Source organism: Lontra canadensis, unplaced genomic scaffold (assembly GCF_010015895.1).
Source record: "Lontra canadensis isolate GAN:19392208 unplaced genomic scaffold, GSC_riverotter_1.0 scaffold6, whole genome shotgun sequence".
Taxonomy (NCBI): domain Eukaryota; kingdom Metazoa; phylum Chordata; class Mammalia; order Carnivora; family Mustelidae; genus Lontra; species Lontra canadensis.
In genome coordinates, this window is record NW_022631000.1 from 34,680,712 (window position 1) to 34,752,800 (window position 72,089).

The 72,089-nt window shown below is 40.7% G+C and overlaps 1 protein-coding gene and 1 long non-coding RNA gene across 3 annotated transcripts in view; both read left to right on the forward strand.

Moving 5' to 3' along the window:
• Positions 1–10,470: 10,470 nt before the first annotated feature.
• On the forward strand, positions 10,471–40,596 carry TIPARP (TCDD inducible poly(ADP-ribose) polymerase). Of its 2 annotated transcripts, none has more exons than XM_032852580.1 (6): positions 10,471–10,707; positions 13,942–14,899; positions 31,401–31,569; positions 32,891–33,051; positions 38,613–38,891; positions 39,529–40,596. In XM_032852580.1, the coding sequence occupies exons 2-6, from the start codon at positions 13,983–13,985 to the stop codon at positions 39,974–39,976; spliced, it is 1,974 nt and encodes a 657-aa protein (XP_032708471.1). In that variant the 5' UTR covers positions 10,471–10,707; positions 13,942–13,982; the 3' UTR covers positions 39,977–40,596. The 2 variants fall into 2 exon arrangements, with proteins under 2 accessions (XP_032708471.1, XP_032708472.1); XM_032852581.1 differs by lacking the exon at positions 10,471–10,707 and adding an exon at positions 11,592–11,719.
• Positions 40,597–60,501: 19,905 nt separating this feature from the next.
• LOC116864716 overlaps positions 60,502–72,089 on the forward strand; it is a 12,829-nt gene continuing 1,241 nt past the window's right edge. The window contains exon 1 of the long non-coding RNA XR_004382077.1: positions 60,502–60,788. This is a non-coding gene — a long non-coding RNA (uncharacterized LOC116864716). The remainder of the gene's footprint in view (positions 60,789–72,089) is intronic.

Here is a 72,089-nt window from a genome sequence, read left to right on the forward strand (position 1 = left end):
TATTTTACTATGCTTGACTTGGAGTTGGCTATTTTTTTCTCCCTCTAAACCCATAGAACATACGAATGTCAACTGTTTCATTTCTTTAGCCTCGGAGTAATGTCTTATTCAGTCAACTTCCTTGAATGGAATCTTCACTAACAAAGTTGGGTAAAGGAAACTGTAAGTTAGCTTAGGTTTAAAGGAATTACAGTTTACCTCTGCTGAAGAAATGAGTAGACATACCAACATTGGACAACACCTTACTTCCAAGCTTTGTGAAAATAAAACTCCCTCTTCTGCAAATGCGGAAAACAGTCCAATACTTTTTTTTTTCCGATTTTATTTATTATTTGACAGAGCAAGACACAGCAAGATAGGTAACACAAGCAGGGGGAGTGGGAGAGGGAGAAGCAGGCTTCCTGCTGAGCAGAGAGCCCAATGCAAGGCTCGATCCCACGACTCTCAGATCATGACTCAAGTCGAAGGCAGATGCTTAAGGACTAAGCCACCCAGGCACCTCAGTCCCGTACTCTTTAAAAAGATATACTTTCAAGATTCCTAACTAACCTTCATGTCAATTGAAGGAATCAGTGTGTTTGCTCTATAGCTTTAGAAGTGGGGATATCCTTAGATATAGCAGCAAGCAGTGCTAGCTTCTCCCCTACCTTTAGTCTTCATTATCCAACCATCTACTAACCATCTCCACTTAGATATCTATTACATCTCAATCTTAACATGTCCAAAATTACAGTTTCCCCTTGCTCCCAAAAGCCTGCTTCCCACAATCTGCACCATCTCAAAGACTGACAACTACATTCTTTTAATTGCTCAAGCTACAAAGTGACAGGTCATTCCTAGCTCTTCTGTTTCCCCCGTACCCCAGATCCAATTCAGCAGCAAACCCTCTCAGCTCTACCTTCAACATGTGTCCAGAATCTAATCACATCATCACTGCCATGGTTACCACACTTGTTCATTCCCTAGACTATTAACTGATCTTGCTTTCGCTCTTGCCATCTTACAAGGTTCTGCTACACATAGCAGCCAGAATTATTCTTTTAAAATGTAAATTATATAGATTTTTATGTCAAGGTTGAATCCACAGTCCCTACCATGGGCCTAAAAGGTATGAAATCTGGCTGCTCCTTTGACCTCTTCAGCAGAACTCTTTTGTTCATTCCACTCCAATCAAACCGGCTTTTCTGATTTTCCTCTAATATGCCAAATTTACTTCTACCTCAGAGCCTTTGCATAGGTTGTTCTGTTTACCTGGAGTGTTCTTTCTCTAAATATCCTCATGGCTAGCTGCTGTATCTTCTTCAGGCTTCTGCTTAAATATTTCCATTTAGGAAATGCCATTCCTGCATGGCACATCACTTTAAAAATTCACCTCATTCCCTTATTCACAGCTTAACACCTTAGCCAGAGTAACTATATATCTCAGTTTATCCAGGGCAGTCTTGGTTTCATCTGCATTGTCTTGACGTAATTATAGATGATTATTCTCAAAGTGTTCTTATTTGATAAATTATGTGGTTGTATACACTTAGCATGTCTTATTTGTACAGCTTTCATCATCACCTGATGCCACTTCTATCTCTTCCCATTAGAATGTTGATAAGAGTTGACCATTTTATTCTCTGCTATATCCCTAGCACTTAGAAGTGCCTAGAACACATATTCAAATATGTGATAAATGAATGAATGAACAAATGAATGAATAAGTTGGGGTCATTAACTATCTGATTATCTTAAGTGTTCTTTTGGGAAGTAGGGAGGAAGAGATAAATAAGACATAGTTCCTATTCAATGTATAAGCTCCACCTGAGAGATTCTGTTTGAATGGTCTTGTGTAGAGACTAGAAATATTTATTTTTAAAGTGGCTCCAGTAATTTTCAGGGATAGGTCAACCTAAAAACCTATGGCTCAGGAGTTATCTGCATAGTGGAGGAGTCAAATGAAAGGCAGGCAGGCATCAAAATCATCCCTCTTCAGTGAATGGCAAGGGAAATCCAGTATCCAAATCACTATTTGAAGTTTAGACATCAACATGAAAACTTATACTATGTACATGATACTTCACAGTGTGGCTGGCCAGGACTACTGATGAGTTAAATTCCTAAATTCCATTTTTGTTACTGAGAAAAGTCTTGAGTATTGGCTTTGCAGAGCCTGAATGGCAAAAAGAGAAACTATTATGGGCTAGAATGTCTCATGATAATATAAATGAGGACAGGGAAGTTGCCCCACAGAGAACTGATTCTGGGACCTGATGAAATGAGCACTTGGACACAATTTATTTGCAAGGAACAGCTTTGGAACCAAACCCATTAGGGTACATACCCTAATTATATCCTTAAGATAAACTCACACCAGTATAAATGCTGTTAACTCAGATGAATCTCTGAACAAAATTTTCATCATCTTTAATTAATTGGGAATTCACTTTTTCAAAAAGTAAGTGGCTTTTTTCCCCTTATTAAATGTAGATATGGGGCACCTGGGTGGCTCAGTGGGTTAAAGCCTCTGCCTTCGGCTCAGGTCATAGTCCCAGGGTCCTGGGATCAAGCCCTGCATCAGGCTTTCTGCTCAGCTGGGAGCCTGCTTCCTCTTCTCTCTGCCTGCCTCTCTCCCTACTTGTGATCTCTGTCTGTCAAATAAATAAATAAATCTTTAAAAATAAATGTAGATATACTCCAAATAGAAACAACTGAGTTTCTTAACATGCTAAAGAATAATAACTCTAGATACTTCAAGAAATCTGCTGCTGGTAATTCTCTCCTCTGACAATATGCAGTTAGGCTTAACTCCTCATTATATATTCTTAGCACTTTGCCTGTATACCTCTATTCTAGCGCTATCACCATAGTGTGTTTGTTTATTTTTCTATTTGGCCACACCCTGGAAGTCTCCTTCCCTCCCAGTCTCCCAGCCCATCTCAAGTGTTTTAAAAGACTATGAACTCGGGGTGCCTGGGTGGCTCAGTGGGTTAAAGCCTCTGCCTTCGGCTCAGGTCATGATCCCAGGGTCCTGGGATCGAGCCCCGCATTGGGCTCTCTGCTCAGCGGGGAGCCTGCTTCCCTTCCTCTCTCTCTGCCTGCCTCTCTGCCTACTTGTGATCTCTGTCTGTCAAATAAATAAACAAAAAAATCTTATTCCTTTAAAAGACTATGAACTCACAGACACATGAAAAAGTGCTCAACATTACTCGGCATCAGGGAAATACAAATCAAAACCACAGTGAAATACCACCTCACACCAGTCAGAAAGGATGAAATTAACCAGTCAGGAAACCACAGGTGTTGGCAAGGATGCAGAGAAAGGGGAACCCTTCTACACTGTTGGTGGGAATGCAAGCTGGTGCAGCCACTCTGGAAAACAGCATGGAGGTTCCTCAAAAAGTTGAAAATAGAGCTACCCTATGACCCAGGAATCACACTACTGGGTATTTACCCTAAAGATACAAATGTAGTGATCCGAAGGGGCACATGCACCCGAATGTTTATAGCAGCAATGTCCACAATTGTCAAACTATGGAAAGAGCCCAGATGTCCATCAACAGATGAATGAATAAAGAAGATGTGGTGTATATATATGTGTGTGTATGTGTATGTATATATACATACACATACACACACACACATACATACAAACACACAATGGAATACTACATAGCCATCAAAAAACACGAAATCTTGCCATTTGCAACAATGCAGATAGAACTAGAGGGTATTATGCTAAGTGAAACAAGTCAATCAGAGAAAGACAATTACTATATGATCTCTCTGATATGAGGAATTTGAGAGGCAGGGTGGGGATTGTGAGGGGAAAGGAGGGAAAAATGAAACAAGATGGGACTAGGGAGGGAGACAAACTGTTAAGAGACTCTTAATCTCAGGAAACAAACTGAGAGTTGCTGGAGGAGGGGGTTAGGGATAGAGTGGCTGGATGATGGTCACTGGGGAGGGTATGTGCTATGGTGAGTGCTGTGAATTATTTAAGACTGATGATTCACAGACTTGTACCTCTGAAAAAATTAATACATTATATGTTAATTTTTTAAAAAGACTGTGAACTCTTAAAGCTTACCTAGGGAATATCTTCAAAGTGAAGAATCCCTTGCTTTCTGAGATTCAGATTCAGAAAGTCTAGGATGGGGCTGGAGAATCTGCAGCAGACTTTCACAGGCCATCTGAATGGTCAGTTCACAGACTCTACTATAAGAAACAGACAGAGTAGGAACTATCTTAGTCATCATTGCATAACTAGTACCCGGCACACATACACCCAATAAATGTATTCTAAATCAACTGAATGAATGATCCAGAAAACATCTGCGGACTTCTCTGAGGGAATCATTTTGTATAGACCCAAAACCAGTTAAATCAAACAGCACTTTGTGTGCTGTAGGAATTACTCAACAGGCCCAAAACTGTGGGGAATTGAAGAGCATACTTGATTGTCATGCATCCTGTGACAGGAACAGTCCAGCAGATGATTAGGGAGTTGACAAATGCAAATCTTAGATAAACAGAATAGTTTATGATCTGGCATAAACATTTTAGAACTTATGCTATTCATATTTCATCTATTTAATTTTCTGCTAGGCCGGATATCCTCATCTTTCCCAGACAGAGGTACCTTAACTGCTTCATCAGAGGTGGAGAAAGATGAGTTTCAAGAAAGAGGACATTACAAGGGAGAAATATTTTTAAAACCTGAAATTGGTCCTTAAAGCGAATATTCTATCATTTTATGAAAATATGAATCGTAAGTGCACATTTATCAAAGCATGTTCATGTCTGACTCTGAATCGGCCTACCTCCGAGCTTTGAATTAATTCACCTTTAATTTGTGCTGATTAAATTTCTTACCTTTAGTTTCTCTGACATATTCTCTAGCAGCATTTTCCAATCTTTTCCCATCAACATCATATTCAAAACCCACTTGAGGTAAATAAATTCCAGCCAAAATCTTTTCTTGCTCTAGAATCCTAAGAGTGCAGCACTCCCTCCATGGGAAATAGAAAATCTTTCTTAGGTAAGTTCCAGGGGTTAACCCATTAATAAAAACATCAACACAAAATTTTCAATAATAGATTTTATGTTTAAAAACAGTAGTAATTCAGTTGCCTAGATAATAAGTTTGACTTTTCTTTCACTTTGAAGATAATAGGTACATGCACTTATGAACTTCCTTTGAGTCAAAGAATTAAGTTGTCTTTATATAAACATAGTCAGAAAACATTATATCCTGGACTTATCACTCACAGAGAAGGAATTGCCAGTCTACCGTTTATGCACGTTAGCTGCATTCTCCATGTAATTTCACTATAGCATTGCTAAGGTCTCTGTTTTCAAATCTTGGGTCTTTCATTGTGCTGAGTCACCTTAGTCACTGTTTCCATCTTGATGTGGTAACCAGAAATGATTATCCTTCTACCAGAAGGATGTTGGGGAATTAACTATTACTAATAGTTGTGAAAACAGAAAACAACATATTGATACTTATACTTCATAGCATGTATTATGCTAATGAAAATGGGAAGTCTGTGGTCACTTGAAATTTCAAGGGAGTAGTTTTGGCTTTTATACGAAAAAATTGTTCATTGAAAGTACTCTACCAAACTGACCAGCCGTGCCAAGGCAAATCCAACAGACAAGGAAAAGAAATTACTGACAAAAGGAATACATGGAAAGGAAATTAAAATATTTTAATGCTATATTTAAAAATAATTAAATGGCTTAGGGCCATATATAGAAAGTATACACTACATATGGCATTTATTTATTTACTTATGTATTCTTAGATTTCTTTTGTTTATTTGACACAGAGAGAGAGATCACAAGTAAGGAGAGAGGCAGGCAGAGAGAGAGAGGGGGAAGCAGGCTCCGTGCTGAGCAGAGAGCCCGATGTAGGGCTTAATCCCAGGACCCTGAGATCATGACCTGAGCTGAAGGCAGAGGCTTAACCCTCTGAGACACCCAGGTGCCCCAGCATTTATGTTGCCAGGTATAAGTTTGTGCCTTTTGTAGTTTTAAAGAGTATTCAGAGAGGAGCCACTTATTCATGTATGTTTTCTTACAATATTTAATTCAGGAACTTGAATATGATATATACTCAGTGAATAATTTTTTTAAATTAATTAATTTATTTTTAAGATTTTATTTATTTATTTCACAGAAAGAGACACAGCAAGAGAGGGAACATAAACATGGGGAGTGGAAGAGGGAGAAGCAAGCTTTCTGCTAAGCACGGAGCCCTCTGCAGGGTCCAATCCCAGGACTCTGGGATTATGACCTGAGCCAAAGGCAGATGCTTAAGGACTGAGCCACCCAGGAGCCCCTAAATTTTTTTTAAGTGAATTGACAAGTTCTATGACAAAGAACCAGTGAGGTAAAACATCATAGTTACTTGGAATATTAGATGACTATTTGTTTAAAAGATTGTGCTAACATGGAAAGCTGCTTATAATATAGGGTTAAAAATATGAATATACAATAATCTTATAACAATAAGGGGGGAAAAAACCCTTTGAATAAAATAAGACCAAACACAACTGTAGCAAAGTGTTAAAATGGGACTTTAGAAGGTTCAACTATGGGTATTTTTTTTCTAGTAGCATATATATATATATATATATATATATATATATATATATATATATATTATTAACATATAATGTACTATTTGCCCCAGGGGTACAGATCTGTAAATCATCAGGCTTACACAATTCACAGCACTCACCATAGCACATACCCTCCCCAATGTCCATAACCCAGCCACTCTATCCCTAACCCCCTCACCCCCCAGCAACCCTCTGTTTGTTTTGTGAGATTAAGAGTCTCTTACGGATTGTCTCCCTCCCGATCCCATCTTGTTTCATTTTTTCATTCCCTACCCTCCACAACCCCCCCCCCCCCTTGCGGTCCAATTCCTCATAACAGAGAGATTATATGAAAATTGTCTTTCTCTGATTGACTTATCTCACTCCGCATAATACCCTCTAGTTCCATCCATATAGTTGCAAATGGCAAGATTTCATTTCTTTTGATGGCTGCAAAAGATTCTTTTGTCTTATGTCTTATGTTTCTTATGTCTCCTCTGTACTTCTTTTTTCTTTAATAGACCTATATTTCTTAATCATAGCATTTGGTATACCTGTGAAATTGTCAGGAAATGTTATAGGACTTGATGTATTACTTTGACAGCTCATATTTCTGACATATGGTTATGTTGCTATCTAACTGGTGGAGTTTGCAAGCAAGAAAACCAGTTAGAAGATAACTATCATAGTTTATGTATTAGTTTATTAGCTAAGAACATGTCTAGCTATACATAACAGAAAACAACCTAAATTGGGGTTACAATGAATTCCAGGGTAGACAGTCTAGGACTACCATAGCAGCTTCAAGAATAAGTAGTATCTGCTGCCCCTTCTCATACAAGGAATACATTCATCTCCTCCCTAAGAGGAACAATCTCAGAGTCTCACATCCAGTTACTATAATGAGCTCAGAGGCCAGGATCTAGAAGTTCCAATGATACGGAGTACTCCCAACAACAGTGTGGCTCTTCATGCTGGGGCAACCAACTTTTAAAGAAAAGTTTTTTGCCTCAATATTCCTAAAATAATGGTAGATAGGCAAAGTACAGGATATTGGTAAAAGTCCCATTCAGGAAAGGGGAAAATGAGAAACACACAGTGGTCACTGGTCCATAGAACATCTCCAATCCTGTTGGATAACTAGAAATGTATGCCCTTGGTCACTGGTCCATAGAACATCTCCAATCCTGTTGGATAACTAGAAATGTATGCCCTTGGTCAGTTAATCTGTCAGTTCCTGATTCTGTTCTATAGGAGGACCTTCCAATTCCGTTTCTTCCAGGGGTCACATTTGAATTGGACCCTGTAGAAAATACCTCTGGAGTAGTAAAACTTTAACAGTCTGAGCAGCTAGATCCAAGAGTCGTGAGTCCAGAAGGTGCCATTTTTCTCTTTGGGGCAATTGACATTCTGAAAGTCATAGTGGAAAAGCTGAGAACTAGCTAGAGTTTTCAACTGCCTCAAGAGACATGGGTAGGGAATGGAAGGTGAAAAATTTGTGTTCAGGGCCTAAGAAAGAAAGACTTTAAACTGGAATTCCAAAGGGCTACACTCTGGAAGTAACTTTTAACTAGTAACTTTTAACTATTAATCCCTGGAATAAGGTGGTCTACCCTTAGTCCAAGTGACCCCCATTGAACCACACCTTCTCATACTTGTATTCATGGTCTCCTATGGGTCCCTCCCACGTAGATGCTGAGCTTGTCATGTGCCTTGTTCTGGTGACGGACACATTAACAAGCATGATGTAAGCAAAAGCTTGCATATTGAGGCTTGTCCTCTTGGACTGCTTCCTCTTGGAATCCTAAGATTATCATGCTGTGAGGAAGCCCAAATGAATCCTGAGGACAAGGCTTACAGAGAAAAACTAGGGAGTCCAGCCAATAGCCAGAACAGAGGCCCAAGACATATGGCCCTAGATGAGCCAGGCCCAGCTATTTGAACCACCCCAGTTGAGACCCTAGGCATCACCAAGCAGAATTGAGCCACATGCACTATGCGCTGCCTGAATTCCTAAGCCAGAGAATCCAGAATCATGGGCAAATAAGAACTATTATTCTAAATCACTAAGTTTTGGGGTGGTTTGTACACAGCAATAAATAACTGAACTGTTATGAAAATAAAAATAATGTATAATTTATTGGTGGGAGAGAATAGAGTTAAAAATATTTAATCCAAAAGAAGGCATGAAATGTAAGGACCATAGAACAGATGAGACAAAGACCAAATAGTAAAAATGGTAGATTTAAACTTAGATACTTGCTTCTAGGTAACTCCATGTAGGGAGTAGGCACAGACCAAGATATTGTCTTAATACAGCTGTATAAGCCTGAAAATTCTATCTTACCTATTAGTGTCTGAATTCTGTCCATATCATTACTATCTTAGTTGAATGGCCATGACTTGCAATTTGAAATAAGCCTGCTGGGGAGGTACTACCCTTAATCTATTTTTTTTTTTTAAAGATTTTATTTATTCATTTGACAGACAGAGATCACAAGTAGGCAGAGAGGCAGACAGAGAGAGAGGAGGAAGCAGGCTCCCCGCCGAGCAGAGAGCCCTATGTGGGGCTCGATCCCAGGACCCTGGGATCATGACCTGAGCCGAAGGCAGCGGCTTAACCCACTGAGCCACCCAGGCGCCCCTCCTTAATCTATTTTTTGCTGGCATTTCACCCAATCTGGTTTAGAAGAGTTTAAGAAAGCTTGAAATCATTATCTCTACTACTACTGCTGCTTAGCTACTATTTTTATAGGCGTTCATGTTTTGTAAGGTAATAGTTGGCTTTTTCAACCCAGAAACTCTCCGAATTATGGAATTTAGTCGGTTTAGATTTCAGGCCACCGGCAGAGAGCATCTCTTCGCAAGCAGTGTTCCCTTCTCCCTTTCTGCCAGCCACTGGGGGATATAGCCATAATTAACTTTGAGCAAGAGGGTCTTTCTCCTCGGATATATAGCGGTTATATGAATTTAACGTAGTGCCTCTACTTCCGTCACTGAAATTCAATATAGGAAGGGCATTTTATAGTCCAGAAACTATAGCAAATTCACACGCGGTGTATATTTTAAACACGAATAGATGGTGTTCTGCAAGTTCCATGAAAAGAGGCATGGCGTCCGAGTTGATCAGGGCTGTAGCCTAAACCTAGTTGCATGCCTGGCACGGAACAGACATTCGACAAACATTTGTTGAATGAATAAATTAGTCATTTCGGTACTTAAGAGCTTTCCAGAACAGATTCGCGCTTCTACTGTCAAAGCCCCAAAGCCGAGTTTCCCTTCTGTCAGGCTACGTTCCCCCTGAAACAGGCGCGCTGGCGACCGCGCCGGACAGGCTGCCGACTCGGGTGCGCGGCTGGGCCACCCGTCAGGCTTGGGGCGGGCGACCCCGTCTGGCCACAGGGGCTGTAGCAGCCATTTGCCTCCTGTCGGGGTCCCGCGGCGTCAAGGGCAGGAGGCGTTTTGTGAGGAGACAAATAAAGCCAACCGCACAGAAACGGCTCGTTCCGTCTCACATCCTCTCTCGGGTGCCTGGGTTTCCTCGGAACACAGTGACCCTCCGTGTGTCTGCGGGCAGGTAGGGCCTGCTCCACGCGGCCCACACTTCCCCTCCTCACAGCCGCGCGCTCCGCAACGCGCGCAGACCTGAACTCGCCGGTACCCAGCCGGCGCGCGGAAGGACACGCCCCCTCGCGGGAACACGCGGCCATCGCACGCACACTTCGCGCGCCTCCCTGCAAGCGAGCGCGCACGCGCACGTGGGGCGGGCCTCCTGCGCGGCACCCACTGAGCGCCCGGCCCTCTCACCCCACCCCTCTTCCCCCGCTGCTCAGGCTCCGCCTCCGCGACGGGACAGCCGAGAGGAGGCGACCGGAAGCCACTTTAAAGCAGAGCTCCCGGTGACAGGCGAGAGAGCTGGTTCGGCAGTGCGGTCGCGGCTTTCTGCACTCCCGGCGGCGGAATGGCCCGTGCGCTGCTCGTCGCGTCTCCGGCCTGCGACCCTTAGACGCCCAAGCCCGCTCTCCGCGCCAATCCTCCCGCGCGGACGCTGCCAGCGAGCCGGCGGTGCGGCGGCGACTCGGCTCCTGTGGTCGCTTCTCTCAGGCTGCTCGATCAGGTGAAGGGCTCCGGGTGGGCTCTGAGGGGAGGGCGAGAGACCCTAGCTGGGATGGCGGGCGCGGACGGTGGCGCCGGCCTCGCAGCCTTTCGGGGATCTAGGGTGATTGATATTTAGACTGTGCGTTTTTTTACTGCCGAATTCATTCGGATCCAGTCAGTATCGGGGTGGGATTGGCTTAACACTTATTAATCACTTAGGGCCTCGGGCAGGTGTATAAATCGGAGGGAGACACCGAAGGGTTTAGTCGCGGTCGCCGGCGTCTCCGGGTTCCCACTTGGTCTGGGTGGGCGCGGGGGGCGCGTCTATGCGGCCTCCCCCGCCGGGCGAACCCCGAGCGCTCTGAGGCGGAGGAGCAGTTCGCAGATCCAGGGTCCGGGCACGGCAGCTGAGGGGAGCCTTCCGGCAGACCCGCGTTCCGGCTGCAGCCCAGAAGTTTGCAGGCTGTTTTCAGATCAACTTTGAAGGCGCATAAGTGTTCGCCTGTTTCCTCGCCGCCACCCCGAGAGGCGCATTTCCCCTTGCACCTCTCGGCTCATTTCTGCGAACCTCCGAGACTGGCAGGACGATCCTCTCGGGAAGGTCGGTTGAGGAGGCGAGGAAGAAATTAACTGTGGAAGGCGCCGTGAGGGGCTTCTGAGATGGAGGGAAGCCTGGGCGGGGGCGGGGGGCGCTCGTAGGGACCAGGCTGCAGCGAGGGTTCGGGGGTGCTCTGGTGCCTGCGGAGGGGCATTGAGGGGGTGGGATGCTCCGGAACGCCGGGAATTGGCAGAGCTGGGCGGCGCCTCAGCTGCGCTGCGCGGAGTTGGCCCGGCTCGGGGCGGGGGCGCGGAGCTGCGAAAACCGCCGCGGCCGGCAGGAGGCGTCTCTCGGACCCGGGCTCGGCGTCCCGGAGTCGCGTCGCGGCTGGTCGACGAGGAGTCCTGAGTTTGCAGAGCGTGGTTTCCGCGCTCGGTGCCAGGGGCCGGGAGTCCCGGAGGACGGGGGACATCACGAGGCGAGGGGTGGAGCGGTAGGTCGCCTGCAGCGGGGGACCGGAGGAAGTGTCCTTCCAATCTTTATTTTTCTGTTATGCAAACTAATTGAGGAACTAGGTTCTAGTGACTTCCCCACTCCAGCCACTCCTCTGTTCTCTGCTTTCTTTCCGAGCCTGACGGAGGGCAATAACAGGAAAAGTTATAGTGTGTGTGTATGTGTGTGTGTATATACCTCTATAAATGAAATTGGTCCAGTGTCTCTTTTCCCTTGATTGGAGGTGATAGGAATAGCGTGTGTGTGTGCGCGCGCGCGTGCGCACACACACACGCCAGGGAAGACACAAGCGGGTTTAGTGTGGTTGGAGAGGGAATACCACAATCTGTGCCAATTGTGCCTTGAGGCAAGATCACCAAGTGATGAATAATAACGCCTGGCTTGGCTGCTTTCCAGTTGATTTATGTCTTATGTCAAGTCCCTCCTTGTGAAGCTTTCCCTAACAATGCCAGCTCACACTGAACTCTTTCTGCCTTTTTCTTTTGTACTTACCGTGTGCACTAACACCTGGTTATATACAGTTGAGCATTAAAGAACAGGGGTTTGAACTTTCCGGGGCCGCCTGTATGCGGATTTTGTACAGTACTATGAACATGTTTTCTCTTTCCTGCAATATTCTCAATAACATTTTCTTTTCTTTAGCTTACTTTGTTGTAAGAATACAGTATATAATACATATAACACAAAACGTGTTAATCAACTGTTAATTCTGGTCGGCAGTAGGCTATTAGTAGTTAAGTTTTTCGAGAGGCAAAAAGTTACAAGCAGATTTTTCCAGGGGTGAGTTCCCTGAACCGTCCCCACTCCCGCCTAGTTCAAGGGTTAGCTGTACTGTGTTTTTGTTTATTTCAGAGTTTGTTCATTATGAATGTTCTATACATAGATTCATGAATCTCTCCAATGAGATCTTTAATACTTGTTATTCTGGGTAGTCAGTTTTATTATTCTGTTCACCTATAAAGGCTAACAGAACTAGTCATTTAACAGGTGCATTTTCTTCAGTGATTCAGTTAAAAAATATTATAGAGCACCCACCGCGTGCATTGTGCTAGGCATGGTACTGATCACTTGGGAGGAGTATTTGATGAAGTCATGGGCCCTAACATCAATGATCTCTTATTCTTTTAGTCAGTTGGCCAAGAGAGAAGATTAATTGCTCATCACCAGCTCTTCCATCTCGTACAATGCTTAGTAAATATTTTCAGAATTGGTTAATGAATGTTGGGCTGTGGAGAAGACACGGTCATTTTACAAAGTTTTCTTTGCTTTTTACTTTAGGTTTTAGTTTTCTGATTCTTTGAAGACAGCACTTTTTTTGGTCTCAGTAGTTCATTAGGAAACACATACATTTGGTGTGTGTTTTTTATTCTTGTATTATTTTTCTATAACATGCCTTCATTTGTTTTAATAGATAAAGTCATATATGTAACTTTTCTGAAGACAAGGATAGGGAGGCCCTTTCTAAATTATGAAGTTGTGTTTTGGTTTTTAAGATAGCGTATAGTGGTTGCTGCTGATGTAGCTTCTGTTGCTAAACAAGCAACTGGTATTCTTCCTCCAATAGTGGTAATGTTTTGGGAATTGTAAAAGGTAGACCCTTAACATCCTCGGGGAATATATTGGAATTTAGAAACACTTCAACATGCTCCTGGCTTTCTTTGAGAGCCCCTGTTTCTTGACTATATCCTCATGCTTTTAAATTCACTCACTATTTAACTTTGAAGTTTATCCTTCATTTGGTGAACTTTTTTTTTTTTTTTTAAACAAAGAAACAGGTTTTGTCACCTCCTGGGATCGGTGATAAAGAAACAACTGTGAAGAGAACCACAAAGCAGAGATGTGGTTTCCCTGTTGTCATCCGTTAGCCACACTTATTTTTACCCCTCACCTCCCACCACACTCTAGACTTACAGTAAAAATTCATACCCTAGCAGAATTACCAATTGTATATTGTCCACAAATAAATGTCAAGAGCCTGTTGGAAGGTTTACCTTTACCTGCTGTGGGCTTTTGAATAGCCTTGGCTTCTTTGGAGCCTTAATTTCTCAATAAAATTTAAAATTAACTCATAAAGATGAAATATGGTATAAGACAAGTGACCTCATGGACTTAGTCACAGACTGAAACAAAACATTTTGATGAATGAATGGGAACCAGTTGTTGTCAGCTTGTAAATGATCATCTTCTTTCCTTTCCTGGTAGGATTTTTAGACTCTGAGGAACAATTGGAGCTAACCCACACCATGGAAATGGAAACCACTGAACCTGAGCCAGACTGTGTAGTGCAGCCTCCCTCTCCTCCTGATGATTTTTCATGCCAAATGAGACTGTCTGAGAAGATCGCTCCATTGAAGACTTGTTTTAAGAAAAAGGAGCAAAAGAGATTGGGAACTGGAACCCTGAGGTCTTTGAGGCCCATTTTAAATACTTTGCTAGAATCTGGCTCACTTGATGGTGTTTTCAGATCTAGAAACCAGAGTGCAGATGAGAGCAGCTTACATGAACCTATTGTGAAAAAACCCCTGGAAATCAGTCCATCATGTCCACCAGCAGAAAATAGTATGTCTGTTCTGATTCCTGATGGGACAAGTGTTGGGGGGCAAATACCAGAAGCCCATCCTTCCACTGATGGTCCAGAACAAGTGGTTCCAATCCAGGATCACAGCTTTCCACCTGAAACTCTTAGTGGGACGGTGGCCGATTCTACAGCAGGGCACTTCCAGACTGACCTTTTGCATTCAGTTTCAAGTGATGTTCCTGCTAGTCCTGACTGCATAGACAAAGTTATGGATTACATTCCAGGAGTTTTCCAAGACAACAGTTTTACAATCCAATACATTTTGGACACCAGTGATAAGTTGAGTACTGAGCTCTTTCAGGACAAAAGTGAAGAGGCTTCCCTTGACCTTGTGTTTGAGCTGGTAAACCAGCTACAGTACCATACTCACCAGGAGAACGGAATTGAAATTTGCATGGACTTTTTGCAAGGCACTTGTATTTATGGCAGGGATTGTTTGAAGCACCACACGGTGTTGCCATATCATTGGCAGATCAAGAGGACAACTACTCAAAAATGGCAGAGTGTATCCACTGATTCCCAGGAGCACTTGGAAAGATTTTACTGTAACCCAGAGAATGATAGAATGAGAATGAAGTATGGGTATGTATTTATAACTACTTTAAAGCTGTTAAATCCTATAGAGAAGGTCAAGAGGCTAAACGCTTAGTAGGGTGGTTTTTTTCAGTAGTAATCTGACAGGTTTTATTCTTTTGGCTATATACTATCCTGATTTTTCATGCTGGTTGAATGCAGACTATTTACCTAACCAGAAAATGAAGGTTTTATGATTTGAGCAATTCATATGTCATCCTGTGCAATATGTATGTGCCTGAGAAGTTGCATATACATTGAATGCTGTGCATTAGATACTGTTTTAATTGCACAAGAGAGTTTGCTTTTGAAAGAAAGTCTAAGGTTAATCTTAAAATAGCATAAATGATGAGTACCAAATTTATCTGTTTTAAATATTTGCATATTGAGTAGCTTCTGTTTTTTAAAGGGAAATAGTATTGTTTGGAGATTATTATGGCACTCTTTCCATTTTGAATGGCACAGTTTTTCTGGGAACCTCTTCCCAAACTTCTGAATCATGCCCAAACATGTTAAATTTCTTTTAGTTTCCTTAAGGCTTTTTACCGTTAAGTTTATTAATCTATTTATCTTACAGATAAAATTTTTCTGCAATTCAGGCTGTTTTCTTAGACCTGAATAATGAATTGGGAAAATTTGTTAATAGATATGTTTATCATTTAAATAAAAATGTTATCCTCAAGTTTTTGTGTGCAAGGCATGTACATAAATAATCTGCTTCTTTTAAGTGTGGATGCCCAAGCAGTAGTCATTTATAGGGAATTGAAGTTTCCACATTTCAATTTGTATTTAATTGAACATAAAAATGAAGAGGAAAATGATAATTGCCACTTGTGAAGTTGCTAGTGTAATAATGGCGGTATAGTAAGCATTAATTTTTGTTTCTAGTTATTTCCCCTGTAGTATAGGAGTTAAAATATGTGATATTAATGGCTATTTGTCTGTGACCAAGAGAGAGGGTTAAAATTATATGATGGGAGAAGAATACATCTGTCTGTGCTACCTGACTTGGGAGACAATGAGGGCAGCCTGACAACTTCACAGATGATGAATGGCCTAATGATGATGAATGGCCTGATGCAGTATGGGAAGGCATGACCCATAGGAAGGAAAAATACGCTGAGAATCGTAATCCGCAAGTCCAAGAGAAACCCTTTTTTCCTCTTTTATTTATCTGTTATGGGTGTGGGGGGGTTGTGGGGGAGTTGTGGGGGAAGAGGGAGAGAGTCTCTTCAGCAGACTCCATGCTGAGCAGGTAAGGTCTGGAACTCATGACCTCACGATCACGACCTGAGCCTAAATCAGGAGTAGAGCACTTAACCGACTGCACCATCCAGATGCCCCCAAGAAAAACACTTTCTTCAGAGTCATCTTTGTCATTGTTCACAGATAACTTGAGTTACACTAACCCAGGTGTCTGGAGAGTCAGGAATCAAATGGTGTCATTTGATTAGAAACCATTTCTAAGTTGTTTATTTTGTTAGTCTTGATGTTAACCCGTGTTCAACGTAGTGCCTGGGCATTGTTCACATTGTAGAAACCAGCTTTTTGTTTTATTTTTTAAACTTGCTCCCTTTTAATATTAAGTGGTTTTCTCTTAATATTGCATTATTTCGGTTGTATAGTACACAGATCTGTGTGTCTCTTTAGCAACTTAATTATCATGAGACTAGAACTTTGCATCTTGTGTTTCAAAAGGGATGCATGGAATAAGATAAGAGACATTATAAGATCCAAGTTTAAGGCATTATTATATAGGAGCCATTGAGATAAAAGTAAGATAATATCAAGAATGTAGTTTAAATCATGGGTAGCTCAGTTGGTTAAGGATCCAACTCTTGGTTTCAGCTTAGGTCAAACTCTCATGGTTGTGGGATGGAGCCCGCACATTGGGCTCTGTACTCAGTGTGGAATCCGCTTTAGAGTCTCTATTCCTCCCTCTTTCCCTCTCCATTCCTCACTCCCCTGCCCCCCAGTAAGTAAGTAAATAAATGAATGAATAAATCTTATTTTAAAATGTAGCTTTCTAATCATTAACGTATTATTTTGATAATATCAGATAGTCAAGATTCTGTCTTACTTGGGTAGCAAAATTCTTAACGTCCTGTAATAAAGCTAAGTACTTTTAATTTTTTTTTTTTTTAAGCAAGCATTGGAGGAGATAAAGATGTTTTTCATTTTATCTCAAAAATCTTTTAAATAAGGTATTGTCCAAAATCTGTGTTGCTCATGAGCTAGCAATTCTAGTTGGTATGTCAGGGTAATTAATTTTATATATACTCTCAAAGCCACTGTAATCCTTCCATCTCCAGATTGCAAAACTGCAGAATAGTGGCCTCCCACTTCACTCTTTGGAAGCAAATTTCCAGTCCGCTGAGTACTTCAGCATCTTGGTACATAAAGTTACTTTCTGAATTGGTCTGGAAGAAACTAGCAGGATTATTGTCCAACACGTTATGTTCTGTTGCCATGAGCAAGGCAAGACAGGTATTTCGATCTCAAAAGAACTCTTAGGTCAGCAGCATATTGGGTATTTTATTCTTTAGTAAAATTACTTAGCTAAAGAATTAGACCTGGATATAGGCCTATAAGTGTACATTGTTGGATCAGTAATAAAGTAGTTGGAGTGAGTGCTTGATTTTCAAATCTGTTTTAATGAAATTAATGTTCATTTGATACTTGAGAGGAAAAGTATGAGTCAATTATTGTAATTACTAATGCTGCTGCTACATTGTTAATGGTAGTGGTCCTGCTCTGATAAAAATAGCAAAAGGTATTAACAGTTAATTATTAGTAAAGTGAAGTTCTCATAGACAACAGTAAGAAATACAAGATTGTAGATAGCTAAGTGTCAAAAATTAGGCTTTTGGGAAGTTGACCTGTGGTCATTGCAACCTGGTTTTCCTTGTATTCCAAAGCGATGTTGTGTTTCCTGGCAACAAGATGCAGATAACGGCATGTTGAGCCTTGCTGAGAGATTCACAAACAAGCTGGAGCAGCCCAGGTTCACATGGTTACCACATTATTTGGCTAAAGCTATTAATCTCTGTGGTCAGGCCTGTAAAGCTGGTCTATCTGTACTGATTGCACATAACCAGGAAGTGTGTGTTCAGCTGTGTATATGCCCAAGTCTGGCCCAGCAGTCTTTGGATTCAGAAATAACGAATGGCAATTGTTTATCCCATTTGTTTTCAACAGTTTATATGACTTGGAAAATCATTATATACCATATCCCTGTTACTTGACTGTATGGAGCTTGGGGAAAGTTCATAGTTCTGGGTCTCTAGCAGAGACAGAAGTTCATAGTTTCAAACCGTACAGATAAAATCCTTTGTTTTGCAAATGTATTGGGTTTAACATCTAAATTAATCCAAATTAGATGTGCAATATTCATTTCGCTCCCAAGAATGAAATTAGGAAGTTGAGCTACGAGCTATGTGAGTTCACAGGTCTCTTCCAACTCTTTATTTAAGATCCCTGGGTACTAAAAACCTTAAAAAAAAAAAAAAAAAAGGATTTCAATAGTAAATGCTTATTTGGTTCGTTGTAATGAAATAATTTTAATTATTCTTTGCAATTTTGTCTTTATCCCAAAGTATGATACAATCCCACTGTTCTTTCTCACTCTGCCCTTATATATCTCCAGATGTTTATTGCTGACATCAACTGGAAACTAGTTGTATGTATGAACTCCCCATATTCAGATGCCAAGGCTTCTTTTGCTCACGGGATGGGCTTTGGAGAACTTCCAAATTCCAAGTACACAGTTAAGAAAACAACATTGAATGTTGTGTTTTCGATTAAGAAAACATAGTCTCTGACAATTTAGGCACTCATCCTTAGTAGAAAATGATACTAAATGGCAGGACTAAGCAGTTTTGAAAGAGCTTTACTGTGTAGAATACTGTTGTAGATAATTGAAATTGTGAAGGATGTGCAAATTTCTCTTGAGCAACTGAGATCACCACTGTTTTTTATATTACATTCATGTTAAAGTGTGCCAGAATACAGAACAGTCTTCTAGTTATTACCACCCATGAAGGAAAGGCACTCTGCAAACTTCATTTGTAGGTAATCTGTAGGTGAAAATAAGTCCCAAGTTAAGTGATTATTTCTAATCCTGAATTCCTAAAAGAGGGGGAGGGTGAAAAAGAAAGTACAAACTAGACTCCATGGTTAATTTTTCTCAGAGGCCAGTGTTCTTTTTCTCCTCTTCGGGAATTAAAGCTTATCGATATGAGAGGGAGTTTTACTAGGTTATGGTTTAAGCCTGGAATGGTGTTACAGTCTTACTTTGGAGTTATTTTGATTGTTAATTGCTCTTAGAAGGTTGTTGATTTTTTTTTTTTTTTTAATCTGTCCAAGAGACAATACCATTAGATGCCTTCACAGGAACTTTGTGAAAGAAGACAGGGAGAAGTGTTATTAATGATAACATAGAGCATATGCTGCTATTTTCTGTTTGACTTGCAGAGTGGATTATCTATAAAGTAGAGCAAGCTCCTGACTGAACTATACTGGAATAGTTAAATTAGCCAAGTTAGCTCTGGCCTGCACAGCTGTGATGATATAGGAACTAACTCATTATGTGTTATTGATAACACTGGAGAGAGGAGAACAGCTGAAACTTCCTATGCCTTGTGACTTTTTGGTATTTCTTGAATATACACAGCTGGATGAGTTTGAATTTATTTTAAAAATTCCTGCCTAAGAGAAAGAGAGAGCTCCATAAGCAAGAACTGTGTTTGAAGTGACTTTCAAAATGTGTGCCTTCTGCTTTAGGATAAAGCAATCCAATGAATTATTTTTTGTACCTCTTTGTGCTCTATTTACATATGAAATAAAACTAATTGGCTTCTGTCTATACTAATCCAGTGAAGTTACTGGGTCTGTGTAGAGCTATCATGGGGATCAATAGCAGTCATCCATTTACTCCCTTTCTGGGTGTTTTTTGTTGTTGTTGTTTTTTGTTTTTTGTTTTTGTCTTTTTGTCAATAAGCAGATTAGACTTTTTGAAGCAGCTGTCACCTGACTTCAGGTTGGGGTCAGTCTGTTCCTGAAGTATTTACTATAATGAAAATGAACCTTCAAAATGTCAAAGATGTATAACTTTTAAATCAAATAGTTGAAGGAAATAGCTTAAGGTTACCTGGCCATCGCTGAAAATAAATACATGACACAGTATGCATTTTCTTGAGTTGACTCTAGAGTTTTTATGTTTTATTGTAAATGGAAAAAAGTGTGCTCCATTCATCGTTTAAGATTTCACTCTGTGCATATGGACATGCAAACGCTACGATTTGATTAACTCTACTATGTTCCTATAAATCTGTTTCCTACTGTTACACTAGAATTTCTAGATTCTGGATTTGCATTCTACCATAAAGCAGGTAAATTTATAAATTCCACTGGTGTATCTCGGATCTTAGTTGGTGATCCTTAGTTTTATATTGGGCTTGGAGGCTCTTTCTAAAGGGTTAAACAGTACGTAGCTCATACAAACTTGGGATATCCAAGAAATGCTACTAAAATCCAGCCATTTGAGATTATGACTGATTTCCTCTGACCTCTTTTATTTCTTATCCTCTGATTTGAGACCACTAGATTTTGTATCCTTTGATTGTAGTAATTTTTATCACATTAGAACCTGAGGTCCTCTTAATGTAGATCAGTAACCTTTAATAATTACTAGTGTCTTGTTTGAGAGTTGCACTTTTCTTTTTGTGGCAGGAAAACTTAAGTATATGTATCATTTTTTGCAAAGGAAAAAACATTTTGAACTATAAGATGATTCTTGATTATTCTAGCACAACTTTATAAGGCTGGTTCTGGTAATTAGATACTGGTAAGTTTTACCAGTATCTAATTGAAATTCCCTTCATAAAAGCAGCAGAATTTCTCTTTTAAAATAAAACTGGGAGTCTTAAACTGAAGTGAAGTGAATATGAGTGATTTTATATCTTTTTGGAGGATAACAGAGTGCAGAGGGTTTAGTTATGTTCTGTTTCATTCTGGGTTTCAAATTTTAGAGTAATAGCTTAAGGTCTTGGGTTGAACCATACTTTGCAACACCATAAGCACAGACTATACAAAAGAATAAAATATTTCTGAAGTTTACCATTTCTAGGAGCGAACAAATTATATTTTAGATATGAAGAACCCCTTTAATAAAATGTATTATTATATTTATAGGCTACTTATGATAGTGCTTTCTAGGGGCCAGGAATTATACTGCACAGACTTGTGTCTGTTTAAAATCCCTGTAAGTGTTAAACCTAATCCAACCCAGTCCCCGACACATGAACTATAAGCCTTGATAATTCCTTGTTAATGGGGGAATTTGAAACTGCAGTAAGTTCTGAAATACATTTTGAAATCTGGGGGAAAAAAGGATTTTGTGCGTAATAAATTCCATTTATTCAACTTGCTAGTTTATAAGGTTTATATTTGATTTGTGCAAAATTATAGTTGCAGTCTTATGCTAACTATAGCTATTTCTGTGATCAGTAACTTAAATTGTAGAAGTTGATGATATTAATGAACTTTTAATTGTGAAACTTAAACAATTTTCCTTGCTGACCTAACCTGTTACTGGTGCTAAGACAAGCATAGAAGGGAGTTAACTAAGCATTCCTATTTGCTGTGTCCACACAGCAAAATGTGTCTGTCTCCTTGATCTTTCTCTGCTATGTGCTGTATACTTTTAACACCCACTTGGCCAGTAAAGAACCTTTACATGGTCATCACAATGAAAGGTATGCTCTTAGTGAGAATGCCAATGACTATTCCCTTTCACATTTTACAGAAACCAGTGATTTGCAAGTATGTATGCCACAAAATGTGTCAGGAGTATATTAGAATCTCCCATGACTAAGTTATTTGACAAAGAGTTCAGGAAATTTATACTATTTATGCAAATGGATGTCCTTTATTTTGGCTCTATTGCTTCTGAGCATAAGGATTTGTTAATTCTCTTTATGTGAAACATAGCACTTCTCATATGACTGGAAAATATGTTTAGGCCATACTTAGAGGAATTTCTCTTTGTTAACAATTTTTTTTCTTTTGGGGGGTGCCTGGGTGGCTCAATCTGTTAAGTGTGTGCTTTTGACTCAGGTCATGATCTCAGGGGCCTGGGGTCAAGCCCAGCATCAGGCTCTCCGCTCAGTGGGGAGCTTGATTCTCCCTCTCCCTCTGCTCTGCTGCTCCCCCTGCTTGTTTTCTCTCTCTCTCTCTCTCTGTCAAATAAATAAATAAAATTTAAAAAAAAAATTTTTTTTCTTTTTGGACTGAGATTTTTTTTTAACTGTCCCTTCTCATTTAACATATAGCCATAGAGTTTGGGTGACCTTCTTTGCTTGAAATTTTTACCAGCACTGAAGAGTGGGGGAAGAATGGCAGGGATAGAGGCCCAAGGGTGAATTTGCTTGTACTGTGTATGCTCTCAGGATCTTGCCTGCACCTTGTGATCTTCACAGCTCCTGCAGCTGATCAGGGCGTAGAGAGGGCAAATGGCACAAAATACTCTAAATAATTTCCTGCTGCGGTTGGTCTTTGGTTTCTGACTGCCACCTGGCTTTGCTCTTTCATTTCCAGGCATTGAGAGAATAAAAATAAGCACAGGAGAAATAGTAGATTTGCCTTCTGAGGTAATAAAAAGAAAGATATCCTTGAATGGGGGGTAGAATTTATGAAACAGAAGGCAAGTACTTTGCTTGCTTACGACGTTTGATTGTCCAAATGCTGCCACACATCAGAAGCCTTGTATAAAGGATTCTGCAATTGATTTGTTACCAAAATTTAGGCTATCTTAACTATTGATAAAACTGAATCTGTCAGAGAAACAGATTGGCTTCATAGATTCCTCTCCCCCAGAAAAAGTTACTGATTTAAAGCCCTATTGAAAGGTTTTGTGGTCACAGTTTATGAAATGTACACAAGAAAAAAGGTATCTCCTAATGTGTTTTCTGTAGGAAATCTTTTTTTTTTTTCCTTGAAGAAATTTGCTTAAAACTCTCAGGAAGTATTGAATTCTCTGTATGGTTAGTTTGCATATATTCAAATCTCTAGTCTTGAGAGCTTCTTAGTCATCTCTGGGTTCTCATAATAAGCCATCGAAGTGTATATTTTTAATTTGCTCATTTATCAATTAGTTTATCTGTACTAAGTGGGGAAAAAGATAAGGCTAAGTTGAGAAAATTCTGAATAAAACCCTTTTTTAAAGAGTTGTAATTTTAAAAGTTGATCTATAAATTAATAGCCTGTATTTTTTCCTGGTGGTTATTAGAGGATTTATTTTATGATAATTATTTATAATTATAATTTCATTTATGTGTAAATGAGTTCTGAGTTATTTGAGGTTATTTGAAAGCAATTATTTTAAAGTAATTTTAGCATTTACATACAATTGATTTTGTAATCAAGGAGAAAAATTGTATAAGCAAATATATTTTACCCCTCTTCCAATGCTGTTAAATTCTATATTCACAAAATTTAATCAATCAGTATAGTGCCCTGAGTACATGGCAGTTTTTATTGGCTACTTTGAGGTAAGATAGAAACTTCACAGTTCTAAAAATATTTCACTTAACAAATGGGATATTCACTCATCTTCATAAAAGGCAGTAACTGCATAATTTAAGGCAGTATAAGGTATGATACACATTTTTAAAAAATCTGTTGTGTGCTTTCTATCCCAGCTATTCTTGTAGAAATTAAGTTTCAGTTCCTCTTCAGGCCATGGTTGAGAAGTATGTCTCACTTAAGTTACCTTCTAGGAGCCTCAGGACATGTGACTGAACTTGGCTAAAAGTTAAGGCTGTATGACATTTCTGATGTCTTCAGAGTGCAAAATTTAATCCCATGCCTCTGTAAATAGATAGCAGTGAGATTTTCTGATCTCATAGGTGTAATTTTTATTTATGAAAGATTTTTAGGCTTACCACATCTTACTAGAAAGTTCTTTTGTGTTCTTTCCTTTGATCTGGTAGTTTTGTAGTAAAAGCGGACAAAAAGCCCAACATAACAAAATTTAGCAGGTTCTTTTCCTCAAGTAGATATTATAATTTGCTTTTAGTGGTTGCATAGGGCAGAGGGGACTTCAGTGTATGGTATTTTTTAGGATTTAGGAAACACTTAGGTGTACTCAAATGTGTCTTGGTACAAAGGTTTTTGAGAATAAACTATGTTATGTGTTTGTTTAGTTCTTCTCATGCTTTTGGAGAATATAGAATTACAAAAGCTTAAAAATGGTATTCTCATGTAGGGAATCTGCCTTCCTTTTGTCTCCTCTTACCGTCTCATTTTTATTTCACAGTATTCATTTCTATAATGACTTTAAGACAACAGTTAGGGGGTGCCTGGGTCGCTCAGTGGGTTAACCCTCTGCTTTCAGCTCAGGTCATGATCTCAGGGTCCTGGGATCAAGTCCCGCATCGGGCTCTCTGCTCAGCGGGGAGCCTGCTTCCCCCCTCTCTCTCTGCCTGCTTCTCTGCCTAGTTGTGATCTCTCTCTCTCTCTCTGTCAAATAAATGAATAAATAACAATTTTTAAAAAGTAAGACCACAGTTAGATGTCTCACAATTTGTAAATTAGCCATGGCGTTTAACACACAACACGGATCAATGTGATTCTAGACAGCATCCTCTCACTAACTTGCTGCCTTCCCATTCACCTATTTCCAAGATATCTCAGGAGGCACCAAAGGAGCAGCGTATGCAGTCAGAATTTTGTCTTAAAATGATCACCATTTTAAGAATTGATTCTTGGAAACTCATTGTATCTTAAAGTGAAGAATATTTTTGCGGGGGGCCTGGGTGGGTCAGTGGGTTAAGCCTCTTGACTTCGGCTCAGGTCATGATCCCAGTGTCCTGGGATCGAGCCCCGCATCGGCTCTCTGTTCAGCGGGGAGCTTGCTTCCCCCTCTCTCTGCCTGCCTCTCTGCCTACTTGTGATCTCACTTTCTGTCAAATAAATAAATAAAATCTTTAAAATATATATATTTTTGCCTACCCAAAATTGTTTGAGATATTTGGAACCATGAGCTAAATCCATGATCCCAGTTTGATGTTGTTTTACAGAGTGAGCTAAGCCTCAGCAATCCTGTCTTGATTTGATCAGGGTCTCTTTAGAGGTTGACCGATTTAATTGTCAACATTTGATTCTTAGCCCACCCACAACTACTGAGGGTCATATGTGTAATAATGGAAACTTCTAATTTTGATCTGTAGGCATGTCTGTATTTATAGCTACTTCTGGATACAAAGAGAGAAAATCCAGTTGGTACTAAGACCCATGTCATAGTGTAGAAGTTAAATATAGAATTTTAATCTCTGCTACATATTGAAAGATGTTGCCTATATAAGCATTTATAGAAAATTTTTTATTGCCCCAGTAACTCTGCTATTTGTGTCAGTATTAGCAAAAATCTTAACAGAATGAATGACAGTTTACTATGCTTCTGAAGCATAAAGTAGAATACGTAGTCTTCTGAAGTTAAATAACTACACTGCTCTCACAAAATACATTGGTATTGTATATGCCATGGCTTGATTCTCATCACCTTGTAACATATTTGAAGGGATATATAAGCTGCTAGATATTCCAACATTGCTAAATGAGTTCTGGAAACATCAAAGCCAGGTATCAAAAGCCAGCTATATTTTGTGTGCCTGTGAAATTTCTTTAGTAGCAGCAAACATATCCCATCTGTCATGCCTGTCTCAAGTCCATAGCAGAAGAGCTTAAATACTCTATATACTTCATTTGATCTTTATTCTACTATTGTTATGACCCTCAGTTTTCAGAGAAATTTTCACTCTACATCACAGTAATAAAATGAGAGGACCTATTAATTGTGTCTAGTTAGTCGGCTGATTAGGGCAGGTGTGAATTAGTTTGAGAGCACAGATTTATCCTTGTAGGAAAATAGTTAACTCTTAGAGGATGGAAGACAAATTTCTGAAATCTAGCCCCTCTGGTTAAAACTGCTGAGTAGGGTCAAAAAATTTTATTGACCATTGCTAAAGTCTGACTTCTGTATTTTAGTTGCATCATCTTCCCACCTAAACGTGTTCCACCTCCTACAATTCCTGTCTCCTATAATGGCACCTTATCCAGTCATCCAGATCAGAAACATGGGACACATCCTAGACTCTACATTCCCTTTGGCCTCATATGTGCATATCTTGTGCAGTCAGATTTTGACTCTTTAATAACTTTCAGAGTCTCCCTGCTGTTGCCTCCTTAGTTCTCTATTATCATTTGTCTTGTGTAGTTCTAATAGTTACAGATGGCTAAGCCTAAGAATAATAAGTATTAATAATAATGAACATGCTAATAAATATTTTGCAAGTAAGTGCCTGTCGCCACCTTTCCCCTCCTTTTCCCCACCTTGTCCTACCTAAGATAAACAAACAAATCAGTCCTCCATACCATCGCTGTTGGAGTAGCTTTTTAAAAGGCGAGTCTGAACTTTCTTGAAAACAGACCAGTGATTCCTGCTGCCCACAGAATCAAGTCCTGACCTCTTAACCCAGCATACAAAGCTTTTCATTATCTGGCCCCAGCCAACATATCCAGTCCAGTCTTATCTCTTATCATCCCCCTCACACACATAACACCCTGACCTCTCACATGAACTGTATGTACTGCCCACTCTTGGGTCTCTTGTGCCTTGTTTGGTTGGCTTCTGCACATGTCAGTCACTCTGCATGTGATGTCCTGCCTCCCATTGTCTGCGTGGTGGCCTGCCAGACTTGATTCTCATTTCATCTACTCTAGGATACCTCCCACGAATACCTTTCCTGACCCCATTTCCAGTAGAGGTAGGCCCTCTGCCTTTGAATTGTTCCCAGAGCACCTTTGTGCCATATTTCACACCATACCGCTGGGTTTGCTTGTGTCTCTCTCTCCTTACTGACTCTGGCCCATTTCATCTTATCCCCAGCACACAGTCCAGTGCTTAGTCAGTGTGTCTACTTAAGATTTTTTTGTTTTTCATATTTCTTTATTGGTTTCAAACAACTTGTAAATACAGAAAAATTGTCTAAAATGGTTATATTCCTTACTGGGCCCCCAAATGCATAATCCCAAGAACTATTTATCTAACAAAGAGATCGTGTTCTTACTAATTTCTGTTTCATTAAACTTAAAAATAGTTTTGGGTTTTCGTTATAGTTCTGTTATTTACATCATGGTCCCTGTTTACTTTCTTTTGTATTTGAAATGTACACAGAAGAAATGATGGTTGTGGGACATTGTTTCTGACTTAGGTAGGTATAGGTGCTCCATGCATAGATAATAAATAATTGAAAAATGTCTTACTTGGTATGTCAAGTTATTTGTTGAGTAGGGGGAGAATCATTGTTATAAAGCATCTAAATTATGAGAATGGGTGTTATTTCAGAATTTTAGATTAGTTTTGTATCTGGATTCTTACATCGGTATGTGTGGTGGTGTGTTTGTTGGTGAAGCATATGGAAACAGAATTGTTAATATTTCAGCAATTCTAGTTCATTCTTCCTTTTGTAGCAAAAATCATCAATCTGTTTATAAGATTTTTTTCCTGATTCATCATGATAGGGTTATATCTTGGGGAAGTCAGTACTGATTAATTTAGCCACATGATATATTTAGTCAAATCTAAATCCTATATAGTGGCCATCTCCCATACTCTCTCTTTTCTGGCCATCCCTCAGTGGGGGATGTCTTTAGGCCATGTAGAGTTCTCATCTACCAGGATTATTGCACCCTGCTTTACAGAGCTTCCCTCTACCTCCGAATCTCTAGCATTGTCTGTTTTGCTCAGTCTTCACACATCCAGTATTTACTGCTTCAACCCTTTATCACCTCAGTACTCTAAATTCGTACTCTTAAATTTGAGGCTCTGAGACCCTGGGCTTACTTCCTTGGTTCATGGCCTGACATCTTTCATGTTGCCTATTTTACCCTGGTTCACATTTCCTTATCTGCTTTGTACCCCTGTTTAATAGAGTTCATTTTCCAGCTATTTGCATTTCTCCTGTCCCTCCCTGTCCCTACCTTTCTTCAAGAAGCAAAATGCTTGAATTATTTTTTTCTTGTTCTTTTACACAACCCTGGTATTATTTTTATTTTCTTTCTTTACCGGTATTTTTTCCTGTTATTTAAACTATTCCTAAAATTCTTTCTCTTAGAAAAATCTATGTTTGATTGATACAGTAAAGCCTCTTTTCCTCTTATCCATTCCTAGACACCGGTAACCACCTTTGTCCCATAATGCTGCATGCTAACTCTTTATCCTCTCATTCCCAGGATGTACTTGCCACTGATGAGTTTAGATAGGCAGATGTATGGACTCTGGTTTTATGTTTTGTTAGTTATTTCTCTCTTGAAGCCCTTGGAAGCCAGGAACTACATCTGTTTAATTCTTTGTGCATTGCCTAATACAGCCCACCATCACCATTACCACACATACATGACTCATAACTGCTTTCTCATAATAGACAATGGTTTGATAAAGAAGAGTGGTGTATGTTGAACATTTGGCATCTGTATCGCATGCATTTTTTACTGATGCAGATGGAGGAGAAAAGAAATTCTTGGCTTTGGATTTTTTAAGCATTCCCTGTTTAAGGGAGAGCAGGTGGTAAAATTAATCTTATAAAAAGATAATTTAATGTTTTTCAAATTTGTTGTTTTGTCTCTGCAAAGTCTAGAAAAGCATATTGAAAATCAAATAGAGCTAAAACAGTACTTTGATACATCAATCCAAAGAACAGTTGATTGTAGTAAATTAGGATTTGTCATAGAAATTTCATAATACCCAATGGACTGAAATGCACAGAGGATGTGGCAAAAGCTGCAGTTTTAGATGTCTTTCTCATGCAAATCATTATCTATGAAGTCTTAATAATACAGGCTTAAACAGAAATTGCTAGAGTGGTGTGTCCAGAATAAAATCTGGTACTTTAACAACAAAAAACATTGGCTGTTTATAATGCATATTAACATCATAACTGCTGTTCTACGAATTCCTTAAGGAAAATACTGAGGATTTAACTCATAATTGGGAACACTTACTGGGAAATGAACTTAAAGCAAGAAAATCTGTTTAGAACTGGAAATTATGTTAAGAGGGAGAAACAGGTTAATATCTCTTGGCTCAGTATCAGATTCTCCTAAAATTAAGTGAAAAACGTTTAAGCAACTTGATGTGAGGTTGAGGTTTAGTTTAGGTATAGGAGTTCCGGTTTTCAGCGTTTGTTCTTCTTTTTTTAAACAATTTTCCAGAAACACTTTTTCCTTTTGAATTAAGTGCCCTTATTTAACATAAATAATTTTAAACCAAGAAGTGTTCAAATGTGACTTTAAACTACATTTTATTGTCTTATTTCCATTTCGCACTTAATTAAAAGTATATGGTACTTTTAAGATCATAACTGCCTTCCTTCCTTCTGTCCTTCCTTCCTTCCTTCCTGTCTGTACTCCTAAGCAGGAAATTAGGGTTTGGGGAAGCACCTTAGGAATTTTTAAAGGAACATACTGCTTTTATTAAGTTACATGCTTCATTGGCACCATTAGTTGGATATATGACTTGAGGTGTTGTTTGTTTTTTTTTTTTTCCCCCCCAAATAGAATCTGTTTCAAAAATTATGAACATGAGGATAGAGGGTGGTAGATTTGCCAAGGGTGTTTGTTGAGGGATGTTAATAGGCATACATGGAAAAAAAGGAAGAGAGCCTTGTGACAGTTTTGGAAGGATACTTTATAGCCCTCATCGTGGTACTTCAGTATTTACCTAGTATATTAAAGGGGCTGAGGAGTGGCTGCAATAAGTAAATTGTTTAATTTTGTGTAACCAAGTTTTTTTCAAACATTTGACCACAGAATGCCTTTTACACAGAATACCTATTAACAGTCCTTGAAACAAGTGTTCCTAGAGCAGAATTTGGAAAGTGTTGTACTAACCAACAAAACCCCTAGGTCAAAATTAATACCCTTTACAAAATTCTTATTTACAACAAGGGAATAAGTTGAATATTGGGAATATTTGTTCCAACACCTGGATTTCACATGAACCAGTCATTGTGAGTGCCACTAGATCTGGAATATCCTGTGTATTATAGACCTCCATTTAGAAATCTGTGGTGGATGGGCGCCTGGGTGGCTCAGTTGGCTGTTTGTAGGTCATGATCTCAGGATCCTGGGATCAAGCCCGCATCAGGCTCCCTACTGCAGGGAGCCTGCTTCTCCTTCTCCCCTGCCCCTGCTCATGCTGTCTCTCACTATCCCTCTCAAATAAATAAGTAAAATCTTTAAAAAAGAAAGAAAGAAAGAAAGAAAGAACTCCATTATGAAAAGGGTACAAAGATGAAGGAATGTGTCTGGAAACTTAGTCACTCTGCTGATACCTATGATGTTTTTTTATGATGTAGTTTATTTTTCATATGTTCTTAGGGATATTTTGAAAAATACACAAAAAGAACAGTACAATGAACATTTTTCCAGTTATTTAAAATAATGGTTAAGATATTTCAAACACTAGATGAAGTTCCATTAAAAAGATTTTAAATGGACCACCCATTATAATTCCTTAAATGGTATTGATTCATATAATGGGATTTTCCCCCCAAAGTATTGAGATATTTATGAAGTGCTGATTCAGCAGCAGCAGACCAGATAACAAAATGACAAAAATATTCTCACAGCTAAACTTCATAATAATCCAAACTATCTTGCTCTTCATGTTTTGCCAACTTCTCCCCCTCTAACCCCCGGGACAAAAGATAGTATTGATATTGGGTAAAACAGCAATACTGGTCTCATCTGGGGTTTGGTTTTTTTGTTGTCTTTTTTGTTTTTGTTTTTCTTTTTTTCTCCTTTCATCAGGCAATATTGTGTATTCTGTATTGATAGGTAAACTGATACCTCTGGAAAAAAAGGCAAGCTTTAAGAGAAGTTTCTGTTGTTTCTCTGTCTGCTCTCTATGTCAGCTTCATCTTAAAACTGACTCCCTGATTGGCTGAAACCAGGGTTTGGGGGAGGGTGGGATTATGTTGATTGGTTTAGGTCTGTGATACGCTGATACTGTGGGATAAGCATCAGTCAGTGGTACCATAACTCCATGGCCTGGAACCTTTGGTCTTGTTAAGAAAAGGCATGTAGGAGGGGCGCCTGGATGCTCTGTGGGTTAAAGCCTCTGCCTTCGGCTCAGGTCATGATCCCAGGGTTCTGGGATCGAGCCCCGAATTGGGCTCTCTGCTCAACAGGGAGCCTGCTTCCCTTCCTCTCTGCCTGCCTCTCTGCCTACTTGTGATCTGTCTGCCAAATAAATAAATAAAATCTTTAAAAAAAACAAAAAAGGCATGTAGGAAATGGAGAAACAACCAGTAGTGTCCTTTCTACTCCAAATAAGTTTTGAAAATTCTACAGCATGCTATACTACATATTTTTAATGTCTGATGAGATGTTTAGCTATTTCTGTTTTGCAAATGTATTAACAGTTCTTTTTTGGGGGGGGTCTTTTTAGAGGACAAGAATTTTGGGCAGATTTGAATGCCATGAATGTGTATGAAACAACTGAATTTGACCAACTACGAAGGCTGTCCACACCACCCTCTAGCAATGTAAACTCTATTTACCACACAGTCTGGAAGTTCTTCTGTAGGGACCACTTTGGATGGAGAGAGTATCCTGAGGTATTTACAGGTTCTTTCCCCAAAATTCTTGTCTTTCACTGTCCTTTCCTTCTAATCCTTTACAACAGTGACTAAACAGAACAACAAATATAAGAGCTTACTGATATAAAATGGAGTCTTATTGATACAATTAACATTATTCTCAATTTTTCTGAGGATGTATTTCTTTTCATTGATCTGGAATCCATAAATACCACTGTTATCAGAGAGGTAAAATGCTTTCCCCAGTATCATAATACTGTAGAGACCAAGTATTTACATGGTAAGTATTCAGACTTAGTGCTCCTTTGGAATAATTTTAATGAGATGAGCACTAATGTGTTTCTAGCTGTTTCTGGCTCCTGGGCTCATGTTCATTGAATCACGTGTTACACTTAGCATTTCGGAAGTCTAATGGGAAACAAGCACTCTTAAGCCCCTGGAAGAAATACTTGAAAATGTTTATTGAGCTGTGGTCAGGCAAATCAGTCATTTAAAATTGTGTCATATGTGTACATGGATCCTTAGTGTGAGATGGTAAGAATATCTTCTAAATCAAATCACAAAGTAAGGTTTTAAAATGATGATGGCTTTATTTTGCCTCTTAATGAGAATTCAGAGTCAAATTTTAAAACAATGAAATGGACTTTAGAGATTAATTTCACATTCCAAAGATCTAACTTCTTTGATTTGATTAAATTCATTTCCAGCATTACAATAAGGGATAACTGACTTCTTTACCCTTTGGTTTTCTTTTAAGGCAATAGCAAAAGAAAAATACCTAGTATAATATTAATTGGTTAATAATACATAATGGAATTAAGATTTCTGAGACTCTTTTAAGTAATCACTAGTATCTAATACCTTCCAAGGAGAATAAGAGACTATTTAAAATGTATTCTCAGAATACATGTCCCTGTGTTTTTCCTCTGAAAGATTTCTTGGATTTGGAACTTAACTAGTTTCTGTGAACTGTATACACTACTATCTTTAATCCTCTTCTGAAAATTCCCTTAAGAAATATAAACAAATTTCTAGGACATTGTTAAGGCCTCAAAATAGAGCAGAGTTGATCCCTGGGCCTCACATGTTTCATAATAGAAATCCATGCTCTTCTGAAGAAGGAGCATCTTTCTATTCTGTTTCTTTCCCCTCTTCCCCCTCTCCAAAAATCCTGTGTGTAAAGGGAATTAATTTGACTCTCTGCACTTTATTGAAGCTTTTCTGATGTTAACATCAAGGTTAACTATTTTTGCCTTTAGTTAGAGTAACATTTTTCATATTTCCTAGTGATTGTTTTTTTCTAACTTCTTTTTCCTTTACCTTCTATTTTCTACTCCAGTCTGTTATTCGATTGATTGAAGAAGCCAACTCTCGAGGTCTGAAAGAGGTCCGATTTATGATGTGGAACAACCACTACATTCTTCACAACTCATTCTTCAGGAGAGAAATAAAAAGGAGACCCCTCTTCCGCTCCTGTTTTACACTGCTTCCGTATTTACAGTAAGTGTCAGTGGAAAGCCTTATCTTCACTCTCATTTTATGTAAATATACAACTGAATGACAAAGAGTAAAAGATTTTAAATTAAGAGACTGACTTGGTTATTACTTCTAGAATGTGAAATTTTGAGTCATTCTATGGGTTTAATTCTTCAAAGAGTAGAGTTCAGATAAGCTACAATTAACCTAACTAAAAGAGTGATTATCCAGTTGATTTTTTTGAACTGAAAAGCAAAGAGAAGTAACATTTTTGTACAACAAAAAGTAATTATATCTGGTCTAAGGCAGTTTGCATTTGCTTCCTTTGTGAAAGATGGAGTTTCCTGATGATAACCATCCATGTAATGGGGCTGCTTGCCAGTACAGGTAAACTGCAAGGTCAAGCAGGGAGAGCCCTTCAAGGTGGCGTTCTCCAGTTCTTCTTCCTTGAGTGAATTTTCATAGGAAAGATTCTTTTCAAAGAATCTGCATTCTCATTGATATGTAAGGTCCACCTTCCTGTAATACTCCCTAAAATTACCTGTCATACTTCTAGGTTGAAACTGAATTCAACCTTCTGAATTGTAGGTGAGCTCTTCCATTTTCTCAAGTCCTCTTCCCCACCCCTAGATAGCCCACCGGTACATCTCCATAGATGCCAAAAAGGTGGAGCCTGTTACCAGTAGCATGGCCATCTTTGAAAAAAAGTAACTCTAGGGAAATCTTTGTGTACTCTCATCAGATATACCATATTTAGAGGCTTCTTTTTAGAATAATGCTAGATTTACTTGGTTTTATGGACTGGGGAGGTCTAGAGTAATACTGGTTTTTCTCTTCTACTTATCTTAGAGATGCTGTTTTTATATTCTTACTAGTTTGTTTGTTTGTTTTTTTTCCCCAGTCTCAAACTGTGCTTTTCCCAGATCATTATAACAGAATTTTAATGATTCTAATTATGAGATTGCAGAGGGAACATTAAAAACAAAATACAAATCAATAAAAATCCCTGAAATGCTCAGTATCCAAAAGCAATTTTTAGTAAGGCTGGTTTAGAAATATATGCTGGCTTTGGGTAAATGTGTGCTTTCTTCCTAGTCCAAATGTGAAAAATTTTACCTTGTAGGGTTTTTTTTTTATTAGAAACTAATAAAAATGCCATTTCTGTGATTTCACTAGCACAGCTGGAGATAGTGTCCGCGTCCAGTAGTTAGGAACATATTGTCCTCCTAGTGAGATGGTAGAACTCATTAGTGAGACCAGCAGCTTGGCATGCTGAGCCAATCAAGCAAGATGTAGCTTCTGAGTGAGAGTAAGAATGCTCATTCAAGTGCTGCATTGATGGGGGAGTTTTACAGAATGGTGAACATTGATTTGTTTCAACCCTAAGACAAGTAATTATGAAATAATCCCTCCCCCTCTTTTTAAATTTAGGCTTATTTTGTAAAAGTACGAACTATGAAAAGACTATAAGCAGTAGTAGAATTAATGCCACAAATTTGGCACCTTACTATTTGTAACATAGGTTTATAAGAGAACAAAGAAAGTCAGTCTGTTATTTCTTCCTTTTTCTTTCTAAAATCTCCTGTTTAGTCTTTTTGTCTAAAACAGCGATAATCAGGTATAAAGTAAGAGCTTAGCAAATCAAAGAGATTACGCAGACACTTCAATGAGAAGAGAGCAGAGAAGCAAGCAGCAAGTTCACCAGGGTGGAATGGGTAAATGCAGCCCTTCAGTTCCTATCTGCCCTAGAGTCTGGGGCCCTGAGGCACTCAGACTGTCCTAGTGGGAAGAGAGTAGAGGAGGATTAGTTTCAAAAAGCAGGCTGCAAAACTGATTCCAGAGAGACTATGATTTTAATCTTAGCCAGGAAGAAAGTTTTGTTTTTAAATGTTAGTAAATGTAGAGGGTCAGATTAAAACGTAAATGTCAAAAAAGGCTGTAGTTATCAGGAAATAAGAGATGCCTAGGAATTGGGAATGCCAGAATAAGGGAGGTGAGGAGAGGGGCTGGCTGACTTAATCTATGAATTTCCTGCAAATTTGACTCCTCCTAAATGAGAGTTTCCCTGGTGCTTTTAATTCCTTCCAGTTTCATTGAGCTATAACTCACCTACAACTCTGTCAGTTTAAGGTGTACAGCTAATGATTTGACATACATATATATTGCAAAATGATTACCACAATGGAGTTTAGTTAACATCTATCACTCATAGTTCCAAAGAAAGTATTATTTCCTTGTGCTTGTTGCTTTTTAATGAGGTTGATAAAAAAAGAGCTTATTCTTTAATATTCTTAGAATATTTAAGCTGAGGCTGCATAAGCAAACAAATCTCAAATAGAGGTGTAGGAGTTCATTTCAGCCAAAAGGACATCTATCCTGTGCAGTCACTCTGTGGTCATGGGAAAACCTGATAGCGTTTGACTTCTCCCCTCAAAAAAGATAAAATGAGGGACGCCTGGGTGGCTCAGTTGGTTGGACGACTGCTTTCAGCTCGGGTCATGATCCCAGAGTCCCGGGATCGAGTCCCGCATCGGGCTCCCAGCTCCACGGGGAGTCTGCTTCTCCCTCTCACCTTCTCCTCACTCATGCTCTCTCTCACTGCCTCTCTCTCAAATAAATAAAATCTTAAAAAAAAAAAAAAAGATGAATTAATTTTTACTTCGTCACTGAAAGTGGGTTAGGAAACATCTTCTGAAATGGCAAGGGGAGGGAAGGAGAGTGTAAAAGATGACCTTGAATTCTGAAAATCCATTCTTCAGAGGTCCTTGAGTGCAAGTTCTAGACCCTTCAACTTTGCCTCTTTGAAGAAGGCTGGTACAGCACTGTAAAGCACATGGTATGTCATTGGAATACCCATGAGCTAAACACAAACTCAGCAGCCTCAGAAAATAAAGCCACATTTATAACTGTGCTTGGAATATGTATTTCTAATTCATGGCAAGTGTAGTGTAGAAGTTCATCAGACAGCTGTCTATATGCATTTTAATGTTTTAGCCCAATTAGGATATTGGCTTATTAAAAGTAAGCATCTATAGATGGGAATGGATGATAATTATGAATATAAAATCTAATTTAATGTTTTAAGATGGATAGGATTTACTTATACAGGCTCATCTTCAAGTATCTATGAATCTTTTTTGGTCAGTGCCAGGATTTCAGTACAGCTGTGAGAGCAGCCTAAAACCTATTTTGGGTAAAGTGGGGAGAATTTTTACCTTCCTTCCCCAACTCAGAAAACTCTTTGGCAGACGCCTGGGGAACTTAGTAGGTTAAGCCTGTGCCTTTGGCTCAGGTCATGAACCCAGGGGCCTGGGATTGAGTCACACATCAGACTCCTTGCTCAGCAGGGATCCTGCTTCTCCCTCTGCGTGCAACTCCCCCTGCTTGTGCGCGCACGTGCTCGCTCACGTGCTCTCTCTCTCTCTTGCTCTTTCTGACAAATAAATAAAATCTTTAAAAAAAAGAGAGAGAGAGAGAGAGAAAAACCTCTTTTGGTAACTTCAATCCCTAATAATCCTGGAAAATCTGGTAGGCTGGAACTTACTCTTTTTGCAGAGCAGGAATAGAAGGAACAGCTAAAAATAAGGAACTTATACTCTGTGTTTCCTGCCATTTCTCCAGAATAGTGATGGCTTTTGAAGGAGTTACCTTTCAGAATCTGATTAAAGCAGTGGGGCCTCTCTTCAGAAAAATGTGCCAGTGAATGAAGGCTCTGGAGGAGTCTGTCAGGGCTTTATGAAAACGCTTCAGAGAACAAGAACAATTATGCCTCTGCCAGGAAGGTTAGAGAAGCCAGTGCCCCCTTTAAATTGACCCCTGAACTGTATGGATTCTCTAAGTCCTGGTTCCTCTCAGAACTCCTGTCTCTGTCTCCCAAGGGATCTTGAGGCATGCTAAATCGTAGGCACAACCACTTGAAGGGGGGCAGGTGTTAGAGAAGGCAGTTATGCCTCTATAGCTTTTTAACTTCGTATCAAGCCATCTCTTAAAAGTCAAAAGACTGTGAGATGGAGGTGGTGGTAGTGGGAGTCAGGCAAACCTGCATTGCAGCCCTAATATACATCCATCACTTTCAAGCCTTGAGGGAAAAGTGTGTGTGTGTGTGTGTGTGTGTATGAATTGTGAGGTATATAGCAGTGGAAAGAGTATGCATCTAGAAACTATGTAGATAGGCCTGGATTAAAATCCTGTCTCTGTTCTTTGCTACTATGCTAGCAGTTTCTTTATTTGAAAAGTACAGATATCCAAGCCATCTTGCTGGGTTGTTAGGACAGTAACTGATAATGTATGTAAAATGCCTGTCCATAGTATGTGTTTACTGTAAGGCAGCTGTGATTATGACGAGGGTAATGGTAAGATAGGCTCTTGCACATGAGATGCACAGTTACTCACGGTTGTAACTTCTGTGTCACAAAACTCTTTTGAAAAATTTAGTTTAATACATTTCGCAGACTTACTGCTTCCTTGTGACCATCACTCTATGCTGAAGAGTGTTACGGTACCCTGGCCCTGAATTTGGGTCTCAGGGCCAGGAATTTCTCTCTCTAATCTTCCTTTTTGTTCTGTTTTGAAAATGGCCAAGAAATATAATTTAAATTTAAGCATTTAATTGAGCAGGAATAACTGTTCAGCTGCTACTTAATAGAAAGTCACCTGTCAAAGTGACTAAAACTAAATTTAAAGGTCCAAGGATATACATTCTGGTGTCTGAAGCTTAAAGTAATTAGCTTCATCTTAAGCACACCTAAAGCTATAAAATTTGGATACAGTTGACGACTTTGTTGTTAACACATGACATTGAAAAATGAAGCAAATGCCAAATGTCAGCTTTCAGTGCCTACTCCAACGATTTTTGTTTGTGTTACACAGAAAGTATAAGCTTTTTAATTTTTTTTTTAAAAGATTTCTTTTAGAGAGAAAGAGAGCCATGTGTGTGCATGCAGGGGTGGGAGGCAGAAAGCAGAGGGAGAGAGTCTTCAGGCAGACTCCCCCTGAGCATGGAGCCTCCATAACCCATAAGATCATGATGTGTGCCTAAACCAAGAGTTAGACACTTAACCACTTGAGCCACGCAGGCACCTCTAAGCTTTTCTATTTTTTAATATTTCATGTCATCTTCCTGTAAGCTCCCTCTTTTCTGCCTGCCTTTGTCTCCCCATCAATCCACTCCCGCCACCTATAGAGCCTTTAGTAATGGTAAATTTTCTGCTTAGTACAGCAAAGTTTGAAGAATACATATAAATTATCACTGCTCTCTTAGAGTTTTTTTAATTGTATAGGCAAAAGAGGAGTCTACAGTTCAAAGTGAAGATATTTATAAATTGTCTCTTGCTTGCCTGCCTGCCGTAGCAGTACATTCCAGAGTTTTCTCCACAAGGAGGAGGCCGGGAAGAAGCTAATAATAGGTTAACTGTGTACAGGCAATGTCACTTGGAGATTTTTTTTAAATACGTAGCATTTTCTATATTGTTTTTTAAACAAGCACTTAAGCTATACAAATTACAATTTTAGATACTGCTTTAGAGCGCTGTAATGTGAGATGTACTTAAATGTTTTACATTGACATTTCTTCCTCTCCCTTCCAGGACACTTGGTGGTGTTCCCACACAGGCTCCTCCACCTCTTGAAGCAACTTCATCATCACAGATCATCTGCCCTGATGGGGTCACCTCAGCAAACTTTTACCCTGAAACTTGGATTTATATGCATCCATCTCAGGACTTCATCCAAGTGCCTGTTTCTGTAGAGGACAAAAGTTATCGAATCATCTATAATCTTTTTCATAAGACTGTGCCTGAGTTTAAATATAGAATTTTGCAAATACTGAGAGTCCAAAACCAGTTTCTTTGGGAGAAATATAAAAGGTGAGTCAGCAGTATGAGAAATTTAAGAGTTTTTCTTAATGTACTAATGACAGATGCAGAACATAATAGTAAAGGCTTTCACAAAATCTAATATGTTTGTATTTTTTCGTATATTAACTCAAATACACTCTTCATAACAGACCATGTAAGTTCAGTAACTTGCCACAGGACCTACAGCTAATAAGATGTGTGCTGGAGTTTGAACTTTGGCAGTCTAGCACCAGAGGCTTTTGCTCTTAATTACTTGACTATGCTGCCTCTCAAATCAACAAAAAACAAATGTAGTACAAAAGGAATACATGCAGGTTTGAATAATCTCAAAATTAAGAGACACTCAGGTTGGTGGAATTAGATAAAGAAGTTATCCTGATAAAGTAAGGTTGTGAACTATATTTGAAATGGAAGAGACAGCAAGTGAATAAGTGTTGGGGTGGCTGGGGATGGGGGGGCTCTTATTGTCTGCAGTGGAAAAGATCAGTTTAAACTTTTCATATGCTCTCTGATGGCATTTTGCCCTTGAAAACTACTTTAACATTTCCTCTTCATTGAAACCATAATGAGTTTATGACTACATCTTGCCTATTAAATTGATCTCTACCTTCCTTCTTCTGAATTCCCTGTCCACTCTTTTCATTAGGAAAAAGGAATATATGAACAGGAAAATGTTTGGCCGTGACAGGATAATCAATGAGAGACATTTATTTCATGGAACATCCCAGGATGTGGTAGATGGAATCTGCAAGCACAACTTTGACCCTCGAGTCTGTGGAAAGCATGCTACAATGTTTGGACAAGGCAGTTATTTTGCAAAGAAGGCAAGCTATTCTCATAACTTTTCTAAGAAGTCCTCCAAAGGAGTCCATTTCATGTTTCTGGCCAAAGTGCTAACTGGCAGATACACAATGGGCAGTCATGGCATGAGAAGACCCCCTCCTGTCAATCCTGGCAGTGTTACCAGTGACCTGTATGACTCTTGTGTGGATAATTTCTTTGAGCCTCAGATTTTTGTCATTTTTAATGATGATCAGAGTTACCCTTATTTTGTTATCCAATATGAAGAAGTCAGTAACACTGTTTCCATTTGAAAAATCTTGGTACTGCTAAATTATTTGATATGAACTCAATCCAGCATTTGTAGCAGGTTGTGGATGGGTGGGACAGAGTGGGGAACAGCATTGGACATTAATAGGGCACTTTTAAGACCCATTTTTTAAGTGCTAGAAAGCGAAAAATTTTTTAAAGAAAAACAATTTTAAAATGACCACTTATTCTTTAATTATTTACTAATTGTTGTTAGTGTACTCAGTGTGGAAAAGACTACAGATTGCATACTCTTTTTATTCACACTTGTACATATAGGCAGCAATGGTATTAGAAGCATTTTTAAAAAGAAACTGAACAGCCTAACCAATTAAATGCGACTTAAGCCTGGTAGAAGTTTGGCCAAATGAAATGGAGGCTGTGAGCAAAGTGAGGATTCTGTTACTTATAATGATAAAACGACTGGAGCTAATACTATCATACTTATTCCCTGTCCAAAGCATCACTTACATTGTAGGATAAGTTCATGAAATTCTAGTGGGTGGAAAGAAGTTTTTATTCCTATCAGCAGAACTGAAATATATCACCCAAGCAGAGAGCATTGGTGACTTTAACTGTTCTGCAGAATTTGCCTGAGGATTCAGAGGAAATAAAGAAAAAAAAAGGAACCATTTGAAAAATTTTTGTCGCCAGCAAGATTTTTCACTGACTGGTTATATGAAACATGATTCTTACGTTGTTAAAACTGCAGCCTTAGAAAACTCAGCCTCTTCCGTTGTCATCTACCCCAGTCTGAAGGAGCTGAGCAGCTAATTTGGTTAAAGTCAGTCTTAAGGATTAGTAGTATTACTTTAGAGTTCCCGACATAGGCCCCGGCTGAAGGTTTAAGAGAAAGGAAGTACATCTATAATTGAATTGATAAGGCTTAGTACCGTGCTTTGCACAAAGTAGACTCTCCAAAGTATTTGTTGGCTTAGAAATACTGTTAAAGGTGGTTATCCCACCCTTTGCCTGCTTTGCCAGATGCAGCTGGGTTCCCTGGCTGACTATTTTACACTACTTAATAGAAACACAAACTTGGAAGTTGTGCCACTGACCCAGCTGGAGCAGTGTTCAGTGTGTATGCTAATACCTCAGTTCAGAGAGGTAGCAGCTAGGTATACTTTGCCTTAAGCAAAGCCAGTACCCGGATTTACACAAGTGGAAGTGGTCGTTCCCAAAAGAATTCACTGTGGAATTCTTTCAGATACCAAGCTCTCCTAGTATGTTTGTGGCTATTTCATTTACACAAAACTTTTCAGGAACTCCTGTGTTGTTTGAAGCAAGATATATCTATCCTGATGTCTCAGTGAATCCGTCTGTTTAAGCACTTATCAGGGCTTCCACACAGTTATTTATTTTGCCCTAGTTGATCTCGTTGTTTGCTGCCATTGGCATGAAACAGCCAACTGTGGCTGTTACAGTTGTTCTTTCAGTCGATTATAACTTTGTAAACCAGTGATTCCCAGTCTTTTTCAAGTTAAGACACCTTACCATTGCTTATTTGATTTTATGAAACTTGTTCCTTTTTTTCTCCTTAAAGGAAAATAAAGCTTTATGACATATTTATTTTTTTAATAAAACTAAGCAAAAATAAAAGTTCCGGTAATTCTTTAAAACTTTTGTTGTTTTGGTTCCATTTAAGATAAGTGAATTCAGCACATAGTGGATGATCTGTCCGTAAATGCTTGTTGACTGGCTGAGTGAGTATGTGACTGAGCGACTGAATGGACCCAATCAGAGCCTGCTGCTTAAACTTTTGTGCTCCAGGAGTCAGCAGAAACTGTATTAGGTAGCAGTCACATGTAAGTTTCACAAGAGAAGACTGAATATTTTATTTTGCAGGTAAATATTTGAGGAAAAGGGACAAGTTGTCTTACCAGCAAACAGCTATAGTGAAAAATGAGCAGATTGTCCCCATCAACAGGTGCTCATGGAAACATGCAAAGGAATTCTAGAGATCTTGTCAGCACTCGAGCACCTTAGCTTTCAGCCAACTTAAAGTGATCTGATTTGTAAATGTGAGCATCTCTGACAGTACTTTCCCTCCAGTGTAATAATTTTAAAATTCCTGTATAGTATTGTATATTGTTTTAACTAAGCAAGAGCTGTGGCGTCAGTCTAAATTTTGTAATGGTTCCATGGCTTTAAAAACATGCTGAAAAGCATTCAGTAAATCTTTCTCCCTAGTGACACAACTGTAATTTACACCATTTCAGAAAGCTTGAGCTTAACTCTTTTAAACTATGGTTAAGATTGCTAGGGAGAGGCTGCAAACTCCTTGAGATATTCCATTGTCATACAGTCCTGTAGACAGGAAGGCTTTTTTTTATATGTGCAGAGTTTAAAAATATTGGATCCTTTATAATTATAAATTCTAAAACCCAACTCTGTGCTTTTTGCAACAAACCTGTTTATTTTGGTAAATGATTATTTAGTTATTGAAGAGAATCATGAGGACCTGAAATACTGTTCTTTAAAGAAGAATTTTTATTATACTAGGTCTGAAAATGACTGAAAAAGAATGTGTTCAACACCCAAACAGTGCTATACAGTCAATTTAAATCAGAGGTGTTTTTCTTTCTTCATTTAAGGAAGGTAAGATGACTACAAAATGTTCCTGGTTTTTCTTACTTGGGATCAAATAATCAAAATGTACTTAGAAAATTCTGTATGACACTTCTAAAATCAAATCCATATTGCTTATGTTGTTGCTGTTGTGTGTGTGTGTTTAAATAACTTAAGCTCTTCAATTATACAATAATTTTGGAAAAATCACCTTTTTTATGGTTAGTTTTCTCATATTTGAAACAAATTTTTTCTTTTTGTTTCGTGGATTTTTTTTTTTTTTTGAGAGACTACAAATAAGAATAATCCAACTTTGAGATCCTTTAATGCAAAAATGTTTTGTAAAGTCCTGTACTAACTGATAGTGCTGTCATCTACAAATTAAAAGCCAGATACAGGTGTGCCTGAATGGCTTAGTCAGTTAAGCACCTGCCTTTGGCTTAGGTCGCCATCCCAGGGTTCCTGGGACTGTTCCCTGCATCAGGCTCCTTGCTCAGGTTGGGGAGTCTGCTTTCCCTCTTCCCCTCCCCACTCCCATCCTCACTTGTGCTTTCTCTCAAATAAAATCCTTTTTTTTTTTTTTTTTTTAGGATTTTATTTATTTGACAGAGAGAGAAAGCCAGAGAGGGAACACAAGCAGGGGAAGTGGGAGAGGGAGAAGCAGACTCCCCACTGAGCATGGAGCCCAAAGTGGGGCTCGATCCCAGGATCCTGGGATCATGACTTGAGCCGAAGGCAGATGCTTAACTAAGTTAGCCACGCAGGTGTATTTTCTTTAGATATCTTTTCTTTAGAGAAGAGAGTGTTGGGTTTTAAAATCTGACATACCCAGTTTATTGATTTAGGAACTTACTGCAGGCAAGTTAAAGAAATGAAACAGTACTTTATACCTTTTGTTAACTTTTCTCATAAGCTATCATGATAGAAAAATTTCCAATTGAAAGGTTTTATCAGCATTATTAGTTGGTCTTATTTGATATGTTATTGTTTAATTCAGTGTAACTTCTGGGAGCCTGTCAGATGGAGCTCTTTTAAAGCTTCAATCTCGGGTGACTGGAAGTGTTTGTGCGTTAGAAGTGTTCCGTGGACACTTTGCTAAATTTTCCAAGCTAGAACAGAAGTGTCCAACCACTCTAAGAATATTGGAATTTCATGAACTTAATGTCCGTTAAGCACCTAATGATTAATAAAAGGAAAAATGATCAAAAGTTTCTATGAATTCAGTGGTCTTTTAATGAAAAACTGTGTACTTATCCCAGCCATATCTGCGTTTGATATGTAGGTTATACTTAGTTTACCGACAACATTCGGTGCTCAAATGGATTAATGGGCTACTTACAATAACTCCCATCTGCCACGAGAGCTTATAGCCAACGGGCTGGAAGCCACTGGGCTAAACTATATATTCAAGTTTTATAATTGTATATATCTCCTTAATTGTATCCAATTTTTAAAAAGCCTTAATCAAATCAGACCACTGAAGGGCTCAAACTAGTGTTCAAGAGCCTCTAACCCTTCTAATACCTAACAAGTTTCAGGTGCCGAAGGATCACTGGGCAGGCCCTCTGTTTAGATGCATCCGCTGCGCTTCTTTAGTGTTTCTCGAAGTGCTGTGAGGACTGCATGCAATATATGTGAGTGGCAAACACACACTGAACAGCTGCTTCTCAGCTCCATGATAACAAGGGACTCTTCAGTGCTCATCAGTTTATAAATCGGTTTTGAGCAGCAGTGATGGGTTTGCGGCATTAACCCACACTTTTCTGATGAAGGCCCTACTTGAAGGTCTGTATTTCTTAGTATCTTCGTTGAGAATTTAAGTCCTAATTTCTAAGCTGAGTGCAATGAAATGTCCCACTTAGGAGAAGCAACCGTAAATATAATTAGCACTGGTCTCAAGGTTCTAAGCTAAATGAACCCAGTAACTACAGCTTTAGTTCCAACCACTCATAAGTGTAACTTTTTTTTTTTTAAGATTTTTTTTGTTTGAGAGAGAACACAGGCAGGGAGAGTGGCAGGCAGAGGAAGAGGGAGAAGCAGCTCCTGGCTGAGCAGGGAGCACCATGTAGGGCTCGATCCCGGGACCCTGGGATCATGACCTGAGCTGAAGGCAGAGGCTTAACTGAGCCACCCAGGTGCCCCAATGTGGCTTATTTCTAAATGCAAGTTTCTACCCACATGACTTACATTTTTCTAAAAATATAAGTTCGTAGTCTTACTTTCGTAGTTAACGTTGTAGACCTATACAAGTCAATGCTAGACAGGAGTGGGAATGCAGATTTTGTGAATCATGGTTACTCAATTTAGTGATGAATTGCTCTCATTTATCAGAAAGCAGTGACTAAGAAGCCTAAGAAAGTTACTCAATCTTAGTGTGTGGTTTTTGGGCTAATTGAGATAAAAAAATGTAAAGCAGTTAGCCCAGTGCCTAGCTCATGGTATACAATAAAATTTTGCCAGTGTAGTAGTAATAGCCCCCTAGGAACCTGTGACTGTGTTGCATTATATAGCAGAAGAGGCTTTGCAGTTGTGATTCAATTAAGGATTTTGAGATGGGGAGATTATCTTAGCCCAATATAATCACGAGGCTTCTTATAAGAGGGAAGCAGAAGATGAGAGATGGGGAGATGCTATGCTGCTCCTTTTGAAGATGAAGAATGAGACCATAAGCCAAGAACTGCCGGCGATTTCTACAAGCCAGAAAAGCTAAGGAAACTGTCTTCCTGGGAGCTCCCAGAAGTACTGCAGCTCTGCTGACATCTTGATTTTAGGACTTCGAACCACCAGAACTGTAAGATAAGAAATTTGTTTTAAGCCACCAATTTGTGGCATTTTGTAATAACAATAAGGTAATACAAGTAGTAAATAAAATAGAAATCTTAAAGAATTGTCAAGAACCTCATAATTTAGAAAAGAGACTACAAATAAGAAAAATTCCCATGCTTGTTGGAAACTTTAAAAGGTTGTGTGAAATGCGAAGAGAGTAAACCACCAGTGGCTTTCTGAGAGTGGTATATACACATACTAAAGACAAACCTCACTTAAAATAAGGCTTCTTCTAAAGAGGTATTTACTGAATAAAGACAAGCACTATAGTGAATCAGATAGCCCAGTCATCTTGAAAGGGAGAAAGCAAACTGCTTTAAAGAACTGGTGAAAAGAGGGAGGGATGGCAAGTTTTAGTACCAAGATTTTCTAAGAATGGGTTTTACAAATTCAAGCCCCCTTTGAATGGTCTTTTGTTCATATAGGAAAGAGCACATAGTTATTTAGGAAACATTTGTTGACTAGCTTCTAGAACTCTGGTAATTCCTCCTTGAAAGGACACTGTGCTCCATGATCTAGAGTAGCTCCCTTTGCCTTAGTGGGGTACAGGGTTTTTGTTGTTATTGTTTTTTTCCCCACCTCTTTTTTTTTTTTAAGGAATATCAGAAACTCTTGTCTTTTAAAGATTTCGTTGAAGTCTCAAATCTTATTAAGAATAACTCCACTCCTGAGTGTCTTATTTTCCTTTATTCAGGAACTTCTTATCAAAAGGCTGCATTGAAATTTTCTTTAAAGGAGGGGACATCTGGTTAGTCAGCTTTGCTTTGCTTTTCTCTGTTGTACGTTCTTCCAAAGAGTCTTGTGGAGAAGGTCAGGTTAATCAGATTGTTTGGTAAAAATGCATAAGGGCATTTCCAAGGATTCTGTGTAATTCCCTTGGTTCTCCCCCTCATTGTTACTGCTCTGACCTCAAACACTACATCTCATTTGCAACATCCAAAAGTAGGAAAGGATGAGCTTCATCTAGTGCCTTTTTTTTTTTTTAATTTCAAAATTTGGAAAAACCTTACAAAAGCACCCCAGTGTTCTGCCATGTTTGTATTATTGTTCTGGGTTGTATCATGTCCATCCCTAAACCAATCCTGGCAAGGAAGACAGAATCACTGTGAATGATTTGGCCTAATCAACATTCACACCATAGGGCAAGTGAGTGATCCATTAAGTTGTCACCTGTATCTGAACAAGATTGGGATTTTATTAGGAAGAAGGAAGGCAGTTGTTGGGGAGAAAAACCAATTATCTCTCACACATACTGTTTTTCAAGGTTAAGTTGAGGGATTGCATTAAAGGGCACTCCTTAGGAGTGTTTTCCAATTTATTTCACTAAAACCTTAGGTATCCATTTCCTTGAAGACCAAATGTTATGGAAGGAAAACCATTGTTTCAGAAAGCCTATAAGCTGACTTAAAGCTGGATTTACCACTGTCTGGTCTTTGAAACTTGCAGATTCTAAATGGAGCTATTTTTAGTGTGAAACTTTGTCTTTCCTAATGGACTGACATTAAGAAGTTCTGTGCAGCATGAGGGGCAGGAACAAAAACCATTATGTTACTTAGGTTGGAATCCTAGCATCATTATCTCCATGTGGGGTAACTTGGGCAGGTTAGCATCTCTAAGAGTCCATTTCCTTATAGTAAATAATGGCATGGCCTATATAAAGATTAAAGGAGAATTCGTGTAGTACACATAGCACGGTATGCTGACTTCTTTTTACTTGAGTCCAAGGACTCAAATGAGGCCAAATTGAAGATCTATTTGGGAGTAGGGATAAACCCCTGCAAAGTTAAAGCATACATTTTCTTTGGTTTTAGACTCATAAACTCCTACTTTCTAGTAAAATCAGTATTTTAATATATATTTTATTTGACATATGTGTAATCAATATAAAAATTATTAGTGAGGGGCAGCCTGGGTGGCTCAGTGGGGTAAAGCCTCTGCCTTCGGCTCAGGTCATGATCCCAGGGTCCTGGGATCAAGTCCCGCATCGGGCTCTGTGCTCAGCAGGGAGCCTGCTTCCTCTTCTCTCTCTGCCTGCCTCTCTGCCTACTTGTGATCTCTGTCTGTCAAATAAGTAAATAAAATCCTTAAAAAAAATTATTAGTGGGATAATTTATATTCTTTTTTTTTAAACTGGTCTTCAAAATCTGATGTATATTTTACTTTTTTCTTTTTTTTTTTTTCATGTGTGGCCTTTTTCCCAAGATTACCTCACATTATTCTATTAATTTTCTTTCTTTCTTTCTTGTTTGCTTGCTTGCTTGCTTGCTTGCTTTCTTTCTTTCTTTCTTTCTTTCTTTCTTTTTAAATAAACTCTACTTCTAATGTGAGGCTTGAACTACAACCCTGAGATAAGAGTCATATGCTATATTGACAGGCAGCGAGGCATCTGCCCCTCTCTCTTAATTTTCTTAATTCTGTACATTTTATTTATTTATTTATAATGTAAATTCAATTAATTAACATGTAATGTATTATTTGTTTCAGAAGTACAGGTCTGTGATTCATCAGTCTTATATAATACCCAGTGCTCATTATAACCCTAGTAAAAATTTTTAAAAAGTATAAACTACAAAAATAAAATACAGGTAAGCAGAATATAATGAAAGCAATAAATTAACTGCCCACCTTATCCCTCAGCATCAAAGCCAATCCCCTGGCTTTAATGGAACTGCTATGAAAGTCTGGGGTTCTCAGAATTTGGAGGGGAAGTGGGATTGGCAAGGGGCAGCATCAGAAAGGGACTCATCCTTCAGTTTTGCTGGGATCACACAGGCTTGAGCTAGTGATGGATGTTGAGATAAGCCTACTTAGATGAGAAATTTAAACCATTATGAGCAAGCACACTAAACTAGCTTTCCCCATTAATGCAGACAAACATCTGATGGCATTTAGGCATTACCAGGCAGTAATCTGACAAAAACCCAGAAAGCCCAATTCTGGGTATGCCCAGTTCTGCCTTGGATCAGTCACTTTACTTTCCCGCAATATCTTTGAGGAGGTATTTGTCCAAAGGAAGCAAAGCAAATAAACTCTTATTAATTGGGGTCTTGGCTCCAATCTCTAATACTGTAAACTAGACTGAAGGTTGGAAGGTCTATTATCAGTTAGAACTAAACACCCTCGGATCCAGCAGGCTATGTAGGAGCCATGCCTCAACTCTTAACTACTTCTGATGCCCTACCTGGGGTATCAGGCTTTACTTCTATGACTCAACGAAAGGCCAGTTCAACTCACTTTCCTGCCAGCTCCTGGGAAAGAAAATTACTCATTGTTTAAAGCAAAGGTTGAAGAACTTTTTGTATAAAGAGGCTGACAGTAAATATTATAGACTTGGTGGGTCATACAAAATCTCATAGCTACTCGACTCAGCCACTATAGCACAAAAGCAGCCATAGACTCTGTGTAAGTGAATGGCATGGTTGTTCCAGTAGGACCTTACTTCTGGCTGGCTGCCACCTATGCAACGTACCATTTTCATTAAATCTAAATAATTGAGCCAAAGTTAGCCCGGTACTGTATCAAATATTTGTTTCTAGCTCCTACTGTAATTGTGCTCCTAATTACAGGGAAGTCTTATTACTTCCTAAAATCTGATTTCCCTCCCTGTCCTATATGAGGCCATATTCAACTCAAAAAGAAAACTGAAAGCCCTTAAGAAGGCTATGCCTTTGTGCTGATATTATTTGTGAAGGCATGCTATAATGCTTCTATTTTCTTTGAGGGCAGTGGTGGATCCTGAAGCCATTATGAAAAGGGTTCCACCATTGCACTGATATACCCACCAGTTGAAAGGGAGTCTTCTCCTTTCTGTTCTGGTTTAACAGAAGCCTCCCATTCAGAGGGCAAAGTAGACAAGAGACCAACTGGCTCCAAGAGTAGCAGATAATCTCTTATTGGAATGCCAAGTGGTGGAAAACTTCTCTGACTTTGGGGTTTTCTGCCATAGGATGACCAAGGGCATAAAGAAGCCCCTAAAGGCAAGGGGGTCACTTATAATTTCTACCCCTCTTTTTCAGGTTAGTGTTGTCAGGATTGTGGTAGCCCCACCCCCACCCCAGGGAAATAGAGAAGGGAGTATTTCTGGAGACACAGGGAAACAATAGGATGGAAAGGGTAGACACAATATTACCAAACTGCAACCATATGTTTGACAAGACTCAGGATCAGCCCCAAGTCTGAAGAGGCCAACGTCAGAGCCTGCGGTTGGGCTGTATGGAAGCTAGAGATCAGGACTGGGACATGAGTTTTGTTCTATCCTTCCCAGAAATGGGGAAAAGGGGATATTTGATAAGCAAAAAAAAAGTGGGAAGAGACAGCTGGCAGACATAGGCTTTCCAAAAAAAGGGAACTCTAGAAAGATATGGCAGCTTCTCACAGAATTACCATAGGGCCTCAGGAAAGCCAATAAGGGGATAGTGATGGCTATAGTGGTGGTGATCACGATCACTGGGGTGATGATGATGGTCCTTCATGTTGATGGTGACTGTAATGCTGGGCATGGTAGCAATGGCGATACAGTGGTGATGCAGAAGAAACATGGTGAGGGTGCTGGTAGTAATAGTGATGGTGATGTTCATGGTCAAGGTGGCCATGTACATCATGATGGTGGTAGTGGTGATGATAGTATTTTTGCCGTTTGTGCTGGTGGTGGTGGAAAGGAAAGAAATCAAGACCTCTAGGACCTGAGCTGAAAAGAAAGTGGGGGTAATACATTTTTATTGCCCAACTCTACTATAAAAATTCCTAGAAGGGAAGTACACAAATTTTGACCTTGATCCCTGCCTCAGATAAATGTGTCTGGAAAGACTTTTATCAGTCTGATAAATGGAGTTAGGAAAGAAAAGCAACAAACTCATACAAAAGATAGAGAGACCTGAGGTGAATGGGTTTTTATTTCAATGGGCTTCTTAATTTTGAAAATGAAGTGGGTTTCTTTCTTTTCTTTTCTTTCTTTCTTTCTTTTTTTAATCCACCTCAGTGTTGATGGAAAGCATCAGGGCTGTCTTACTGTACGACTCCAGGGAGCATCCACTCATCAGTGTGACCGGTACTCCTGGAGGACTTCAATGCCCAGAGGGCAGCATTAAGGCCTGGGCCTAACAGAGAGCCTGAGGAACTGGTGCTGGACCCTGAAGGAAGCGCTAAGAAGGCAGAAAGTTCTCAAAAAGAAAAAAATAGGGCCAAAAATAAAGAGGCCAGATCTAAGGCTGGACAGAATCAGTAGGACATTCCCAGCAGTGGGCAGTCCATGAACTTAGGAAGGGCATAGTGTGATACCTGCATTTTGAGTTGTTTCCTGTTCTGAACTCTCTTTACCTTGTGTTCTCCACAAGTTTTAAGTAAAGTCTTACAACAGCCTTGGGTCTTAAAGACTGCTCAAAGAAGTTGCTCTTAGAGTCATGTACAGAAGGAACAAGACAGAGCCTCCAGGTGATAGACAACCAAGCCAAGGAGAGAGACATCGGGCAACCACTACTGGTTGTCACTACCAAAAAAAAATATTAGTCTCCTCTGTAGAAATTCAGGGGAATATACTGATCTTCTCATAAATAAGTGAGGTAGGAGGAGCGGAGTTATTTTGTTGGGATATTAAAGAAGGCTGAAGAACTTGCAGATATTTAGGTACAGTAATATTTACTCATGTTTATTGAATACTCACTGATAATTATTAAACATTTACTATACGTTAGACTTTGTATTTAAGTGTCTGATGGGCCTTATCTCAATTTACAGTTGAGAAAATAAAGCCCATAACAAAAAATTATTTTGATCAAGAGAATGTAGAGAGCAAGTGGCAGAGCCCTATTTAAATCTGTCTGCTAAATTCCAAATTTACAGTCAAAATCAGTCGTCTCCAAATTTTTTAATGATACATTCCAATCATTAAAAACTTGGGGGGCATACCCTATTGTACGTTTATTTATTTATTCATAAATTACATATATCTCCTTTTCTGCTAATAAACTATATATATTACAAGACAGACATGAAAATAGAAATAAAACAAGAAAAAGATGACATAAATAATGTAAAACAAAAGATAAAAAACTTTAAATACAAGAAAAGTAATGTTTTTATATTTATTAAATGTACACAAATGTTTTTGCTTTCACTAAAAAAGTACTAATAATAATAGTTGAAAAAAGTGTATCACAAAGGTACTTACAGCCAATAGAAGTTAATAATAATTGTACTTCAGCTAGTGAATATTCCTATTCCCAGATGTCAATTAGTTATTCTTACAAACTAATATAAAAATACCATATTTATATATATATTGCATATATTTATACATACTGTATTTTTATATCTTGACCATACAACTTCAAATTCCATTGAAACTTTCATTTAGATGGTGTTTAAGCAAGAAAATTCTACTTCTAAGTGTTTCTGAGAATGCATAGGCGAATATTTTTATGTGATATTTACATTTTCTTAAAGAAGCAAAATAATATAAAATGGAAACACATAAAAATAATCTTTTCCAAAATGCTCTTTCACAGGTTTCTTGTGAAATGCATATTTCTCTCTCCTTGAAAAGTGGAAGTTTCACTTGAAAATATAGTTGAAATGTGTGGAGGTTTTTGGTTTGTGTGTGTGTGCATGTGTGTTTTCCAAAATATCTTCTAGGTCACTAGAATCAACTACTTGTCATCAAAAAACAAGGTCAGCATCTTTGAAACATTTGAGTTTTGTAAAATAAAAATATATAACTGATCTTTAATTTCACCTTTCTTTGAAGAACTTTGTCATGAGGTAATCAGTGAACCTAGGTGCGATATAAAGATTTTTATGACCACAACCCATCTTACAAATTTTAACAAACTATTTGGGACAAGTTTTGGCAAATATTTTCTGTAAAGTGCTTGCTTGCAAATATTTTAGGTTTTTCAGGCCATGCGGTGTCTGTTGCAGCTATTCAACTCTGCCCTTGTTGTCTGAAAGCAGCCATAGACAATATGTAAACCAATGAGTGTGACTGTATAAATAACACTTTATTTACAAAAAGAGGCATCAGACTGGATTTGACTGCGGCCATAGTTTGCCAACCCTCGACTTAGGATGTTATCATCTTCAAACCCACTCAACCAAGCACAGATAATCTGTGATATGTTGCAATACTCTGAAAGGGAAAAGAAGGCAGATGCCTCCCTATACTCAGGAAACCCCTTACTCTTTCCCAAGGGTACCAAGCCTGTGACAGGTCTCTTAGGGTGCCAGTGTCAGAAAAGTGAAAAGTTGGAGATCCTTAAAATTTTTCTTTAAAATTCTTTAGATAAAATGGATATACATGGTTATTTCAATATTTTTGTCCTTCATCTCAATTGATTCATTGTTTTTACCTCACTTTTGAGATGACTTCAAGCTTCTACACATCCTTCCACAAAAGTAGGTCATTGGGATAAGAATGGGAGGTGAAATGAATGACGGGTGTGTGGGATCTTTACTGTCTCTAACACTAGGCCTTTTTCAGATGGGAGAGGCACCAATGTAATGGCATAGTTGCCTTCAAGGATGAAGGTCTAGAAGTACAGAGATGAGGTAAGGGAAGAAGAAACAGAACGGGGCCTGTGGCCTTTGGAAAGACTTCCTAATGGCCATCCAGACCAAGTCTGTCATGCCTTTACCACACTACATTATTACTAGTTATTTAAAGGTAGACGAAGCTGTGAGCACTTTGAGTGTATCTTTGTATCTTCAGTACCTTTTTTAAAAACCAGGTGTTGTGAACATCCAATAAGAATGTCCAGTGAGTGAGTGAATGCAGATGTGCAGAAGAAAAGCCACAAGATTCTGGGTCCTGTTCTTAAGGCATAAGATTAATTTAAGATTAGCTAAGACAGACACATAAACATATAAGGCAGGATATGTCTCCAAAGTGTCACTGGGCATCGCAGCCCCATCCCAAGTGAGAGAAGGAGGAAATCACTGTGACTCAGCAGAATGGGACATTTCCCTATCACCAGAAGACAGGTTACATGAAGATATGTAAGGTGAGGCACCAGGTTTTTATTTTATTTTATTTATTTATTTTATTATTTTTTTATTTTAGACAGAGAGAACATGAATGGAGGAGAGGAGCAGAGAGAGGAAGAGCAAGAAGTAGATTTTCTGCTGAGCAGGGAGACCTATGTGGGGCTCAATCCCAGGACCCTGGGATCGTACCTGACCTGAAGGCAGTTGTTGAACCGACTGAGCCCTGAGGCACCAGGTTTTTAAACTGTCTAGAGTAGCAATAATTTTGTTTGTTGTTCAGTACAGACTGCAGGACTGGGAAATTTTGGTAAAACACAATCTACCTAATGTCAAATTATGTGGTTTGTTTAGACCTACTAAACTGGAAAATGTCAAATTCCTTCTCCTTTGGTGCCACATGAATGTTACCTGCAACGATGAGGTGTAAAATCCCAAACCACATCAAGACATAAGCCAGCATGGCTTCCCCTGAAGACAAGGATTAATCTTATCTTCTGTATGTCATATATGTGAGCTGCTGTCAGTTTCTGACCAAAGTGTTATTAAATCTGGATATTATTTGTCAATGAAGATTACCTTCGGTCACATTAAGCTTGGCGGGCCCTTATATAGGTCTGCTGGCTTGCTCTCTCTCTCTTGCTCTCTTTTCTTCTTCCTCTCCCACTCTCAGCTCAGCTTTCTGAAATTTTCTGCTGAATCAACATATTCACTTCTCTTTGGGGCAGGGAAATAGACTGCACAGTTGGAAAGAGAGTGAATAGAGGTGTGAGAAGAATGTGTAAGTAGTTTTACTTTTTAAATGGCAAACGACTCTACTCAGAGAAAGAAAACATAAATTCGAGCCCTAGCTTTCTGGAGAGCTTTATCCAAGTTACTTAAGGCCTCAGTTTCCTCATCTGTAAGGTGAGTGACTTGGATCTCTACTGCCCCTTCCAACTCTATGATTCTATGACAAATTAACAAATAATAAATCTATAGCTTCAATCATTAGCACTAAGACCTTGACCTTAGAGACATATATATGTTTCACGAGGAAAGTCATCTGATTCCAAGCAGAATGACTCCCCTAGAAGGATCTCACAAATGGAAGGTGGAAAATCCACATTGAAATCCAAGATTATTCCCACGTGTGACTCTGATCTCCAAAGATATATTTGCTGCCTATAATAGAGGAGCCCCTCCCTGGGACAGAGCCACTTTCAGTCTTCATTCTGGAGTCCTGTCTGAAACATTCTCTCTCTCCATCTCCATTTGCCAGGGCCCACACCACAACACTTTCCCTCCCTCCCCCAAGAACACCAGAGAAAGCCTGTCCTCAAGAACCAAAAAAAGCCTTCCCTGAAACCTGATCCTGAGGGTGGGGGACCCTGATCCTTGGTTAGGCAGCCCTCTGCAGTGACCCAGTTTTTAATAACTTCCTCCCCAGTGATCAGGTTCTGCGCACAGATAGCAGGGCTGCGGCGGGGAGGGGCCAGCTGCAATATTGACTCTGGCTTTCTCTCCTGGGCCTCCTGCTGCCATCAAGACCAGTGGCCTGCGAGCCAGTGTTCAGAAACACCTTTCAGCCTCAGCCCGCTTCACAGAGGGGAAGGCTATGCCAAGAACTGGTGACAGTCACTGCTTGAGTGGTGCTTTCAAAGCTGCTGTCCACGCACGTGTTGATGGTGAGCTCTTTCTGTCCTGTTTGCGCCTCCCTGGTCAGGTTGTGCTCTCTGACTCAGCTTCACATGCAACTGTTCTCCGGGCTTTTTCTAATGAGCCATTTCTCCTTTCTGCAGCCCCACTGAGACTCAAACCACAGGCCACTCTACCAAGTCCCCGAGCCCTGCCCCTGCCTGCATTCTCACATCCACCTTGTAGCTGATGGAAATTTTGCCTACAAGCTAGTTAGCTCTTCGTGATTCGACTTGCTACATATTTAATGCATTTTTAAAATAGATACTGAATGTCATTTCCATGGCTATTTCAGATTATTGAAGGCACGTTTTCTTTTAAATAAAACTTTTATATGTATAAATGATTTATTTAACATGGGGCAGATTTTATTCCCAGGAGAGTAGAGGTCTAAGTCTTATTTGCTGTTCTTTCCTGGCACAGCATTGTAGGAAACCGCAGAAACTGTGCTTGGAATACAGACATCTGAAAAACATTTGATTTTCATCATATTTCTTAAAATTTTACTAGTAGCTGAAGACTCTTATCAGTCCATAATCATAAATGGACCAGAACATGAAATAGCTGTGAGAGCTAAGAAAAACATTCTCGTTGGAACAAGTTCATTCTTAGAAAACGTCTGTTCTAACTTGGAGGAAAATTAAAATATCGTATAGACACTGGGAAGTATATTTAAAGACAAATCGTATTTTTTTTTGGTTCTCTCTCTGAACACCAGTCAGGTCAGTTGTTCAGATATTTGAATGGATTCGAAATGAGTGCACAGTCTTTCCAAAAGGATGTTCATTGCAAAAGAAAACGCCTTTTCTGAAACATTTCCTACTTTCACTCTCCCAGAGCCCCAACCAAGTCCAAGCTGGGAAGTGTCCTAACGTTGAGCCCACCAGCAAGTTGACAACACAACTGACTTTAGGAGCTTTGGCACTTTGAACATTTAAAATTCATTCTGGCTAGAACTGTGATGTAGAAGGACACATGGGAAGAATTTTGTGTGAATATTATGTATTTACTTATACTGTGAAGCTTTGATGGTCAAAACATGGTTATTAACTAGCTAAGACATGCGATACATAAAAAATGCAAATGTCACAAAAGAATATAGAGTCTCCCTGATTCTCCTCTAATACCGGCTAAGGCAAAAACTGCTATCAATTTCTTGTATCCCTCTCCAAAGATAATATGTATGTGTGTATAGACATTTTAAAAGGTGGTAGTATATTGAACATGTGGTTTATGCGCCTTGCTTTTCTTCACTTAGTTTGTCTTGGAGCTCAACCTCATTCTTTTTAATGACTGCAAAACATTCTTTGCTATGGATGTTCTAGAATTTGCTGATGAACTTTTGGACTACAAGCTGTGCTGTGGTGAAATCCTTACACACACACACACACACACACACACACGTGTATTCATACATAAGTGCTATTATTCCTATAGACAAAAGTCCTAGAAGTAGGGTTGTTGGGCCAAAGGACAGTGCATTTTAAACTTTGGTAGATACTGCAATGTCGACCCCTTCAGACACAACCAATTTACCATCATTCCCCGTATATCTCCTCCCACTCAAAAACCAAAAAGTATGAGAGGACAATGCTTTCCTGATCACTCTCTGCTCTATTTGAGTATTTGTCTTCGTGGAATTGCTTTAAAAATAGAGAGGTATGGGGGTGCCTGGGTGGCTTAGTCAGTTGGGCATCTGATTCTTGACTCCAGCTCAGGTCATGATCTTGGGGTTGTGGGGTTGAGCCTCGCACTAGGCAACTGGCTTGGTGGGGAGTCTGCTTGAGATTCTCTCCCTCTGCTCTCCTCTCCTGCTTGCACGTGAGCATGCGTGTGTGTGCTCTCTTTCTCAAACAAATAAATAAAATCTTAAAAAAAAAATAGAGAAGTAGATCAGACCGAACATGACACGATTAACATAAAATATTATCATTCAGGTGTCAACTAAACTGCTATTCCCTAAGCAATCCTTCCCCGACCAACCAGCACACACATCCCCAGTCACTCTCCAGTGTCCTTTATGTTGTCTTCCTACCACTTGTCACTATCAGAAATGACTTCTTTGTTTATTTGTTTACTTTTCCCCCTACCCTGCCACCCTCCACTAGAAGATGAACCTCAGGAGAGCAGGGAACATGACCATCTATGTTGTTTACCCAGGACTTTGAACAGTACGGGCATGGAATCAGCACCCCATACATGTGTGTTGACAAACTCTGGGTCCAAAGGTACCCATGGATGTGAGTTTGCTCTGGAGTAACTTTCCAGAGCCCTCCAAGAAATGTAGGGTTTGGGGTGGTGGTAGCGTGGCTCAGATGAGTTTCTAACCCATTCTGGAAATGGTACAGCCTTTGGAGAAAAAATAAGGCTCACACCATTCAGGGAAAACAAACGGGGCTGGTGGGAACTAACTTGTCCTTTGACATGGGACTGAAGAAAATTGATCGCATTATTCTTGGTTCTGGGCAAAATATGAGTCAAAGTAGAATACAAATTAATATTTGTAAAGTATTTGAGGACTATCGAGCACTATTGCTATGAGTCTTAGAGAACATAAAGATATTCCTTAATGAAAAATAAAGCAGAGGTCTTTGACTTTTATTTTATAAAGCACTGTTTTCAGGAAGTTCTGGAGGGCGGTATCTGATGTCAAGGTGATTCACTGAATACAGGTAGTAATAAATGAGTGTTTGCTAAAGGGGTGTTTCAGAATCCTCTAAGGTTCTTTGGCTGGGTCCTGGGTGTGGCTGGCAGGTTTGGCTGAGCTTAATTAATTAGATTCAGCCGCGAGGAAAACTTTGGTAATGACTCTTGGTATAAACATTTCTCGCCGCCCATTTACTGGCATGGCACCAGGAAGACATGAAAATGTCACTGGAGCTTTCTAGACGTTATATATTCTGGGAGATACAAGGGATGCATGTGACTTCTCCCAGTGGAAAATCTTTCTCAGTCTTGATTAATTAAATACATTAAGTAGGTTCGTGTTCGTTGCCAAAGAAAGAGTGGGCATTTTTCAGAATTCTTAGAGAAGTCTGCCACTCAGTTTCTCATATACAGTTGCCTCTAGTGTTTTGCACATCAGTGCCATGCCAGGCAGGTGGATTTTGGGGTTGAGACCCCCCACATACCCCATTATACTCACTTCTCCAATGCCTTCAATGAACAATTAATGTTTTCTCAAGCTGAAAGTGCCGTTTCAAAGACAAGTCTTCTAGCTGGCCCCCACTTCTGGCAGGATGGCTGTGTGTGAGCACCCCCAGAGAGCAGTTTTCCAGTCACCCCAGGCAGGCATGGGCCTTCAGATCGGCAGACACCCAAGGAAGCAGCCACTGGAGAGCGGTCTGTCCCAGTGAAGGCAGCCTCCGGTGGCCGCTCTCTACTTCTTCCTCTGCAGACTCACCACCTCCAGGGAACTCATTCTTGGTCGCCTTTCATAGCGTTCCCTCCTCTGATCTCAGCAAGCCCAGGGACCAGGTGAACTTCTGACTCTGGAAGAATGTGGCAGGATGGGGTTATCCCGTGTGGGACAGAACCAGCAGCATGAGGTTCAGGAGAATTTTCCTGAGTCTGCCAAGTGGTTTATTTTCAGGCCCAGGATCTATGGGTGCCTACTCCCAAAGATTGTAACACCTAGCAAAATGGCCTGCTGGTCACACAGGAGCCTCTGAGGGCTAGCAGAGCCCCTGCTAGCCTGAGCATTTGAACCAGTGCGCTCTCCAAAGTCGGAAGAAAGTATGATGCCAAGTTGGGCACGACTTGAGATAATCAGAGTTTCTTTGATGCTTAGGATTGCTAAGATGTAAGGACCAAAATTGTTCCCAAGAGCTGAAGATGCGCCTCCTTTTCACAGTATGTATTTTCCAGACCGTCTGTGAAATAACCTTCGAAGAAAAATGAACCACATATCTGTGTATAAAAAAATGTACAAGGTTTTTTAAAAAGGTAATTTACGATTCTCTGCTGCGTTTCTGTACAGGTCATCACTCATCCATCTGCCTACTTTAGATTTTCCACCCAGGAAATAAGGGTTTTCCCACAAATAACTTCAGTTGCCTAGGGGAAAGGCAGAGAGAAACACGTGCTTTCTAGCAAGTGGAATGGGGAGGAATGTGATGATTCCAATTCATAGGACCCACTGAGATTGTTTCTGAAACAAAATGCCCTCGAATTAGGAGAGCTGCCCCACACAAAGGCTCAATTTGCCAGGCCTGGCTTAGTGTTTTAACAGTGTCTTCCCCTAAAATGCATACCTAATAAGAACCTGTGTATCCGTTCAGTTTTCCAGAGCTGAGGTCACAATCGTGAGGACTTGGCCTTCTCTGTAAACCCTCTACATCACTGTTCCGCCCAGGAGCTCTGCCCAGGATGACCAGCGTGCCTAGGACTGACACAAAGCTACAGTAGGAAAGCCAGTTTGGGATTTTGTCTTAGTTAGCTTGGACTGTCCTAACAGAATGCCACAGATCAGGTGGCTCGAATAACAGACATATATTTTCTCACTGTTCTGGAGGCTGGAAGTCTGAGATCAGGGTGCCAAAATGGCCAGATTCTGGGGAGAACCATCTCTCTGATTTGAAGATGACTGCCTTGTCACCGTATCAGGGAGAGAAATTTCGAGAGAGGAGAGAGAACACAGGGCGCCACTCCAGATACTCTCCTACTGGGGGTAAGGGGCTTCAGTGTATGAATTTGGGTGGGACATAATTCAGTTTATAGCAGGCATTAAAACAGAGGGAGCTTAAACAAACCATTTTACTCCTAATACTTGTATAGTTGTATAGGCTAAGATAATCTGTAGCATAGAGGCCGTTCTAGATGTGGTCTTCTGTGATTTCTTCAGGGAAGCTCAACGAAAAGCCCCCTTAAATGGCCTTTATCACTGAGATGGGTAATGAGTACAGACCCCACAAAGGCACATCAGGCAGGCAGGGCCCAACTGTTGGCAAGGAAGGCTAGCAGAACACGGTCAAAATTCAGTCACCATTTAGCTCGGATTTATTGTGCCCCGGCTATAAGCCAGGTACAGGTCTAGGCACTGGGGATACTACTGCAGCCAAGAAAACATCAACATTCCCTGCCCTCAGGGAGCTTTCATTTATATATCGCACCAAATGGCTGGCCCTCAATAATTCAGATACAAATTTTAGAAAGCCAAGGGGTGAGCAAACAGTGCAGCATTTGCATATGTACGCCCTTCAATGTTGTTTGCCTTCATCAAGCTTTGAGATACACAAAGAGCATATGCTGCTCAGAGGAGCTGGAGCTGCCCAGGGTGGGAGCGGAGGAACATGTGCCTATCCACCCCCGCCCCCAATCCCGTCCTCTTTGGCTCTGTGGCTGACATGCTTGCGGTGTGGCCTTGGACCAGAAGCTTCTACCTTATGCCCATTTCTTCACTGACAAAGAGGATATGAGGCTATTTGCCTGTACGCTGGGCATGTGTGTGCATCCCCCACCAGCTGGTGTTTGGGAAGACCACTTTCAGAAGTTAAGGAAAAGTAAATGAAGTGAATGAGCTTTGAAACTCACCCCTGCACAGCGAACTTGCTCCCTGCCTTTCTGGAGATCCGTGTGTAAACACAGGACTGTGTAATTAACCTGATGTCAACACCAGCTGTACAAAGGCATCAGAGGGGGACCAGGTGGCCCAGGAGAGAGATACCCGGGCAGACCTTGGGAGAGAAGGAGCCCTTTCCTCCGGCTTCTCGTTCCAATTCCTTCAAGGGAGGAATATCCTACCAAAAGTGGGCAGGCGGCTTCCAGGAGCTGGTGAGTTTCATTTACAGGGAAGAGAACAAAAGGTGGCCCCTGGGGGAGCCTTTATTTTCCAAGAAGCCTTGGCCAGCCAGTGGCTGCGGGCACTTGTCCAGATACTTCAGGTGCAAGATGCCATTGCCTGAATTACCACCATGGGATTCTTTGATATGGTGATGACCATTGTGCTGAGGGGGGCCTGGAAGATGCCCTAGGTTTGGTCCTATGGCTGCTGACAGAGTTGGGGAGGGGTGGAAGTGAATTCAGTGAATGGTTAAATTTGTATCCCCCATTTTGTCTGGTGTTTTTCTTCACTTGGGGTAAGAATATTATGATGAGATGATTTATAATGAGGAAAGCAACGTTAAAAGGGAAAGCATGAGAGAAAGTCACGTTGTCATTACAGTAACAAAAACCGCAAAGGTGAACTCAGTATGAAGTTAAGACAGAGAGCTTCAAAGACTGTCAGAACAAGCTTTGGCTTTGCTAAGAGATTCTCTGAGACTTTTCCACAATTTAAAGGAAAATTTTTTTAGCCGACTTGTTATTCCTCCTCACCTCAGACTGAACGAAAAGCTTATCCCAAGGAAGTAAACAGTCCTAGCAAATGAGGAAATGATTTTGGTTTAAACTAATATAAAATAGGAGCTGGACTTCTTGATAATTTGTAACTTGTGGCCCACTGCCCACCCTTTCTTCCTTCCCTCCTCCTTTCCTTTCTCCCCCCCCCCACCCTTAGCCATGATTAACAGTTTTGAGTCCTTTAAGTAAACCATGACACCTTTCTGACCTTTCTGTCCTCTGAGGTGTTCCAAGTGCGTCACATGCCCAGTGTGACTGAAAAGTAACAAGACAGAGTTCCAGATCTGGCTCTGGAGATAAGTCTCATCACTTTGTAGTCACAGGGCATTGGGGGGGGGTGGGGAGAGGTTATCAACCTTCAGGGAGGGAGCTGGGCAGGCAGGCAAGTGACCTGGCAGGAATGCGAGTATGTGAGTATGTGACAGGCAGTGCTCTGGGTTAAGTTTGCAATAAGCCACACTCCCACTGTGGAAAAGCCATCCTTCTAGAAGGTTAAGGAGGCGTGGGTGATGAGCCGTGGAATCAGGAGCTTTGCAGCCTTCTTCAGATGTCTGACTGTATGTGTGATATTTCTTTGGAGTTTTTCTGGAGAATTCCTGAGGTGAGCAGTGTCAGAACAAGAGAACCAAACATGGCTTCCATACTTTTGATGTGGTTTGAAAAGGTGGGGCCAAGAAAAAATTCTTGAGACATCTTTGGTGGAAAAAGGTGCTATTATTAAACCACAGGGACAAGACCCATGGGCAGAAAGAGCTGCACTGGGCTCGTGAGGAGTAACTGGGTTATATAAGATTTTCTATCCTATGGAGGGGAAGGTGATGTTAGGGAAATTAGTCTCTAGGTTTCTGGAGATTGCTTTTTTCTTGTAAATCATTAAGACAGTTGCAAACTGATGGAGACTCCTGTCCTACAAGACTGTGATCTCTATCAGTTAACCATTTGTTTTTCCCTTTCCTTTGTTCTTGGGCAGCTAGGAGTGCCTGAGAAATGTCACACAGATCCCACAATGTTCAGGCGGGTGGGGGGTGGGGAGGAGGTTGCTGAATGTCAGCTTGTGCTTTGCCCTCAGCTGGCCTTCTGCTCCCTCAACGCTTTGAGTGTCTGTGTCTTCTTTTCATGGGCCCCAGAGTTACCGCCACCTCAGTGGGGCCTCAGGGCTCCGGCAACCCCCTTCCCTGTGGCCCAAGCCCCAGGGAACCATCTTTGGCCCTGGATTCATAGAAGCGCTGGATGGTGCTCAATTCTGATTTCTACCCTGAAGTAAGCAGAGCTGAGCTCTGAGCTCCGCTGCTGGTTTGTTTCTTCCTTCCTATTCATATTTTGTTTGGGCTTGGAGTCTGGTTTATTCTGCTGATCTGCTTCCCATTCAATGGTTAACTTATGAATAAAGAAACATTAGGAGCTGTGAGTTCTCACTGGGGGCTTCAGTACGTCACACCAAGGATTCAAGAACGATGAGCCTTAGAAACCAACGACAAGGACCACACGTCCCCTGGCAGATGTGAGGACTGCCACGGGTTGTTGGGAAGAGAGAAGTCCCGAATGTCCTTCATACTCTCAAATACCAGACCTTTCAGCCAGCACACCAGGCCCAGGACTCCAGCCTCCTCGGTGATTTTGTTCTTTACCCTGATGAAAAGCTGCTCTGACACAGTTTTCTGCATAAAACATACAGTCTGGGTGGAGGGGTGGGTTGGACCTGAAGCCACTCTATGGGTTTCGTAGTTTAGAAACATATTTGTCTTAGCTGGAGTTAACTCTACAATACCACTGACAGCATTCAATGTGGTCCAGGACGCAGGCCTCTCTGTGGACATGCCTGTGGGCCTAGGGGCCTGAGTTGTGATGATGAATTTTGTATGGTCAGAACTGTAATGGGTTTTTCTGGTGTCTGTCATCTAGCATATGTTTTCTAGCCTATGTTAACATACGTTATCCCCCTTCTCCCATTCATTCTGAGAGCACTGGCTCTCAGAAGGTTTAAAATACCAAGCACAGGTTACCTTGGGAATCATTACATTTCTTACCACTTAAAAAACAGAACAGAATTACAAGAAGGCAGGTCAACATGCTGATCCTTGTAAAGGCAAGGTAATAGGTATGAGAAGAGTTATTATATTAGTTTATATACTTTAAAAAATTTTTATTTATTTGTCAGGGAGATAGAGATAGAGAAAGAAAGAGAAAGGGAGAGTGGCAGGCAGAAGGAGAAGCAGGATCCCTGCTGAGCAGGGAGCCCGATGAAGGACTCAATCCCAGGACCCTAGACCATGACCTGAGACGAAGGCAGACGCTTAACCAACCGAGCCACCCAGGCATCCCTATTTTATGCACTTTTATATATGTTTGAAAGCATTTCTTTCTTTCTTCCTTTCTTTTTAAAGATTTTTAATTATTTTTTTAAAGTAATCGCTACATCCAATATGGGGCTCGAACCCATAACCCTGAGGTCAAGAGTTGCATGCTCTACAGACTGAGCCAGCAAGGTGCTCCTGTGTGAAAGCATTTAAGTAAATTTTTTTCAAAAGGATTCTGAACACCCATTTGAAATGATCAAAGACGTCTGACATGTGCAAATTCTTACTCAACACTCATAAGAACTATCATTAACTGAGCATGTAGCCTTGTATCAGAGAACCTTATGCCAGGCCTCTATGTTCATGATTTCCATGTGCATAACAACCCAGCAAAAGCCGGACAATTAATCCGATTTACAGGCTTGACTCAAGGAGGCTCAAGCCACTTGTTGAGTAACAGAACCAAAAAATCAAACACAGATCTCCTTCCCTAAGAAGCACAATTTCTACAATTCCACGGGACCTTCAACTCTGTGTGGGTGTAGAGTGCAGTGATCCCCAAGCTCAGCTAGTCACAAAAATGACCCAGAACACCAACTTTTAGATTCTTCCCCCAGGTCAGGAATAAGGCTGGGGAAGGTCATGTTTTATGCACACGCCCCTACCCCAGCGATTCTCATGAGGAGGAGAATTGAGGACGTTTTACCCTGCCTCTAAAAGGAAACTGGTTCCTATAAAGTGCCCCTCTCTTTAGAGGTTATCTTTTAAAATGTATGGTTTCATGTCAGTATAAAGCATTGCAACACATTCCTAATTTTTTCCCTTTGAATTCATTTATTACATAGCCTTGTTTGTTCTCTGTTGGGAGAGAATGTCCTTAGAGCAGGGACATCTGGGGCAGGGGAGTCGCTAAGAGGTGGTAAAAGGTTGCAAACAAGGAGGTTGGGGAAATTCAGTGTTCTTTCCTTCACAATTCCATTGAGCACCAGCCAACACCACATCCCTATGGGTGTCTGTTTGCTCTTCATGCACTGTAAAACCTAAACATAAAAAGAAATATCTTTGAAAGAGAATATTGTGCCCAGTTACAGCAGAGGGTTTGAATCCAGTAACCAGTTGTATTTTTCAAAGGACAATTTTGATATTTGGATCTCCGTCCTTGATGTCTCTTCCTTGTCTTGTGCAAGAAGTGTTTGTAAATGGATGCAAGGGTCCGTTCTAGGCTGGGAAGAGCAATGGGCATATTAGGATTGCCAAGGGTCAGAAACTGAAACATTTCACATCATAGGTCTGCGTTCCAGGAAACTGAAATTCCTGAGCTCGTTGGAGATACTGGCATACAAAGAGGCACAGATGATTCCAGCTTCATTTCAGGCTTCGGGTGATTGCATTTGGTCGTGAAAATCTGCAAGATGGAACACACACACATACCCTATCTGTGAAAACCACATAATCTCAGTGACTCCGGCAGTCTTTAAAAACATTTATCCTTCCCAATACCACATCCACCCCCACTAAGAAGGATCCAGAAGGGCCTCTTAATTTGCCCTGTGAGAGAAGAAAACACACAGTGGATTTTTCTCCCCCGCTTGTTTGCTTGTCAAGGTTAAGAAAACATTGAAGTCAATGGCTTCTTCTCTCAACCGGCTAAACCAAGGGCAGGGGACCAAATGAGAGCGGGAGCCTCAGTAATTCCTGCATCTGACCTCAAGTCCAGAGCCGATGACCTTCTTCAAAGGAAGAATGCTTTGAATGTGTCCTGTGTAATCTCGAGGCAGGGGATGAGGGCAGCTGAGGTCTGTGGGCACTCGGAGTGGGAGTGGATCTTGTGTCCTTCCAGCCAGGATGCCAAGTGGGCCAGAGAAATGTAGCTGGAGGAATGAGACCCGCCATGGAGTTGCTGGGGCCATTATTAGCGATCACCCTGGAGAGAGACTGCATTGTCCAGCACTGTCCCAGACTTCCGCGTTCTGAGCCCCGACAGGGAACTCTGAAGACAGGTCCAACAGACAACCCCCTCAAAACCATTTCTAAAGTTACAGAATCTCAGACCCAGAAGGCACCCTAGAGCCACCTTATTGCGCATGGCCGTGGGATAAGACAGACCTGGAAAGTAGCACTGCACTTACCCTTCTATGCCCTAAGAAGTCTCTGGTAGGCCACTTTTGAGAGAGGCACTTCTAAATGATGCTCCCTACTAACATGTTTTATTTAATACGTGTCACCAAGCATACGACCTTTTCTTAATACGTGGCCATCACCCCAAAGATTCCGTTTTCCCATCTATGAAATGGGCCAAACAATAGCCCCGACCTTATGGAACCACAGCATGTTCATATGCTCAGTTAAAATCAATGCCCCCTCATATGAGCGGTTCAGTGTGCAGCTGTGTGAGTTGAGTGCTTGATCTGATCTGCAGAAACCTTCCCCCATCCAGGAACACAGTCTGTATTTTGAAGTGTTGGATACATCATAAATCAGCCATCCGGGGTCTAGATGAACAGGCTGTTACTGTATTTATTACACTGCATTTGTAGGAGATCATATTTCTCTTTAATAAAGCAATTTTAATCACGCATCTGTAAGGTCTTGCTGGGCGGCTACTCTCTTCCCACCTGCTGGCAAAGAGACACGCTAGAGGACACTGCAAGTGAAGTACAGGATTGATGTTAACCGAAGCTGTGGCTCCTGGAAGCCCCGTCCAGATTCAGAGATATCAGAGGTTGACCCAACCACGAGAAATCTCTAACCTTGGCTGTGCGAAATAAATCTCCCAGAGGAATGTCTACGTCTGGTTCTATAAGAAGGGTGATGGAAAACAACGATGTGTTTCTGGATTGGAAGTCTGGCCTTGTCAGTCTTCAGAAGGGGGTGAGCGTACTGTGATATAATTTTCTGTTTATGGAAGCAGACAGACAGGGATGTGTTTTATACTGAACTGTGGTTGACTTTGCCAGCCCAACACCGTTCCCCCTCTTTTGTTGTTGTTGTTGTTGTTGTTGTTACAGACACCTAGTCTAGAGATAAGTACATGACTTAAGCCTGGCCAATCAGTACCATATTCGAAAGAGATCACAGTGATTGGTTGAGAAATAAAAATTCTAGGCAAAGGAAGCCCCCTGGGATTTTTGTTGGTTCTGATAGGAAAGAGGCAGTCTCTTTCTCTTAAATTGGAAATGCAAGCCTGGAGCTACTGGTGGCCATCTCGCTACCACAGGAGGAAGGCTGATCTGAGAATGAGACCAAACCCTGGGGACACCACTAAAGCGCCTCCATCCAGCAACATCAAGACCTTTCGGTTATCTGTGCTAGTAGACAAATTCTCTTTGATTTGCTTTTTCTTGAGACAATTTAAAGTAGATTTTGGTCACTTGCCACTGACAGATTTCCAGTCATGCATTCTGATAATATGTAGCCCATGGTTCTGTGTGACCATGTGGCGGCCAGCCTCCATGATGGCCCCAATAAACTTTGCCTCCTAGTATTTCCTGGTATTCACCGAGTAAAACTCCCTCCCACACCAAATTAGGGCTGGTCTGTGTGACTACAGAATACGGCAGAAGTACAAGTCTGTGTGACTTCAAAGCCTTGAATCTCTCATTCGGGGGCGAGCCAGCCACCATGTTGTGAGGCCACTCAGGAAGCCCATGTGAAGTCCGCGTTGAGAGCACTCAGGCCTCCCATGAATAGCCGACACCAATAAGACAGGTGTGTGAGTGAACTACCTTGGAAGTGGGCCCCAGCCCCAGATACGCCTTTGAATGATCACCCCCACCCCCCAGGCCTCCACTGGTATCTGGACTGCAACCCCACGAGAGACCCTAAGCTAGAGACACCCTATCAATTTGGCCCCAAATTCCTAACCCACTGTGAGAAACTGTAAGGGATAATAAATAGCTATTGTTGTCTGAAGCCTGTAAGTTTTGGAGGAATTAGTAGTGAGTAGGCCTCACACTACTCCTCTCCCAGAGACGAAAACAAAATACTATAACGCATATGTTCCAGGCTCTTGTCCTTCAAATCCTACGCAGTTTTTGAGAGTTCCCAGAGGGAAGTAATTGGCATAGTGGAACTCCTGCAACCAGGTGCTCTCACTGCCCCTTGAGTACCACCATCACCTCCCTGGGGACCAGTGTCTATGCCAGGCTGTCGCTGGGAACAAAGGCCTCCCTCAAATTCCTAATGCAGAACTCAGGCATCAGGGGCATGTATGAGCTCGGGGCTCACCATGTCCTCTATAATCCTAGGACTGCTTCCTGTCCTCTTGCTATGATGTCACTTCAACCTTTAACTTGCCCATGAAGTTTGGAATTTGTCATTTTGACCATACCAGGTGATAGCCTGGAAGTCTAGCTTGGCCATTTTCTCTGCCATCATTGGAACAAACAGCTTTTTCTCTGAAGCAGAGCAACCTAATAGAATTTTCTGCTACAAAGCTATATCTTCACTTCAACACAGAAGCCACAGAAGCCTAGGATTACTTAGCACTTGAAATGTGACTCGTGTGATATAAGAATTGAAGTTTTAATTGTATTTAAAGCATCACAGATGACTAGTGACTTCTGTATTGGACAGCATAGCTTTGGAAGCAATGGTTGCCAAGCAAAAAACTTTTCATCTTGAGCCCAGAGGTTGCCCTGAGATAAAGACAACTGTAGAGCAAGGCTTTAGCTCCAGTATCTTACCCAATTTGAGTGGAAGTTTGACTTTCAGTGCCTCCTCCCACCCTCCCCTCAGGACTCAGACAGGAACCCAGGATTGACTAATCGCACCGTCTTCCTTCCAGACGTGCCCACACTCAACTGAATCTTGGCAACAGGCGTGGTCCTCTTTCCGATGGATACTCTGCTACAAGGAAATCTGGCATCTTAGGGTGGGAGAGGATCTGGAAGCTTCTCTAGTCCAAGCTTCCATAGGCTTCTCACTGCTTATGATTCCATAGTCGTTCACTGAACAGTCTCAACTCAGCAGGGTCAAACATGAAACGGTTTTCATTTTTCTAATCACTACCTGCAAATTTGATTTGTTCCTAGCCAAACAAAACAAACCAGCAAATGAAAAATGAAAAGCTTCTCCCTTAGCACACCTTGGGCACATTCCATTACTCTCTTGTCACTTGCAGTCCAGTTAAAAACCTCATTCATGCACTGAATTCAGAATTCTCTATCAGGCTCCTTCTCTTGCTGAGTTTTAAGACCCTCCAGGCTGCTGGGGTAGGAAGGGACAGGGAAGAAGGGACACACTGTTCCTCTGATGTGGACGAGCCAGCTTGGTGAGGCCTCTTCTGCTCCCTCCCAGTTCTTGCTGTTGGTTTCCTTTGCCAGGGGGCAGCCCTCCGGGAGAATCCTGGCAAGACAGCTCAAGACCAGCTATCTTTCTGGGTACGGCCCCCCAGCCCTGCCACCATCTCCCACTCAGGTAGGCGAGGGGGAGATCTGCAAGTCCACAGCCTAAGCAGATGTCTACCTGGCGCGTCAGATGCCCCCCTCCTGGTGGCCCCTCCCCCCTTCTTCACCTTGGGACAAGAATGGATGGTGAGGCACCGGGAGAGATCCACTTCTTCCTGTGATCCCTACCCGAGGTGGCTGGCCTAGATGACTCCTTCTGCTTCCTCTTTGCCCCCCATAAAAGGAGCAGGGAGGTGATGGTGATGGCTGTCGGTGATTGTGGACCTAAGATGTTGCCTCGTAGAAAGCCCGGGGAAGTTCGGGGCAGGGCAGGAAGCAGATCTGGCTTTTGGTTTCTAATAACTCTCTTGAATGTGCGGCATTTAGCACCTTTTCTTTTCAGCTGGGACTCTAAATGCCAGTTCCAGGGTAACAGGAAAACTCTTATTCCACCGTCCCCTTCCTGGGTTTTGTCTGCTTTAGGTTGTCTCGTGTGGGAAGGATGCAGCTGCGCGGGCCTGCTCTGGGTCCCGAGTGAGCTGCTGGCAGAAGGACTGTAGACAGCGCTGGCCCCAGTGGGTCCGGGCTGACGCTCAGAAGCTGGACAGAGAGCCCAGCACTGTGGGCAGTAGCTCCCTGGCTTTTCAGTCAATGTCTCCCCTGTGCCGGTGTCCTCGTGGTGAGCAGCGGCTGCTGTGCCCCTGCAAGGCCAGGCAGAGGGCTCCCAGCACACTGGCCCCGGCCGGAGCTCTACACTCTTTGCTAGTTTCTGTGGACTCCCAGGTGGGCAGTGGGGGACGTTCCAGCCTTGAGTGATCTAATCCTTTGGGATCGGAATGCCACTTCTGGACACAGGGTGGGCTGAGGAACCAGGGGGGTTGAATTTCCCTGGTGAAGCAAACCCTAAAGGGCGGTGGGTGGGGGCGGGGCCGGGAGCAGGTGGGGACCATGGCCATGGACACAGGACGGAGCTGGTGAGTTCACGGTGTTTGTGGGTGTGGGTGATCGTCGGTATCACACTCAGTCTGCCAGGGACCCGCACATGTTATCCAGCCGAACACTAAGCTGTGTATGTTCTTCCCGACCTGTACGCTCAGGTCTTGCGCTCAGATGCCCGCAGAGGCCCGGGACTGATGGTTCAGGACTTGGTCCAACCTCATCTTGCCTCCCTTTGACTTGAACCATCATCCTGTCCCAGATTAGGGAAGCCTGTCCCCACCCTGTCCAGGAGGAAACAACTCCTCTTCCGTTTTTTTCCATCTCTTTCCCTCTCCATTCTCCCTTACCTTTTTTTAAAGCCCCAATAGTAGGAACAACTCACTCCATACCTACCATTCTCAGGGAGGCTCACTGCATTGATTCCAAGGTGGTTTTCTGAGCCAGCCTATATTTTGAAGTATCTGGCACAGGTCTCCTAGAGAACAGAAAAGGAAAAAACAAAATACAAATTAAATCTCCAGGACACGGCTCTGACAGAGACCCTGCTCACTGAGCACACCTGAGTAAGAGAAAGGAAAAAACACCACTGCTCTTAAAGCATCACCCTCAAACTGACTGTTGGCAGTCTTTTCGCAGGCTGAATATGTCCCTGTTCTCAATACCATCTGTTCTCACACACCTGCGACCTTTAAATAGGCCAAGCGTTCCTGCGGCAATAGGTAACAGGAACGATTTCTATAAGCAACAGATCCCATCAGGGAAACGTGGTTTCTTTAGACTCCCTGGATTCTGGAGCTTATTTATAATGTAAACGGAAAACATTCCAAATGAATTCTTAGTAAAAGATATAAAACATGGCTGCCTTGTGTCTTTACTAGAAAGAGGATGTAGAGCTGAAAGCTGGGTCAGCCATTTTTTTTTTCCTCTCAACTGAATTTTTTTTTCCTTGCTGTCTGGCTAACTTCAGGAAGACTTTCTTTTTTCCTAAAAAATATTCTCTGGGTTCTTAAAGATGAGAAGGCTTCACTCACTGCCCTCAAGGTTACCTTTGAGTTAGAATTCTGGTGGCATTTTAGATGGTTCATTTTCTCACAACAGAGCCATGAAACAGTAATCTTCCATTTTATGTATGAGCACACTGAGGCATGGGAATTTCAGAAAATTTCTCCAAGGTTAAATAGTCACCGAGTACCCTAAGATTTTTGGTCATCAAGCTCCCTCAAATATTTAAGCAGTTATCCCACTGTTGACTTTCCGACTAGCTGAGATATTTTCCTTTGGTTCTTGATGCCAACTCTTTGATCAATGTTACCATTTTAAGTTCTCTTGGAAAGGCTTAGATTAATAAGTATATTAACTGGAAGTATCTTGATTTTTTTTTATGGTGACTTAAGGAAATATTGAAGTAAAATGTGGTCAGAATTTTGTCTTGACTTTTTATGTTTTGTTTCAGCATTTATCCTGCTGGCAAATCATATTTCTAAATGCTTCTGTTTTCAATGGGAGACCTTAGTAGCCTGCTGGAGTAAACATTTTAAGTTACTTACCAGAGAGAATCCCCTTCTCAATGTTTGTCCATATGAATGGATTTTCTTTTATGTGGAGTTTTAATGTGTCTGATTAACCCTTTGTGTGTTCTTGAATTCTTTTCCTGTTTGGTTGTCTTTGTTTTCCATAAAGCCACCCCGATTTTCCCTCTTGTCTAAGAGGTGGATAGTGCACTGGCTCTCTCCTTGTTTATTTTTCATATTTCTTTTCTTTTTCTTTAATCTGGAGTGTGTGCCCTACAAAAGGAACAGGGGATTTAGGAAACTGCATTTTTGGCTTTGGTCACAGCAGCACTAAACAACACCTCCAGAGATTAAATGTTTGTGCTCCCAACTGCTCCAAGTTCTCAAACATTCCATCCAGCAGTGTGGGTGGGGGCTTCGTCATGCTTCCTACAGGAGTAGGAAGCTAAGTGGGTCCTGGTGCCTGTGTGGGGGGCAGCCCTGGGCAGCCTTGGAGGCCATCTGCTCCCTCAGAAACTGGTAGGAATCTTTTCTTTCCAGAAGTTTCTTTGTGTGGCTAATGGGACATGGCATCTGAGGAATGTGTGTGACTCGTCTACC

What these genes read in the sequence shown, in the direction of transcription:
- TIPARP (XM_032852580.1), top strand. Translation starts at nt 13,983, where the DNA reads ATGGAAATGGAAACCACTGAACCTGAGCCAGACTGTGTAGTGCAGCCT. An exon ending in GATGGAGAGAGTATCCTGAG is followed by an intron (nt 31,570 to 32,890) that starts GTATTTACAGGT and finishes TTTCTACTCCAG; the next exon opens with TCTGTTATTCGATTGATTGA. An exon ending in ACACTGCTTCCGTATTTACA is followed by an intron (nt 33,052 to 38,612) that starts GTAAGTGTCAGT and finishes TCTCCCTTCCAG; the next exon opens with GACACTTGGTGGTGTTCCCA.